Raw genomic sequence first — 72089 nt, 5'->3', positions numbered from 1 at the left:
AGGAGGTTTAACAGGACTAATAATAGATGAACATCAACTGTCTGACAGACTCTTATTAATGATATTAAATGAGATTGATGGCTCATGTCTCACCCCTCTGAGTGAAGTGATTGTGTCTTTGCTGAATCTCCTCATAAACGGTCTCGGACATCGTCCTGTGTCTCCTCTTAGAGAGAGCTGTGAGTGTAGACAGACAAACCTGCATCAGTTCACAACACATGACTGATCACACACTGAATAAGACACAATATGACAGTCTCTGGATCTCTCCTACCTCTCCTCATCACTCTGTTCTGCTGAATCAGTATAAGCAGTGGCACTAAGAGCAGTAAGAGCACAACTCCCAGAACAATCACAAGCACCGGGAGAGACTCTGGTGGAGGAGTTTGTGGAGGAGAGACTGATGTTGAGCGCACTGAAGGAGAAACTGGAGGAGAAGCTGATGATGTTGTGGCAGGAGTAGTAGTGGACACTGAAACATCTGATAAATCTGTCCAAACAAACACAAACACATTAACAATCATGCAAATGCCTGATTAAACACACAACTATTATAATCAATAATATTATCAAGATATTTTGCTGTGACCTTCACAGTCGAGTCTAACAAGTTTCTTGCGGGAGCAGTCAGTGTGGTTATTCAGGGAGAGAGGACAGTCCCACAGGTGAATCTCATTCCCTCTGCACTCGACTTTGTTCATCCACACAACACCTTCACCAACACCAAAGACTGAATTCCCATCAGCCCTCACTGCTGCTCCACAACCCAGCTGCCTGCAGACCACCTGAGCATCGCTGATGTCCCACTGATCATCACAGACTGAGCCCCACACAGCGTTATGATACACCTCCAGCCTCCCAGAGCACCGGCCGTCCCCTCCACTCAGTCTGAGAGGAACATGATCTAAAACACACACACATCAACCAGAACAGACAAGCTTCACCACAACATTTACAACAAAACACACACTGAACCAAGATGGCTTTAAATGTTTGAGTAGACTTCTTGTTCTCGTTTTAAATTACATATTTCAATAATATATTTGCAGAATAAGGCTTGAGTTATATATATGTTAAACTTTCACCAGCATATATATATATATATATATATATGCTGGTGAAAGTTTATAGTTAAAAACTTACCTGAACACTGTTTCTGGTGAGGAGATGGTGAGATTGAACATGTCAGAAGACTCCGAGGAGACTCCTGATTCTCCTCCTCTGTGATCAAAATATGAAGTGAACTGAACATTAGGATACAGGGGACATCTTTCATTGAAACATGTCAGTGTGAAAACATCATTTAAGCCTAACAAATAATTTTATGCTCTTTCCATCAGCTAAGTTTAGCTTTTCTTAAACATTAGTTTACTAACAACATATAAACATTTTGTTTAAAGCTGCAGTTGGTAACTTTTGTAAAAATGTATTTTTTACATATTTGTAAAACCTCTCATTATCTCCTGACAGTAGAATGTGAGACAGATAATCTGTGAAAAAATCAAGCTCCTCTGGCTCCTCCCAGTGGTCCTATTGCCATTTGCAGAAATACACCGCTCCCGGTAAGAAAACAACCAATCAGAGCTGCGGTCCGTAACTTTTTTTTGTGCTCAAAGTATACAAAATGTACATAATAAGCGAGTACACCCTGAATCCATTTTCCAAACCGTGTTTTTAGCCTGTCCTGAATCACTAGGGTGCACCTATAATAAGTGTTTATATTCAGACTATTTTAGATTGCTTCAGGGGTATCGCAACGGAGTAACCCAGTACCTTTGTGATTCTTCATAGACATAAACAGAGAGAAGTAGTTCCGGCTACAATGTCCTTCCGCAACACGCAAGCAGTTCTGTTTATTAACCGCTAGAGCGTCAAAAGTTACCGACTGCAGTTTTAAAGAAACATGACTTTTGAGAACATTTTACATCATTTAAATATAATCTCACTTGAGCAGGTGATTTTGGCCACTTCATTATCACAGTCATTCTTTCCCCAGGGTGAAGATGGACACTGCCATAAAGTGGAGTCATGTCGTCGACATTTAAAATAATCAAGCCAGTTATTAATCTTCAGTCCCTCTGAATTACTGGGTTCACTGCCAGATCTTCCACAGTTCAGCTCTTGACAGATCAGACTCGCTGTGTCTCTGTCCATCTGGTTGTAACATAAATTTCCCCAGGATCCATTGTAGAAAACCTCCACATTCCCTTCACAGCCCTCAGTTAACCTGATCTCCTTAAACTCTAAATGGAAAGGAATGTGAATTAAAACAACTGGAATTCAGGTATTGCTTAATTTAAAATATTCCCAAAATAACTTAATTATTAATTCACGGCTGATTCATGCTGCCAGCACTGCCAGCGTCTAAATTATTATGGTAGCCTAATACTAAGTTACTGACATAATATGCATTTGCAACATGCATAAGCTTTTTTTGCGGAAAAAAACAAAACAAAACATTTTCTCTAGTGTACTGTTTACCTGAGCACACGACTCCTACATCCTCCTTGTGTTGACAGTCATGTTTTCCCCAGCCTGAAGAAGAGCAGCTCCACAGGGACGTCTCATTCCCCTCACACTCCACCTCATCCAGCCATATGTGTCCAGAACCAGGACCAAACCAGGCTGGTACCTGCTGGTTACTGAGGGCCACTCCACACTGCAACTGTCTGCACACCACATGAGCATCCTTAATATCCCAGGAGTCATCACACACTGTCCCCCATGAGCCGCTGTGAAAAACCTCCAGCCTCCCTGCACAGTCTCCCCCAGAACCCACCAGCCTGATGGACCCCCGACCTGTTATTCAGAGAAAGAAAAACATTATTGAAACATTATTGATCATGAACAACTGAATAATCTTCATCAGATGTTGTTCTTCTCACCAAAGCAGGTGATTGACAGCTGTTGTGTGGAGCTGCAGTTGAGAGTTTGTGGAGAGCTGCAGTTCCCCAGATGAGCTTCACTCCCAGAGCACTGGAAGCCCGTCACACACTCATGACTGTGTTCAGGACTGGATGAAGAGGAGCTGTAGAAGTTCAGCACAGAGCCACAGCCCAGCTGTCTGCAGACCACAGAGGATTCAGAGAGACTCCAGGAGTCCAGCAGAACTCTCCTCCAGACCTGATGGAAGAAAACTTCCACCTCCCCCTCACACTGTCTCTCTCCAGACAAACGCACCAGACCGTCATGAAGAGCCAGAGAGGAATCTGGAGGGAAGATTTAATATTGAACAAAGTATTGTAGATACAGGTTACATAAATGGTACTGCTATTTTTTTTCCTTTCAGAATTAGCATTCATGACTCTCTTGATTAAACAAGTTTACTAGAGCAGATGACTCCAACATCTCGTCTGTGAGAACATTCAACTCGACTCCATGAAGAGATGGAACATTCTGAGAGTTTTGTTTCAGTCCCGTCACAATCAAACACATCAGCCCAGATTTCTCCACTTCCCTCTCCAAACCAGTCTGATCCCACAACAGACACAGCAATCCCACAATTCAACTGTCTACAGAGGACACTGGCAGCTCTCATATCCCAGAATGCATCACACACTGTGCCCCATTTCTTGCTATATAGAAGCTCCACTGTTCCAGAACATGAATCTGAACTGTTTACCAGCCTGAGATCAGTGTAACCTGGACAAAACATGAGAATTATTTTAAACAGTGTAAAACAAGAGACAATTGAATATATCAGTAAAACTCTGCTTGCATTACAGAAATAGTGTGGTTACTTTTAAAATGTTATACTATTCAATATAGTATTAAATCCCCAAAATTGTAATTAATCATAATACATAGTTCCATTTGTCAAAAAGTAGGTTACTCTTTTTTGCAATATAGCCTTGCTAAAATCATGCTGTGTTTGTCTCAAATTGGACTCAAATCAGTTTCTCCATGGTATTTTTTGAAGCTCTTGTATATTTAGTTCAAATTAATGCTTAATCCAGTCCGGTTATATGTTTGACAAAACATAAAAGTGACACATTTAATAACCAGAGGTGTAAAGTACTGGAGTAAATGTAATTAGTTACTGTACTTAAGTATAATTTTATCTACTTTGTAGTTTTACTGAGTATCAAAGATATTAGCAACTTTTACTCTCTACTTGACTACATTTTTTAATAGGTATCTGTACTCTTTACTCACCTACATTTGTGATGACTAATGCAATTACTAATTAAATTTTACAAAGCACTTAAAGCCAAATAGGCTGTCTATGTTTTCTAAACACTTTAAATGAACTGTAATTGTTTCCATATTTAAAAGTATTATATTCAGCTTCTACATTTTGCTCCTCTTATCCTTTCTTTATTTCACAGATTAAACTTCATGCATTGCCTTCCTTCCTATTGTCTCTCTCTCTGTTTTTTCTTCCATTTCTGATTTGAATTTCTTGACTGCACACTCATTTCAGAAAATAAACAATGATTGCTGTCCTCACAAATCACTGTAGGTGTTGAGTATCATTGCATGTTTTACCCTGTATTCAGAAGGAGTAAAATAATCAAGTACTGTTAAAGTCAGATACTCTAAGATTTTTACTTACGTTGTTTTGGAATTGGTGACTTGTAACTTGTAGTGCAGTAATTTTTACAGTAAGGTATCTGTACTTTTACTCTAGTATGGTTTTTAGATATTCTTTACACCTCTGTTAATAACTAAAACACAATACAAAATAAACCATGCACGTTCTGTCTAGTGTGCTTTTTCACATTTTAGTGTATTCCTGTCTGCATAACAACATGTAGAAGAGAGAGAATATACTTATATGTTCACACATAAACAAATATATGGAAGATATTCATACTCAACCAGAACATATAACTCCAACATTATTGTCATGGGAACAGTTGTTTTTGCTTGAAGATGTATGTGGACAAAAATATATATGTGATTCGTTTCCTCTGCAATGAATCTCTTGTGTCCACATCTGAGCGTCTCCTTTGCCAAAAGCAGCTGCTCCCAGCACCTGTACAGGAGCCCCACAGTCCAGCTCTCTACACACAACCTCTGCATCCTGCTGGTCAAAGGTAGCATCACACACTGTGTGCCATGTGTTCCCATGAACCACCTCTATTCTTCCAGAGCAAAGGTGAGATCCGTTAATAAGTCGGGAATGTTTATGATCTGTTCATATTAAATAAAAATACACAAAATTGATTTATGGAGAGTGGCATGTTTAATAGTATATTTAATGGACACAAAATTTAAATAAAAATATTTTTTGTTTTATAAAATTGTGCCAATCTGTAAAAATGATCAAATCAACATCTCATCAGGTTAGATTTTTGCCAAAATCATAACATGAAATTAAATTACCAAAATAAAAAGATCAAAATTAACTAATCGATTGCATCCTCCCAAAGCACCATTTACTTGCATGCACAAACATGCACACAAAATCTTGCTGAACACAATTTGTGCAGCACAGTTGGGCCAGTTCTGAGTGCTGTATTGTGGAGGATGCAGTGGACCATCACTGGAACCTGACAGACTCTTCTGGTACTGCACAGCATTGGCCAATCACAGAGATCACAAAAAAATACCCTTTTAAATAAATGTTCATTTACCTACTTAATTTACACAATAAGCCCTATTTAGATTGAAAGTAGTTGTGTTTGCAATTCAGTTTGGTCATTGTCGTTCTTTTCCATACAAAGTGCTATTTCGGTGCAAAATTTCTCAGTACAAATTAGTTTGTGCATGGTAAGTGAATAATATGCAGTTTTATTACACTGATAGCATGCACAGGAGTGCCGTGACTGTTTAGTGAACTTGCTCCAAAATGTTTTGAAAATTAATCTTATTCACCTGAACAAATGACTCCAACATCTGAAGTTTGATAACATCTGCTTTTACCCCATTCTAATGATCCACATTTCTTCAGTGTGGACTCTGATCCAGTACATAAGGCCATACTCATCCAGATCGGTCCTGATCCTGATCCAAAATGATCAGCACCCATAGCATCTACAGGTTCTCCACAGTCCAGCTCTCTACACACCACTGCAGCATCAGGCAAATCCCAGCCAAGGTCACACACTGTTCCCCACTGACCTCTGTGAAGAACCTCCACTCTACCAGCACAGCGACTGTTACCACCAACCAACCTCACATTTACAGGGTCTGTATATTGAAGAAAGAAAATGAAACAAAGAAATATTGAAGGACAGAAAGAAAGAAAAGTTGAAAAAGTAAAAAAAAAAAAGCAAAAATTATTTTACTCAATTAAAAGAAATTAAATCCAACCTGAACACACCAGGCCAACATCATTGTAATGAGAACAATTGTTTTCATGTGATGAAGATGTTGGACAGAGGTGAATCTGAGACTCATTTCCTCTGCACTGAATCTCTTGTGTCCACATCTGAGCGTCTCCTTTGTCAAAAGCAGCTGCTCCCAGCACCTGTACAGGAGCCCCACAGTCCAGCTCTCTACACACAACCTCTGCATCCTGCTGGTCAAAGACAGCGCCACACACTGACATCCACGTCTGATCATGAAGTATCTCTAACCTCCCAGAGCAGCGAGAACCTCCAACCAGCCGGACTTCTGAACAATGAAAGAAAAATAAACATTGGTAACACTTTATAGTAAGGTTAGATTTGTTAACATCAGGTAATGGATTAGGTATCACAACTTAAAAATGAACAATAATATTAAGTTATAAAGTGCATGTTAATGAATATACTATTGCTTATTTTAGCTCAGGCTTGTTCAATATAATACATAAATGTCAATTTATACAAACTGCTGTGTTAAAATTGTATATGTAGAAAACAATGACTGAGATTTATAAAAGTTTGAGTTTTTTTTTAGTTGATGAAACCTAATTCTAACAAATCTAATTTCATTGTAATGTGTTATCAAATATTAAATATATGTATGCAGGATGCTTATATTGGACCTGGACATTGTTTTTTTGTCATTAAAAATTACTAGTACATTTTTAACAACATAACTCTTGTAATTGTTGGTCAACCAATAAGCATTTTATATTGTACATTTTGGAAATAACGAGTTAAAATAACTCCATATGTAATGAGAGGTTGATTTAAGGCAGGTGTTTTATCACTGAGGACATGTTTGAAGTAGTTTACCTGAACAGATGACTCCAGCATATTCATAAGGACCACAGCCTGGTCCACCTTGTCCTAATGACCCACAGTTCTTCAGTTTAGATTCTGATCCATTACACATGACAGTACCCATCCAAACTGGTCCTGATCCTGATCCAAAATAATCATCACCCAGAGCATCTACAGGTTCTCCACAGTCCAGCTCTCTACACACCACTGCAGCATCAGCCATATCCCAGCCATCACCACACACTGTTCCCCACTGACCTCTATGAAGAACCTCCACTCGACCAGCACAGCGACTGTGACCACCAACTAACCTCACATTCACACTGTCTAAATATTGAACAGATAGAATGACAGATGAAGAGATAGTAGAGGACAGAGACAAATAAATATTGAAATTGTGAAGAAACAGATATATATAAAAAAATATGAATTAACGCATAAATGAATTTACACAAAGAAAAAATAATCCCAACCTGCACACATTAGTCCAACATCATTGTCATGAGAACAGTTGTTTTCATGTGATGGTGATGTTGGACAGAGGTGAATCTGAGACTCATTTCCTCTGCACTGAATCTCTTGTGTCCACATCTGAGCGTCTCCTTTGTCAAAAGCAGCTGCTCCCAGCACCTGTACAGGAGCCCCACAGTCCAGCTCTCTACACACAACCTCTGCATCCTGCTGGTCAAAGACAGCGTCACACACTGACATCCACGTCTGATTATGAAGGATCTCAACTCTTCCAGAGCAGCGAGAACCTCCAACCAGCCGGACTCCTGAGCAAAGAAATAAAAATAAACATTAACACATAAGTTTTATTTCATAAGTTAATGCATTCGGTATAATGAAGTACAATACTGTATTGTACAGTACACCATTATTTTGAATCATTCATTGATCAAGATTAATGTTAAATGTAGTACGGATAATTTTTAAACTCAGACTTGTTCATCATGATCTTTTCATCTTAATTTATACAAACTGATATGTTTTAAATGGATATGTAAAAGTACTTCTATGTGTGTGTGTGTGTGTAGACACACACACACACACACACACATAGAAGTACTTTTATAAGAAAATGCTATTTCAGTTTTTCAACTTCAAAATTTCATGTTTAATTCAAGGCCTATTTAGATTGAAAGTAGTTGTGTTTGTAATTCATTTTGGTCATTGTCGTTCTTTTCCATACAAAGTGCTATTTCGGTGCAAAATGTCTCAGTTAAAATTAGTTTGTGGATGGTATGTACATAATATGCAGCTTTATTACACTGATAGCATGCACAAGAGTGACGTTACTGTTTAGTGAACTTGCTCCAAAATGTTTCTAAAATGAATCTTATTCACCTGAGCAGATGACTCCAGCATATCCTGTAGGACCACAGCCCGGTCTACCTTGTCCTAATGACCCACAGTTCTTCAGTGTAGATTCTGATCCAGTACACATGACATCACTCCTCCAGAATGGTCCTGATTCTGGTCCAAAATGAGCAGCACCCACAGCATCTACAGGTTCTCCACAGTCCAGCTCTCTACACACCACTGCAGCATCAGCCAAATCCCAGCCAAGGTCACACACTGTTCCCCACTGACCTCTGTGAAGAATCTCCACTCTACCAGCACAGCGACTGCTACCATTCACCAGTCTCACATTCACAATGTCTAAATATTGTACAAAGAGCATGAGAGATGAAAAGACATTAAAAAGAAGAAACATTAAGATAACAGAATCACACACAATGAGAAAAAAAAACCCTTCCAGGACAGAACCTTCACACTAATATTAGCATCCTTGGCCATGTAAAAAAAGTCTTAGTCTGTAATTCAAAATACTAGCAAATCTAAACTTCATTCAAAGTAAAATTATTGGTAACTAAAATATTTAGTTAATCGATTAGTGTTAAAAATGCACAGAAATGTGTGGCCACAGTTATTAGCTGTGCCAGAAATTAATGTAAACAGACAATCTACCTTAATTCAATACCAATTTATATTATACATTATTACAGCAAGTTTACCTGAGTGATTAAGAAACCTTCCCTGTTTCACTGGCCAAAATCATATAGTCAAACATCACTACAAAGTAATTAATCTTGACAAAGGTTGAGTCGCACAGATCAAGAAGTGGCTATATCAGAAAACAGATTATTAATTAAGAATGCCCATCATGGCAATAATTGATCAGCTGGAGATGTTAATAATTGCCCTAGAAAAGGATGTGTATATGTATCACACATACAGAAAGATGGATGGCTTGTGATCAAAAAATTTATAGCGGAAATGCTGCCTCTACTGTACAGTTTGTCAGATGTTTCTGGATCTTTCATAGCCTTAGCTACCGGTCCCATGGCCCAAACCCCACATATAAAACCTGCGGAATGAGCTAAAGGAGAGATTCCACATGCATGGAGATCTGAGTCTTAAGAGATTCTGTATAAATGAATAGTTTCAGACTCTTTGCAATGTGTTCTCCCAACCTTATTATAAGAGAATTATCTTAGCAAATAAATTTTACCTTAGCATAGAGAGTTTGTGCATGGTATTGAATAAAACTGAGGAATATACATATACATACACACACACACACACACATACAGTATTGTTCAAAATAATAGCAGTACAATGTGACTAACCAGAATAATCAAGGTTTTTCGTATATTTTTTTATTGCTACGTGGCAAACAAGTTACCAGTAGGTTCAGTAGATTGTCAGAAAACAAATGAGACCCAGCATTCATGATATGCACGCTCTTGAGGCTGTGCAATTGGGCAATTAGTTGAATTAGTTGAAAGGGGTGTGTTCAAAAAAATAGCAGTGTGGCATTCAATCACTGAGGTCATCAATTTTGTGAAGAAACAGGTGTGAATCAGGTGGCCCCTATTTAAGGATGAAGCCAACACTTGTTGAACATGCATTTGAAAGCTGAGGAAAATGGGTCGTTCAAGACATTGTTCAGAAGAACAGCGTACTTTGATTAAAAAGTTGATTAGAGAGGGGAAAACCTATAAAGAGGTTCAAAAAATGATAGGCTGTTCAGCTAAAATGATCTCCAATGCCTTAAAATGGAGAGCAAAACCAGAGAGACGTGGAAGAAAACGGAAGACAACCATCAAAATGGATAGAAGAATAACCAGAATGGCAAAGGCTCATCCAATGATCACCTCCAGGATGATCAAAGACAGTCTGGAGTTACCTGTAAGTACTGTGACAGTTAGAAGACGTCTGTGTGAAGCTAATCTATTTTCAAGAATCCCCCGCAAAGTCCCTCTGTTAAAAAAAGGCATGTGCAGAAGAGGTTACAATTTGCCAAAGAACACATCAACTGGCCTAAAGAGAAATGGAGGAACATTTTGTGGACTGATGAGAGTAAAATTGTTCTTTTTGGGTCCAAGGGCCACAGGCAGTTTGTGAGACGACCCCCAAACTCTGAATTCAAGCCACAGTACACAGTGAAGACAGTGAAGCATGGAGGTGCAAGCATCATGATATGGGCATGTTTCTCCTACTATGGTGTTGGGCCTATTTATCGCATACCAGGGATCATGGATCAGTTTGCATATGTTAAAATACTTGAAGAGGTCATGTTGCCCTATGCTGAAGAGGACATGCCCTTGAAATGGTTGTTTCAACAAGGCAATGACCCAAAACACACTAGTAAACGGGCAAATTCTTGGTTCCAAACCAACAAAATTAATGTTATGGAGTGGCCAGTCCAATCTCCAGACCTTAATCCAATTGAGAACTTGTGGGGTGATATCAAAAATGCTGTTTCTGAAGCAAAACCAAGAAATGTGAATGAATTGTGGAATGTTGTTAAAGAATCATGGAGTGGAATAACAGCTGAGAGGTGCCACAAGTTGGTTGACTCCATGCCACACAGATGTCAAGCAGTTTTAAAAAACTGTGGTCATACAACTAAATATTAGTTTAGTGATTCACAGAATTGCTAAATCCCAGAAAAAAAAAATGTTTGTACAAAATAGTTTTGAGTTTGTACAGTCAAAGGTAGACACTGCTATTTTTTTGAACACACCCCTTTCAACTAATTCAACTAATTGCCCAATTGCACAGCCTTAAGAGCGTGCATATCATGAATGCTGGGTCTTGTTTGTTTTCTGACAATCTACTGAACCTACTGGTAACTTGTTTGCCACGTAGCAATAAAAAATATACTAAAAACCTTGATTATTCTGGTTAGTCACATTGTACTGCTATTATTTTGAACAAGACTGTATATATATATATATATATATATATATATATATATATATTTTTCTTCAGGAAATCAATTTCTGTCTTTTAATTATTGTAATTAAAGTTTACTTTTATGTAAATATTTTGACTGAAAGACAGGAACAGACTGTTAACAGACTGTTTGGCCCATATTGACCAAAGATACCAAAATTAGTGGAGAACACTGTAGATCTTATATTCAGATTATATTATATTAGATTAGATTTAGGGATTTTAATCTAAAGTGGAACCTGCACACACTAGTCCAACGATGTATTCGTGAGAACAGTTGTTTTCATGTGATGTTGGACAGAGGTGAATCTGAGACTCATTTCCTCTGCACTGAATCTCTTGTGTCCACATCTGAGCGTCTCCTTTGTCAAAAGCAGCTGCTCCCAGCACCTGTACAGGAGCCCCACAGTCCAGCTCTCTACACACAACCTCTGCATCCTGCTGGTCAAAGACAGCGTCACACACTGACATCCACATCTGATTATGAAGGATCTCTAACCTCCCAGAGCAGCGAGATCCTCCAACCAGCCGGACTTCTGAAACAACACAGATAATTTAAATAGTTGTTAACAACAGCAGCAATAATACCAGTACATTTACAGAAATTCAGATTACTCAGAGAGAGATTTTTTAAATCTCTGAAACAACTGTTTAGCAAATATTTACAGTAATTTCTGATCATTTCATAACATGTAAAGAAAAATGCTCATCACACATACACGAGTGGAATTCTTTTCACTCAGACTAAAAAAAAAAAAAACATTTAGGGACAAAAACATTACAAAAAAAAAGCACTTGCAGATGCTTTTTAACTGAGACAGAAAAAACGTTGAGGAGAACTTTTTGTAGAGTTGATTAACAATTTTGAGTACACAAAGAAGAGATGTACAGATGTTACAGCTGATAAAGATTTTTAATTTTTGTTTTGGAGGGTTGTATTCATGTAAATGTACAACCTAAGAAATATTAGTGTTTATTACACTCTAATATCAGAGAAAAATATTAGAGTGATGTAGTAATTTGAAACAGCTCACCTGAGCAGATGACTTCAGCATATCCTGTAGGACCACAGCCCGGTCCACCTTGTCCTAATGACCCACAGTTCTTCAGTTTAGATTCTGATCCAGTACACATGACAGCACTCATCCAGACTTGTCCTAATTCTGGTCCAAAATGAGCATCACCCAGAGCATCTACAGGTTCTCCACAGTCCAGCTCTCTACACACCACTGCAGCATCAGTCATATCCCAGCCATCACCACACACTGTTCCCCACTGACCTTTATGAAGAACCTCCACTCGACCAGCACAGGGACTGCTACCATTCATCAGTCTCACATTCACACTGTCTTTTAAGGCAATAGATGAATAACAGATGAATTGAAAGAGGAAATGAACAAGATTAGGGGGAAAAGAATGGAAAGACAGAGGGAGAAAAACATAAAAAAATACAGCTCTAATAAATATATTAATAAATTATTGAAATGTACTCTATATAATATTTGAGTCACCAGCAGCATTATATAATTGCTTTATGTTTCAGTTGAGATTATTTCACTCCTTGATTCAAAGTATAAACCTACCAGAGGTGATTAGCTTTATCAGAAACATCAGCATCAGACAGATCTTCATCTTCTCCTTCTGCTCAACAAACTATTTTCATCAGCTCAAAACGCAGCACAAGTTTCTCCTCTGCTCCCTCAAACACACTGAAGAAATTGACGTCTGTCAGCCCCCTAAAGAAAAAGTATGTGCCAAAAGTTTCCAATCAAGTTCATCATTACCTTATTAGACACAACAGAGGAAATCATCAAACAACTTAAGTGACAAATCACAGGAGGCATTTCTGATTTTTACCATATATATCAAAAGAACGTCAGCGCTGAACAGGACTCCTCCTCCTCCATACAGAGACTCTTCAGTGAGGATCTGCACACACACCTGCCAGAGGCAAAAATAGACACACATCATACAGGAGACATTAAAGATTTCAGAGAGAGGAAGCACACCGGGATATTTACAGCATCAACACCTGCTGAGATACAGAGACTGATAACTGATCACTTTAAACTTCATATCAGCATATTTTCCTCTTACAGATAAATTCAGTAAAATTCTTTAAATTGTGAAACCCAGCAAAAAAATTTTTTTAATAAATTTTCTTCTTCTTCTTCTTCTTCTTCTGCAAAAAAAAAAAAAAAAAAAAAAAAAAAAAAAAATATATATATATATATATATATATATATATATATATATAAATTGTAATCGCAATTAATCGCATCAAAAAAAAAATTACTGCATGTGTTTACATAGTACTGTATATCAATTTTATATATAAACACACACATGCATATAAATATATATAAATACATAATATAAATTAAATGAATATAAAAGTATACATGGAAAGACATGGAAATATTTTCAAAATATTTACTGTATGTGTGTGTTTTTATATTTACATAATATATATATATATATATATATATATATATATATATATATATATATATATATATATATATATATATATATATATATATATATATATATACACAGTACACACACATATATTATGTAAACTTTCAATTTTAACACAATTTATAAAAAAATCTAAAAGTAAACACTACATTATACCCTACACATATCACACAGCAATGTGTTCAGAAAGTATATAAGAAAATAATAATACAAAAAAAAATGACAAATATTAAATATAGCTGCAAGCAGCAATTAAGGGGTCCAAGCACATTAACGCCTTTAAGGTGGTATGTTTTTGGGGTCTAGGCCAACCTTGATGAACGGCTGACAGACTGGCAGAACCATACAGGCAGAACCATACAGGCAGAACCAAACACACATATACAGACATACATGCACACACATTTTGTTGCAGATATAGATATTTGAAGTAAATGATAGGTGACAATACTTATTGCAAGTCTTCTCTTTTTAGGAATTTATATGTAATTTTCAGGTTTCACTGTAATAATAATCTGGCATAATGGTAAAAAACTAATACGTATGTCTGTATGTTCTCATTTTATAGGCTTTTTGGGTATATTTGGATCTAGTGTTTGTGTGAATATATGAACAATTTCTACAATATCAGGTCATTTTCTATAGATATCTTATGTTTTTGAGGCCTTTTTAATGGTTATAGTGGCACCTATAGTCCGATCTCCATGAATCTTTGCATGCTTGTTAAGAGTCATCTGTCAAATGTTTGCACCAAGTTTCATAAAGTTTTGAGTTTTTGTTGAGATTTACAGGCTTTTGGGTATTTTGGCCATGCCCCTTTTATAAATGAACCTGTTACAGTTTACCTTTGCATGCTTGTTAAGAGTAATTTGACATCTTTTCACCTAGTTCCATTAAGTTTACTTATTTTAATTTTTTTTTAGGTTTTATAGGCTGTTGAGTTTATTTGCCCATGCCCCTTTGCGAAATGACCTAGTTAAATTTAACTGTGGGACAAAATTATTATTATTATTATAGATCTAGAGAGTCCAGAGTATTACTGCAGTGGTTTGGTTCCGATCGGGTGAAAATCCTAGGACTAGTTTGCAAAAGTATGTTTTTAACATATTTGTGAATTATTGTGGAATGATTTGATTGACATCAATAGTTATTGAGGCAAAGTTGTGCATTATGAGGAGATCTATCAAATTGTATGCATACTGTGTGTGGATATGTGAAACAACACATGATTACAGATCCAAAAAACATGTTAGTGCCAACTAGTGGCCAATTTCTTTCACAATTCTTACAAACCTTTAGGGCCATGAGTCAAACACGCACACCAAGTGTCGTTCCGATTGACCTCCGTCAACCTTGTTTAATAGGTGGTTAAAATTGTTTGGCCAATGGTGTCAAGAATTTTTATATATGCAAAAATCCTCATAGACACTTATGCCACGTTAGGCCAAGACGGTGCATACCAATTTTCAAGCCGACCGGACAAATGGTTGCCTAGTTATAGCTTCTTTTTTTTTTTTTTTTTGTCTTAGCACTTTTTTTATTTGACCAAAGATTGAGCTCATTCATATATGTGCCAAGTTTGGTGAAGATCTTTTGTGAAGATGAACTAATACATGAGTTGGAATCATCATTGAGAAGACATAAACCTGGATTAGATGTGTAATCAATTTGTAGTAAAAAGGATAAAACAGAATTCACATGTGTCCATAGGTTGACAACAATTGTTTATTCACAAAACATATGGAGAAAAGATGATACAGTGTTACATATATGGCAGTTATAGGTCGATTGCAGTTTCATTTGATACCTCTTGTAAGAAGTTGTGTATGCTCTATGGATGACTTTGAAATGGATAATACAATCAGCCAAGTTTCTAGAAGTTAAAATTAGATTACACCACACCCTCTCCCAGTCGATCAATAAATCAATATCTGTTCATTCACGGTTCCATTTAGATTTAATAGAAAGATGCTTTGCAGTGTGATTATTGAGTTTACTATACATTAAAGAAACAGATGGCTGACAAGAGGATGGTATGACCCAATCCCACATAGGATGAGAGGAAATGGGGGATGCCCAATGAACTCCATGGGCCTTGAGAGCAGATCATAACTGAAAAAGAAAAAATATTATGATGCTGGTAAACAAAACTTAGTTCTTAGTTGTTAGTTCTTGAAGCGAGCAGAGGCCTTGGTTGTCATACAAGTCATCGCCAGCGTTTATGCCCAATGTAAACCAAGTGGGCTGGACAAATGGCCGATTTCCACATAAATCATTAAAGTTGTGACATAAGAGTGTGGTTTTAGAAAATTTGAAAGGTCATCCCATCAGGTGTTCCATCTTTTTCCAGATCCCAATAGAATTGGCCACAACCTGGCCAAACTTTTATTCATAATTTTTATTTCCTGTGCCAGCAAATAAAATATCTTGGAGCCTATGTGGTTTAACCTTACCAGTTTGATTACTCTTCATGAAACTTTAGATTGAGGATAAACCCAAGTAAGAAGAGCCTTAAAGTGGAATGACCAATAATATAATTCAAAATTTGGTACAGCCAATCCTCCTGAATGTATAGGATGCTGCAATGTGACCAGTTTTATTCTGGGTTGTTTACCATTTCAGATAAACTGGGAAAGTATAGAATTGATAAAGGAGTATAGAATACTCCTTGAAGTAACCTGGAGGAGGGGAAAGCGGCAAAATAGAAAAAAAAAAATTAAGTCGAGGTAACAAATTCATTTTGATGGTGGAGATTTTGCCTTGAAGAGAGACTTTAAGATTATTCCATCTTTGAGTATCACTCTTGATCTTGACTAACATATTGTTAAAATTGTTTCTGGCAATTTTATTTATGTCTTTATATATGGTAATACCCAAATAAATGAAATCATATTTAATAGGAATGAATGAGGGGATATGAGAGTTAACTTTAACATTGTTAATTGGCATTAAAGCAGATTTGGTCCTGTTTATCTTGTCCTAGCATAAACTTTTAGATTGCATGAGATGAGTGATACTGGTCTGTAGTTACAGCAATATAATTGCTCTTTACCCTTTTTAAGAAGCAGTGATATCAAAGAAGACTGTAAAATGTACCATGCTCAATTGCAAAATTAAATGAGTCAAGCATGAGATTCCCTACCACATCCTATATTTCTAAATATAATTTAGAAAGCCTGGTGTCTTGCCCTTCTGAAGGCTTTTTAGTGCTTCATGAATCTCTTACTCATCAAAATCGGTTTCGGTTTTATAAAGATTTGTGTAAAAACATTTAAATATGTTGTTAATTATCATAGGATTTGTGATTACTTGATCATCCGAAGATTTTATTGCGCTGGTGTATGCTTTAGATTCACATTCCCTGCCTAAGTGGCTAGGCAGTGCAGGATTTAAGACAGCAAGAGAAAGATAAGCAATGCCATACAGCCAGTGATATGTAAATGTTAGTATGTATCCTAGATACCAATCCACTTCAATTAATGTTCCTTTTAAAAGAAAAGCATAATAAAAAAAAAAGTACTGATGTCTGTTGAAGGGCATAGAAAAAAAAAAAACAAGAAAAAGGAACGACAAACAATTACAAAAGCCAAAGCAGACTGCACATTACTGAGATTGTAGGTCTGCATAAACAAAAGAAACATATGTTACATATGACGCCCGCGGCGACAATCGTCGTGTCAGGACCACTGCCCACGTATCGACGAGGACACGAAAGGTTCAGTAGACTTTTTGCTTTAAATGAATGGTTGTTGTCATGGTGTAAAGAACAGAAACTGCTGTTTGTTAATAACTGGAATCTTTTCTGGGAGCGTCCTAGGCTGTTTCGCGCTGATGGATTACACCCCAGTCGAGTCGGAGCGGAGCTTCTCTCTGACAACATCTCCAGGACACTTCGCTCCATGTGACTAGTAAGACAATTCTCAAATAACCATTATGATGAGTTTTGTTCCACCCGCTTAAATGATAAAAGTACTTGTGCTGTAAAACCTATTAAGACTGTGTCTGTTCCCCGAATAGTGAGGTCTAAATATAAATATAAATATAATGTAGGATCTAGAAAAAATCTTATCGTAATTAAACCAGAAAAATGTAAAGTAAATGAACAAAAACAATTTTTAAAGTTTGGGCTCATAAATATTAGATCACTCACACCAAAAGCAGTTATTATAAATGAAATGATCACAGATAATAGTTTTGATTTACTCTGCTTGACTGAAACCTGGCTAAAACCAAATGATTATTTTGGTCTAAATGAGTCTACTCCACCAAACTACTGTTATAAACATGAGCCCCGTCAGACTGGTCGTGCTGGTGTTGCAACAATATATAGTGACATTCTCAATGTTACCCAGAAAACAGGATACAGGTTTAACTCTTTTGAAATACTAATGCTAAATGTTACTCTGTCAGACATGCAAAAGAAATCTAATGTATCTCTTGCTCTGGCTACTGTGTATAGACCACCAGGGCCGTATACAGAATTCCTAAAAGAATTTGCAGATTTCCTCTCAGACCTTCTAGTTACAGTTGATAAGGCGCTAATCATGGGAGATTTTAATATTCACGTTGATAATACAAATGATACATTAGGACTTGCGTTTACTGACCTAATAAACTCCTTTGGAGTCAAGCAAAATGTCACCGGGCCCACTCATCGTTTTAATCATACACTAGATTTAATTATATCGCATGGCATCGATCTTACTGCTATAGATATTGTACCTCAAAGTGATGATATTACAGACCATTTCCTCGTATCGTGCATGCTGCGTATAACTGATATTAACTATATGTCGCAGCGATACCGTCTGGGCAGAACTATTGTTCCAGCCACCAAAGACAGATTCGCAAATAACCTGCCTGATCTATCTCAACTGCTATTTGTACCCAAAAATACACATGAATTAGACAAAATTACTGACAACATGGGCACTATTTTCTCTAATACATTAGAAGCTGTTGCCCCAATCAAATTGAAAAAAGTTAGAGAAAAACGTACTGTACCATGGTATAACAGTAATACTCACTCTCTCAAGAAAGTAACTCGTAGTCTTGAACGCAAATGGAGAAAAACTAACTTAGAAGTTTTTAGAATTGCATGGAAAAACAGTATGTCCAGCTATAGACAGGCTCTAAAAACTGCTAGGGCAGAGCATATACACAAACTCATTGAAAATAACCAAAACAATCCAAGGTTTTTATTTAGCACAGTGGCTAAGTTAACAAATTACCAGACGCCACCTGATTCAAATATTCCACCAACGTTAAATAGTAATGACTTTATGAATTTCTTCACTGATAAAATAGATAACATTAGAAATACAATAGCGAATGTAGATTCTACAGCATCTAACACTTCAGTTTCATCCATCGCACCCAAACATAAACTGCAGTGCTTTACAACCATAGGACAGGAGGAGCTAAATAAACTTATCACTGTATCTAAACCAGCAACATGTTTATTAGATCCTGTACCCACTAAATTACTGAAAGAGCTGTTACCTGTAGCCGAAGAACCGCTTCTCAATATCATTAACTCGTCGTTATCTTTAGGACACGTCCCAAAACCATTAAAGCTGGCGGTTATCAAGCCTCTTATTAAGAAACCAAAACTAGATCCTAGTGTACTGGCAAATTATAGGCCTATTTCAAATCTTCCATTTATGTCTAAAATTTTAGAAAAAGTTGTGTCTGCTCAATTGAGCACCTTCCTGCATAAAAATGATCTGTATGAAGAATTTTCTCTAATACATTAGAAGCTGTTGCCCCAATCAAATTGAAAAAAGTTAGAGAAAAACGTACTGTACCATGGTATAACAGTAATACTCACTCTCTCAAGAAAGTAACTCGTAGTCTTGAACGCAAATGGAGAAAAACTAACTTAGAAGTTTTTAGAATTGCATGGAAAAACAGTATGTCCAGCTATAGACAGGCTCTAAAAACTGCTAGGGCAGAGCATATACACAAACTCATTGAAAATAACCAAAACAATCCAAGGTTTTTATTTAGCACAGTGGCTAAGTTAACAAATTACCAGACGCCACCTGATTCAAATATTCCACCAACGTTAAATAGTAATGACTTTATGAATTTCTTCACTGATAAAATAGATAACATTAGAAATACAATAGCGAATGTAGATTCTACAGCATCTAACACTTCAGTTTCATCCATCGCACCCAAACATAAACTGCAGTGCTTTACAACCATAGGACAAGAGGAGCTAAATAAACTTATCACTGTATCTAAACCAACAACATGTTTATTAGATCCTGTACCCACTAAATTACTGAAAGAGCTGTTACCTGTAGCCGAAGAACCGCTTCTCAATATCATTAACTCGTCGTTATCTTTAGGACACGTCCCAAAACCATTCAAGCTGGCGGTTATCAAGCCTCTTATTAAGAAACCAAAACTAGATCCTAGTGTACTGGCAAATTATAGGCCTATTTCAAATCTTCCATTTATGTCTAAAATTTTAGAAAAAGTTGTGTCTGCTCAATTGAGCACCTTCCTGCATAAAAATGATCTGTATGAAGAATTTCAGTCAGGTTTTAGGCCCCACCATAGCACAGAAACTGCACTTGTTAAAATTACAAATGACCTGCTCCTTGCGTCAGACCAAGGCTGCATCTCATTTCTAGTCTTACTTGATCTTAGTGCTGCGTTCGACACCATAGATCATGACATACTCATAGATCGATTACAAAACTATACAGGTATTCAAGGGCAGGCTCTAAGATGGTTTAGATCCTACCTGTCCGATCGCTACCATTTTGTTTACTTAAATGGGGAGTCATCTCATTTATCATCAGTAAAATATGGAGTGCCACAAGGATCCGTCCTAGGTCCCCTTCTATTTTCAATATACATGTTGCCCCTTGGTAATATTATTAGAAAATATGGAATTAGCTTCCACTGTTATGCTGATGATACTCAGCTATATATATCAACGAGACCAGATGAAACTTCCCAATTATCTAAGCTAACAGAGTGTGTTAAAAATGTAAAAGATTGGATGACAAAGAATTTTCTCCAATTAAATTCGGATAAGACGGAGATATTAATTATTGGACCAAAAAACACTACACAGAATCTTGTAGATTACAATCTGCAACTAGACGGATATACTGTTACTTCCTCTACAGTCAGAAATCTGGGTGTTATATTAGACAGCAATTTGTCTTTTGAAAATCATATTTCCAATGTTACAAAAATTGCATTCTTCCATCTTAGAAACATTGCCAAGCTACGAAACATGTTATCTGTTTCTGATGCAGAAAAGCTAGTTCATGCATTCATGACCTCTAGACTGGACTATTGTAATGCACTTCTAGGTGGTTGTCCTGCTTCTTCAATAAACAAGCTACAGGTCGTCCAAAATGCAGCAGCTAGAGTCCTTACGAGGTCAAGAAAATATGATCATATTACCCCAATTTTACAGTCTCTGCACTGGCTACCTATTAAGTTCCGCATCAGTTACAAATTATCATTACTTACCTATAAGGCCCTAAATGGTTTAGCTCCAGCGTACCTAACTAGCCTTCTACCACGTTACAACCCATCACGCACCCTAAGGTCACAAAACGCTGGACTTTTGGTAGTTCCTAGGATAGCAAAGTCCACTAAAGGAGGTAGAGCCTTCTCACATTTGGCTCCCAAACTCTGGAATAGCCTTCCTGATAATGTTCGGGGTTCAGACACACTCTCTTTGTTTAAATCTAGATTAAAAACACATCTCTTTCGCCAAGCATTCGAATAATGTATCTTTTTAATTGTGAGTGTAGTTGCATCTGATCAAAGGTGCATTTTTATTCATTAGCTTGGGTTAAATAAATTTTACTTTGTTGGATCAGCAGCTATGCTAATGATGTCTTTTTTTTTTTTTTTTTTTTTCTATGTTTTGCCACGGGATTCACATCCCGTGGTAACTAGGATTTACACAAGCTCCAGTCTGGATCCAGAACACCTGAGAAGAGATGATGCTGACCCTCAGAGGACCCCAGATGATGCTAACCCTGAATGAACAAACAGAACTAACAATTATTCCTAAATGTGTGACTTAATCATATAATAACTTAATTAATAATATTGATAGTTCATCGTCTAGCTGACTACGTCTTGTATTATTATTATTTTTTAGTTTTTCTAAAATCCTGTCAAATGTGCACAAACTACTAGCTACTACTAAATATTGTAGAAACATACTTTTCTGTAAAGTTGCTTTGTAACGATTTGTTTTGTAAAAAGCGCTATACAAATAAACTTGAATTGAAACTTGAATATGTTGATACGTGACCAGTCAACTTCAAAACAAGACATGCCTCCAAAAGGGCCACTGAGCCAAAAGCTTAGAGATCGAACCTGCTCTCCATTAGCCCCAAAATTAGTAATAGTAAATAAAAATTGTCATGACCTGTCATGTCATCTGCTTGGAAAGAATAACTCTAGGAACCCAGATGCATCAGAGTTCTCTGCCCCTTCTGACAACAGTTGTACCTTGCTCCTATCTTCAATGTCCTTCATTTTTTAGGGGAGTTGTTTCTAGCTGATTTCTTAAGTTTATGATTGTCCTACTATCCTCACGTGCAACTGCTTGAATGGAATCGACCCGGTCCTGTGACTACTTTTAGCTCTTTTACAAAATTGTTGGTCATTTGTATATCCAAATGTAGATCGCAGAGTGCTGGAGTCAGGACAGAGTCTATTGCTTCTCTTACAGTCAAAGCCTCAATTGAAACGATAGCACTTTGTTGCTCTTTGAGCGCTAGCTTGATACCTTTAGTTTTGTGTAGGGAAATTATAATCAGGTCAATGAATACAAGTAGTTTCTATCTTCATTCTCTACTTCAAGAATATTATATTACATGAATTACAGGAATATGTTGTCCAGTGATGATATCATCATTGTTATCTGGAGTGCCCTCTTTCACCATCTGAGTAGCAAAGAGAATATTCTCAATTATGTCTGTGTAGTCTTACACAGTCCATCTTCACTGAGCCCAAAATGAAGGAAACTGCCCCAGACTTGATCAATGTGATACATATTTCACTTTATCCAGCAAATTACAGTTTGAGCTGATTCAGTTCCAGATCTGCCAGTTGCCTGGCTGCAATATAAGGCAATGATTTTTCTGACGTTTACACACAAAATCTCACAAAATTTATTTGAAGTGACGTGACAAAGCCATGTATTGTGACCCATACTTGGAATTCATGCTCTGCATTTAACCCATCCAAGGTGTATACACACACCAGTGAACACACACATAGAACAGTGGGCAGCCATTTATGCTGCAGCGCCAGGGTTTCAAGAGTTTAATGATCTTCAAGACAGTTTTTGTGATAACTAAGTGAATATTTAATTACTATGCTAGACATTACATCAAAAGTGGAAAAGTACAAAACATACATTTACACAAAAACTGACCACCAGGTACAAACTTGAACATAGAGGACAGTGGGATATTAAAGACAGCAAAGTGTTCATCTACACACCAGTCAGGTTAAGTGAGAGGCAGACTTACAGTATTTAAAATGGCACACACTGTACATGAATGTTTTTGTCTAAACTTTTTTTGCATAAGCACTTTCATCAGACAAAGAACAGGTATGTTGTTAAACAGTAGATCAATCCTTTGAGCACACCTCTATCCTTGATTTCATTTCTTTTTTTTTTAACACAGTGCTACCCTAACTATACGCTGCTCCAAAAATAAATCTGATGAAAATATCTCAGTAGGACCAGATGTGTACACAATCAAATTAATCTTCATATGTTGCTTTTACAGCCGTCCCACATTCCAGCTCTCTACACACCACTGCAGCATCAGTCATATCCCAGGAATAATGACACACTGTTCCCCACTGACCTCTGTGGTTAACCTCTACTCGACCAGCACAGCGATTATTGCCATTCACAAACCTCACATTCACACTGTCTGTCAGTTCAGGAGAGACCACAAATATGATTAATGATTAATTAAAATTCAGAATAAAGAACACAGATTTCGTATCTCATCCTCCTTTTCTTTTTCTCTTCTTTTTTAGATATATTTTAATTCTGAGTGTATAGTTACCGGCTGTAATGAATGATTATAAAAATGATATGCCAGATAGCTATACATTTCACTATACTCTCAGGCAGTTCAAGAACGCATGACAAGTTTCTCCTCTGCTCCCTCAAACACACTGAAGAAACTGGCTCCTGTCAGCCCCCTAAAGAGAGAGAGAGAGACTCACAGCTGCCAATGACACTCACCGTTACCTTATTAGACACAACAGAGGAAATCATCAAACACAATCAGTGACAAATCAGAAAGCAGCATTTTTATTTTCTCCATATGTATCAATAAAGTGTGAGCGCTGATGAGTGGGACTCCTCCAGGACAGACTCGTGTCAGTCAGAAGTCAGTGTGGAGATAAAGTCACACTAAACTTAAAGCAGATTGATACAGAAACACTGCAGCTAACATACAGCATCAAAACCTGAACCTGAACACAGCAGATACAACCACTGATGACTGACTGCTCACTTACTGAAACTTTATTTTAAAATAGTTGACTTTTGCTATAAGTTAGAATAAACTGAACTGTTTAAAGTTATTTTATTTTATTTTTTAAACAAATGTGCATATCGTTAGGTGGATTTACTCATTATGATGTTCTAATCAACAGCACATTAAACAGTATGTTAATACATTATCAAATGATCTGGATTGATTCTGTACAACAGCAGAACGGTATTCAGAAAAGATCTGTAAATAAAAATAGTTTTCTGTTCTAAAGTTATTAATTTGCCACCATATCAGAGAACATTTGTGTGTTTAACACTGTAGTGTGTAATTCATCCAGCAGATGGAAGCAAAACACTTCTTATTATAAAGAGCAGCAGACAAGTCTTGTCTTTGTGTCACCACATGAGGGAGCTTCTCACTTTTTTTCCAGGCAGAAAGTGTTCACTTATTTATTCACAGCTATATTATATATACAAATTAAATTTATTTCATGTACAGCTCATTTCAGAGCACATTTATTTTACTTTTTATCTGCTGCTACAACATATTCTAAAAAAAAATGCACCAACAGTGAGAGTGATATTTCTCATATTTTCATTCTTTTTTTTTTTTTATAATCATCTTAAAAGTACGACCCTGGGGTGGGTTTACCGTTTCGGGGACCCTAAGCAAGATCAAGACCCTAGGCTCCCTCTGCAGAAATTGCATTTCATGGAAGTGTGTGTCCCACAGGGGGCCCCACACACTTGCATAGTTTGCATTTTGTTACTATTGTTGGTCTTCAGAGCAGTCATGTAGTAATTATTTCGACCAACAGAGAGAGATGCGAGCACCCCTAAATGTGTCAAAGCTCTGTCCCCTTAAAGGGATAGTTCTGTCATCATTTACACTAGGGTGACCATATGAGCCATTTTCCCAGGACGCGTCCTTGCCAGGATTCTAAAACATCCAAAGTAGTTTGACCAATAACATGCAGGTATGTTACATAATCAACCAATCATATCGTGTGAGAAGGTCAGATCTACAGAGAACGATCAAAGCAATGCAAATACACGTACATGTTAGGTGTTTGTTCGTTCATTTAACTTGAAGTGTCGCTGCGCACAGATCATCGTATGACACCAAAATACCAAGAGATTGATTTGAATGCATAAGGAGCCGTCTTCTCTGCTCTCTATAGCTCTTATGGATGTCATACAATGATCGATCTCCACAGCACAAACAGCCAAAATCTGGATATTTTAGGCAATATAAAAATCCTGGCAAGGACGCGTCCTGGGAAAATGGCTTATATGGTCACCCTCATGTCGTTCCAAACCTGTATGAGTTGAACATATGTATGTTGAACATAAAGAAGATATTTTGAAGATTGCTGGTAATCAAACAGTTAGTGTTTCCTAGTATTTCTTTTCCCACTGTGGAAGTCAATGGGAACCACCAACTGTTTAATTACCAGCAATCTTCGAAATATCTTCTTTTATGTTCAATATAAGAAAGAATCTCATACAGGTTTGGAACGAAATGAGGGTGCATAAATGATGACAGAATTTTATTTTTTGGGTGAACTCTCCCTTAAACGCACACTAAACCTAACGATTATGCTCCCCAAAGTATTCAAGGCTTAGCGTATCCCATCATGCATCATGTTCAGGAACTTGTGCTCTGAAACTGTGAAATGGAGGAAAGCATTTGACTGTAAGTTAATATAATTAGCTATTACATATAATTTGGTAGTAAAACATGTTTTACATTTTATTGGAACAAAGATGAGTATGTGTATTACGTACATCATTTGCAATTGTTTTTGTCTATTTGCACCATTATCTGTAAACCTTATAGATGGTTGTGTGTAATAATCCAAGTAGATCAGCAGTTTCTGAAATACTCAGACCATCCCATCGACCACCAACAACTATTCCACATTCAAAGTCACTTATGTCACTTTTCTTCCCCATTCTGCTCGGTTCGAGCTTCAGCAGATTGCCTTTATCATGTCTACAGGTCTAAATGCATTAAGGCATGATTGGCTGATTAGATGTTTGCACTAACAGTTGAAGTGGCCAGTGAGTGTATTAGAGATAACAAAATGGGAACTCAAACAATCAACAATCTAAATCAACCAAAATAAAACCTGCAACTACATACTACTGCTTGTCAGCACTGAAGAAGCTCTGATTAAGTTGTACACAGCATTGAACAAGTCAGTACTGAAGGTAAAGACAATTTCCAACAAAAGGATTTTAAAAGTACCAAAAAAATTGCAGGACATGGTTTCATTTATGACTGCAACACATGTACATAGAGGACTTCACAACAGGCAGCTCTGCACTTATTTTATATAGTTTATATTTTAATAATTTTCTGTTGTTCTGCATTTTCAATGTGTAACAGGTTGTTGAACTACACTTGTACTGCAACATTTCTAAAGCCTGATAAATTCTAAGTATTTATCTATTGGTTAAAAACACAGCTGATCACATCAGATAATATTTGATACAGACTTTTTGTGTATATGTGTAATGTAGAAGTTCTATTTTTTTTCTTCCCCATTTATCAACTCACAAAAGTCAAATATTAAATAATATTAAATAATATTAAATCGCTGATGGTCGTTTGGGTTTATATTTAGAATATCTTCGAATGTGTTGCTTGTGCTTTGTTGTGTAATGTCTTACTTAAATACACATAACAATTTGTCTGAAATGTTTTTTATTGATATTAAAAGGCCCAAAAAATTTCCACAAAAGACAAAATTTTAAAAGTTGATACAAAAATGGGGGAAAATATAAAAACTTGATTTAACATCAGTAACAATATCACTGAAACTTTGTTCAGATTTGTTGAACCGAGGCAGTTGATGATCACTGAGCCAAATGTCCTACTTCTTTGTTTGACTCCTCCTTCACATTATCATACTCTGTTATTAAATACAAAATATTAAACCATGTCAAATAATATAATTAGAAAAAGATTTTAAAAGTCTAAACAATTTAAAGCTATATAAAATATTAAAATATAAATAAAGACGTAAGAATAATGAGAACAAAAGGGTTATAATAACTTACCCAACAGGTTTTTCACATCTTCACTGACACATCACATCACATCACATCATCATACTCCTCCTGAACTCTCTCTGATCAAGAATGACATAAACATGCAATTTTAGTTTATAAAACATTTCATCTCATTTGAAGGATCCCTTTTCCCTTAAGTGAGTTGATGACAAAGAACAAATGTCTAATACTCATGTCAACATGGAATGGGTGATTTAAAAAAAAAAAGGAAAAAAAGAAAAATGTATAGCTCTGTGCATCTCACCTGTTCCCTCTTGAGAGCTCAGTCTATTAATGATGACATCATCATAATTCTCAGGTGTGTCCACTATACATAAAAATGAGTAAAAATTTTATGAGCCAAAAAAAAAAAAAACTTTAATTTACAATATTATATGTAACCATCTTTATTTTAGAGGAATGTAAAATATATATATAAAACACCTTTTTTGATATCAGTGCTGCGGCCGCTCGTCATGAAATCATCATAGCTCTCCGCTGTTTCCTCTACAAATTCACACATTCATCACAGACACACATTAATTATATTCAGAACAATTTTGAAATATCTATCTTAAATATACTGTAATATTTTGATTTAAAAGTATATTATATGCTGCTGTAGATTAAGAGAGTGACACCTGTCTCACGATCTGGTTTCAGTCCATCAGTGATTACATCATCATAGTATCCCAGAGTGATTTCCTTCATCTCTTCTACATCAACAGACAATATGTTTGGATACAAAAGCCAAAAATTTCTCTTGTTGCAGATCTTGAGACTGAGACTCTATTAAACATTTGAATCATGTGATCAATTTAAAATGTCACTGACCATTTAGGCCACTGTTGCTGGTGATATCATCATAATATGCAGTCTTAAATTCTTTTGCTAAAAAAGGAGAGCAGACTGTTAATATACAAGTAAACATCAGTATCTGAATAGTACTGAGTCAATAATCAAATTTATAATGAAATTACTAATGACATTTATTTATGCATTTTGGTGAATTCATTTTTTTTAGTGTATTATGGAATGATTATGTGCTTCAGCTCTCTAACCTGAGAGAAACTCATCAGCATCTTCATACCCAGAATGCAGTTCTTCAGAGATGAGACTCCCTGTTAAAGAAGAGCAAAACACGTTCATCATTACAGACAGACTGAATCAGTTTCCTTTCGATTATAAAACACTGTTTTAGTGACAACACAGCATATTACTTTACTAATTACACAATTGCTTTATTATTTAAAGTATTCAAGAAATAAATCCCATGATGTTAGCCTATTAGCAAACACACATTAACCCATTCCTCGCTGCCTTCCAGAAATATACACAGGAAGAGACAAACACACACACCTGCATCTACTGTACATGTACAAACATATAAGTTCCTGATTATGACCCTCTAAAAATACACACAGGAAGAGACGCTGAGAGAAACTCTCTCTCTCTATCTCTCTCTCACATACACACACACACATACATAAACCTGTAGCTATGTGGTTTTCTGTCAGGAATTCTGTGGTTTGAAGCAGGAGGTTTAACAGGACTAATAATAGATGAACATCAACTGTCTGACAGACTCTTATTAATGATATTAAATGAGATTGATGGCTCATGTCTCACCCCTCTGAGTGAAGTGATTGTGTCTGTGCTGAATCTCCTCATAAACAGCCTCAGACATCGTCCTGTGTCTCCTCTTAGAGAGAGCTGTGAGTGTAGACAGACAAACCTGCTGTCAGTTCACAACACATGACTGATCACACACTGAATAAGACACAATATGACAGTCTCTGGATCTCTCCTACCTCTCCTCATCACTCTGTTCTGCTGAATCAGTATAAGCAGTGGCACTAAGAGCAGTAAGAGCACAACTCCCAGAACAATCACAAGCACTGGGAGAGACTCTGGTGGAGGAGTTTGTGAAGGAGCGACTGATGTTGAGTGCACTGAAGGAGAAACTGGAGGAGAAACTGATGATGTTGTGGCAGGAGAAGTGGACAGTGACATATCTGACAAATCTGTCAAAACACAATAAAAAAACATGCAAATGACTGATTAAACACAACTATTCTTAGCACTAAAAACATCAAACGATCTTGCTGTGACCTTCACAGTTGAGTCTAACAAGCTTCTTGCGGGAGCAGTCAGTGTGGTTATTCTGGGAGAGAGGACAGTCCCACAGGTGAATCTCATTCCCTCTGCACTCGACTTTGTTCATCAACACAACACCTTCACCAGCACCAAAGGTTGAATTCCCATCAGCCCTCAGTGCTGCTCCACAACCCAGCTGCCTGCAGACCACCTGAGCATCGCTGATGTCCCACTGATCATCACAGACTGAGCCCCACACAGCGTTATGATACACCTCCAGCCTCCCAGAGCACCGGCCGTCCCCTCCACTCAGTCTGAGAGGAACATGACCTAAAACACACACACATCAGCACTGACCAGCTTCAGCACAACATTAACAACTAAACACACTAAAACTAGAGCTATGGGCCTTTAATGCTGTGGTTAATTTTAAATTTTAAATAAAAAATAGTTTATTGTTGATGTGGACAGATGCTATTTAAGCAGATAAACTTTAGGATGAAAAAAAAAAAAAAAAAAAATAAATACAAGAACAATATATAATGAACTTACTTGAACATTGTCTCCAGTGTGGATATGAAGTAGAACACGTCAGATGACTCCGAGGAGACTCAGGAATTTCCTCCTCTGAGATGAAAACTTGTTAAAAATGTTTTACTTCTGAACAGAACATCATAAATCAATAAAATACATAAAATAGCCATATTTTAAACAAGCAGTATACCTTGTCAAATCTTAAATATCTTACTTGAGCAGGTGATTTTGGCCACTTCATTATCACAGTCATTCTTTCCCCAGGGTGAAGATGGACACTGCCATAAAGTGGAGTCATGTCGTCGACATTTAAGATTATCAAGCCAATTATAAGACTTCAGTCCCTCTGAATAACTGGGTACACTGCCAGATCTTCCACAGTTCAGCTCTTGACAGATCAGACTCGCTGTGTCTCTGTCCATCTGGTTCCAGCACACATTACCCCAGGATCCATTGTAGAAAACCTCCAGATTCCCTTCACAGCCCTCAGTTAACCTGATCTCTTTAAACTCTAGATGGAAAAGAATGATAAATCAACCTTAGATCTCATACAAAACTGATATTTTCAAACATTACATTACATAACGTTACATTTGAGTGGAACATCTGATTTATTTTATTTTACAACAGTAAATGGTTTACCTGAGCACACGACTCCTACATCCTCCTTGTGTTGACAGTCATGTTTTCCCCAGCCTGGAGAAGAGCAGCTCCACAGGGACGTCTCATTCCCCTCACACTCCACCTCATCCAGCCATATGTGTCCAGAACCAGGACCAAACCAGGCTGGTACCGGCTGGTTACTGAGGGCCACTCCACACTGCAGCTGTCTGCACACCACATGAGCATCTTTAATATCCCAGGAGTCATCACACACTGTCCCCCATGAGCCATTGTGAAAAACCTCCAGCCTCCCTGCACAGTCTCCCCCAGAACCCACCAGCCTGATGGACCCAAGACCTGATATTCAGAGACAGAAAAACACATTATTGATCACAAACAACTGAAGAATCTGCCCAGATGTTGTTCTTCTCACCGATGCAGGTGATTGACAGCTGTTCTGTGGAGCTGCAGTTGAGAGTTTGTGGAGAGCTGCAGTTCCCCAGATGAGCTTCACTCCCAGAGCACTGGAAGCCCGTCACACACTCATGACTGTGTTCAGGACTGGATGAAGAGGAGCCAGAGAAGTTCAGCACAGAGCCACAGCCCAGCTGTCTGCAGACCACAGAGGATTCAGAGAGACTCCAGGAGTCCAGCAGAACTCTCCTCCAGACCTGATGGATGAAAACTTCCACCTCCCCCTCACACTGTCTCTCTCCAGACAACCGCACCAGACCGTCATGAAGAGCCAGGGAGGAATCTAAGAAGAAGGTGTGGCAATTTATTAAGATGTTGCATGGTAATTTATGATATATCTTTCATTAAAATCCTCTCACCAGAGCAGATGACTCCAACATCTCGTCTGTGAGAACATTCAACTCGACTCCATGAAGAGATGGAACATTCTGAGAGTTTTGTTTCATTCCCGTCACAATCAAACACATCAGCCCAGATTTCACCACTTCCTTCTCCAAACCAGTCTGATCCCACAACAGACACAGCAATCCCACAATTCAGCTGTCTACAGAGGACACTGGCAGCTCTCATATCCCAGCATGCATCACACACTGTGCCCCATTTACTGAAGTACTGATGTTCAACTCGACCAGAACAAGATTCTGGACCGTTTACCAGTCTGAGATCAGTGTAACCTGGACATAGCGTGAGAGTTTATTTAAACAGAATAAAAACAATACTTGTGCAAGCTTATCTATGTTTCACTGTGTGCAAAACTATGAAGAAGAGAACTACAATTTCTGTGATCAAAATATATCATATTAAATATAAATATATAAACTATATTTCTATGTATTCTGAGTATATAGTTATATACTGTATATGCTTATACAAAAAAAAATATTTATACTCAACCAGAACACATCACTCCCACATAATTGTCATGTGAACAGGTGATTTCATGTAAAGTTGATGTTGGACAGAGGTGAATGTGTGATTCATTTCCTCTGCACTGAATCTCTTGTGTCCACATCTGAGCGTCTCCTTTGCCAAAAGCAGCTGCTCCCAGCACCTGTACAGGAGCCCCACAGTCCAGCTCTCTACACACAACCTCTGCATCCTGCTGGTCAAAGACAGTGTCACACACTGACATCCACGTCTGATCATGAAGTATCTCCAATCTCCCAGAGCAGAGGTGAGGTCCAATAGTAAGTCTGGAATGATTATAATCTTTTCATACAAAATAAAGCATACAAATCAGGTTTATTTAATACTTGAATTTACAGTATTCATTTAGGTAACAAGTCATGTTTAGCAAAAAAAAAAAAAAACAAAACAAAAAAAAAAATTAAGGAGGTGTGTATGCACAGGAAAGAACAAAAATTATCTATTTTAATGATTCAAAATTGTTATTTCAGCTCTGAATGCCTCTGTTTAAATTAGTTTATGGATGTTTAGTAAATAAGAAACAGCTTTTTGCGCTGATAGCATGCACAAGAGTGGCACAGCTGTTTAGTGAATTTGCTCCAAAATGTTTTGAAGATCAATCTCAGTCACCTGAACAATTGACTCCTGCATCTCTATTATGATTACAGTTATGTAAACCCCATCCAGCTGATCCACAATTCTTGAGTGTAGATTCTGATCCAGTACAAAAGACAATACCCATCCAGATCGGTCCCGATCCTGGTCCAAAATAAGCAGCTCCCAGAGCATCTAGAGGTTTTCCACAGTCCAGCTCTCTACACACCACTGCAGCATCAGGCAAATCCCAAAAATTATCACACACTGTTCCCCACTGACCTCTATGAAGAACCTCCACTCGACCAGCACAGCGATTGTGGCCACCAACCAACCTCACATTCACATGGTCTGTATATTAAACAGAGAGAAAGAGAATGAGAGATGAAGAGACAATAAACAAGAAAACATCATAATAATCTAAAAAAAAAAAAGAATTTTTTTTTTTCTTAAAATAAATTAGTTCGTACCAGCACACACCAGTACAGCATCATTGTCATCAGAACAGTTGTATTTGTGTGCCAGTGATGTAGAACAGAGGTGAATCTGAGACTCATTTCCTCTGCACTGAATCTCTTGTGTCCACATCTGAGCGTCTCCTTTGTCAAAAGCAGCTGCTCCCAGCACCTGTACAGGAGCCCCACAGTCCAGCTCTCTACACACAACCTCTGCATCCTGCTGGTCAAAGACAGCGTCACACACTGACATCCACGTCTGATTATGAAGGATCTCTAACCTCCCAGAGCATCGAGAACCTCCAACCAGCCGGACTTCTATAAAAAAAAAATAAAAAAAAAGATTTTAAACAGTTTTAATATAATATAGAGCATTTATTTACAACCAAGAACCAAGAGAAAACATTACCGTCTACAGCCGTCAGAGGGCGCTCTATATCTTCAATGTAGGCTACATTAGCACTGAGCAAGTCTATAATATATATATATATATATATATATATATATATATATATATATATATATACACATATATACATATATACATATATATGTATGTATGTATGTATATATACACACACACACACACACATATATATATATATATATATATATATATATATATATATCACTGATTTTTACAATCAAAATTGGATTGAGGCCTATGATGAATAGATGATTCTAGATGAGCATATGTTTGAGTGTGAGAGAGAAATAGAGACGAGATTGAAAGAGAAAGAAATAATTATAGAGAATTTTCCATCTGTGCATCCTGTTAGTCACCTTGAATCACTGATGAAAAGATAAATCGCTCCTCTCACACCTTGCAACAAGGCACTCAAGTTAAAAAAATACTTTATATGATACTTCAGAATTGTTGCACATTTTGGCAAATTTGTTGATAATTTATACGAATACCAAATCTATTTTGTGCATTTTCATACAATTCGCTTATGCCCAACTGACAGTTATGTGTATGGCTGTACTTTTATCCTGTTTTTGTGTACAGTTAGTTCAGGAATCATGTTACACTTGTTCTCATCCCTGCTTGTGCTTCTATATCCACTCAGGATATATTATTATAGATGAACCATCAGTTAAATCAAGTTCCCAGCATATCCATAAGTAAAAAGAGTATTGGACCTGATCAAAATAATCAACTTAACTGAGCACAGCTTGTTTCAATCCAAATTCAAATTACAGCGAGCTTTTCATAATCACTGACTTAAGATCATGTACTTGGCAAGCACACCCAGAGTACCTACTGTGTTATGAAATGGTTTATACATAATAAAACCCTCCATTTTTCAAAACGCTTATAAACCATACATATTTTTTATTTTTTTGAGAAAGTAAAAATGCACAAAGTTTCCTGTGAGGGTTAGGTTTAGGTGTAGGGTTGGTAAATGGTGATAGAATATACAGTTGGTACAGTATAAAAACCATTATGCCTATGGGATGAACCCACTTTTCACAAAAACAAACGTGTGTGTCTGTGTGTGTGTGTGGGTTAGGGGTTAGAAAAACGACGAGGCTTTGTAGTACAAGTTCCCAACACATTTCTCACTGCCAATAGAAAATTACATACCCTTCAGATTATTCAAAAATTATTTTTTTAAGAGAGATTTTTTTAATGTAGTTTAAAAACTAAATGTACAGGGAGTAAGTCACATGAAGAGGGTGAACTTTGCACTCCTTGTTGACTTGCACATTACTGTAACCTGATGGTTTGGCTTTGACTCACAGAAGCTTATTAAACCTGAAAACAGGGCTTCATGGTTTGAGTCACAAGTATCAGTCAGCACTGAATCAGATCTGCTCTCTACAGCCATGATCAAGTATCTCAATAAACATTCCTCATCCTCTGCAAAACAGAAGGAAGGGCCAGAGGGAATCTGGAGCCTCTTTATTCTCTCCTCTAGTTTACTAAAGCTCTCCAGGGACTAAAACAAAGACAGACGGTTGTTTTCTGTCTAATGAGCTGATGATGTGGTGAGAGATATCTGATCCTGGTCTTTTGGAGGAAAACGGTGTCAGTGTAGGAGCTCAATATTTGTCATCGTGCGTGTTTCTGACTGAGATTAACCTAACAAGAAAAGGAAAAAGACCAAATAAGGAAAAAACTAAAAAAACAGGAGAACGGCAGTCCATGATTGTTTCATGATTGATATATATGAGGCTATATTTTTCTTTAGGCCATGAAGATTTGCTGTGCCAACAATTACAAACCCGATTCCAAAAAAAGTTGGGACAGTGTACAAATTGTCAGTAAAAAAGGAATGGAATAATTTACAAATCTCATAATCTTCTATTTTATTCACAATAGAATATAGATAACATATCAAATGTTGAAAGTGAGACATTTTGAAATGTCATGCCAAATAGTGGCTCATTTTAGATTTCATGAGAGCTACACATTCCAAAAAAGTTGGGACAGGTAGCAAGAAGAGGCCGGAAAAGTTAAACGTACATATAAGGTACAGCTAGAGGACTAATCTGCAACTTATTAGGTCATTTGGAAACTGCATTGTTTGAAGTTATCATCATCTACAGTGCATAATATCATCAAGGGTCAAGGCCGGAAAACCATACTGGATGCCCGTGATCTTCGGGCCCTTAGACGGCACTGCATCACATACAGGAATGCTACTGTAATGGAAATCACAACATGGGCTCAGGAATACTTCCAGAAAACATTGTCGGTGAACACAATCCACTGTGCTAAAACTCTATGGGTCAAAAAAGAAGCCATATCTAAACATGATCCAGAAGCACAGGTATTTTCTCTGGGCCAAGGCTAATTTAAAATGGACTGTTGCAAAGTGGAAAACTGTTCTGTGATCAGACATATCAAAATTTGAAGTTCTTTTTGGAAAACTGGGATGCCATGTCATCCGGACTAAAGAGGACAAGGACAACCCAAGACGTCGTCTCTTTCAGGGAAGACCTTGCATTTTAACACAAGACAATGCCAGACCAAAAACTGCATCAATTACAACATGAGCAACTTGACTCCTCAGTTCCCAGATGTTTGCAGACTGTTATAAAAAGAAAAGGGGATGCCAAACAGTGATAAACATGGCCTTGTCCCAACTTTTTTGAGATGTGTTGTTTGCCATGAAATTTAAAATCAACTTATTTTTCCCTTAAACTATCATGGCTTGATAGGTGTTTTCAGTTAAATAGCTGTCAGGAGTCTAGTTTTATTCCTCTGCTTGTTTCTCTTCTCTCTCTGTCTTTCACATGTGCTCTCCTATAGCTGCAACTCATTCTCAATGAGCGTTCACTCTCCTGCTCTTCTCAAATCTGTTTCCCTCTTGACCTGATTTTCTGGTTATTTAGACCCCATGTTATTTTCCCCTCTTGTCGTTTTTTTTTTTTTTCATTGCTGCACATGAGTAGTATTGCTACTGATTCTTGTCCTGTATGTGCGTATGTCAGATGAGTTACTGCTCTGGCTTTCCTAAGTCAAGTCTTCTCTGTGCTGCACTTACTGCCTGATGGAGCCTGCACTTGTCTCTACCTGTGAGCACTACCTGGACGCCGTTCATCCAGCCTGATTTCAGTCTGGATTTCGTTTTTCTGTTCTATGTTCATGGAACAACATTCCAATCAACCAATCAGAATTGAGATAACTTTTCAGAAAATATCTGTTTTAGGCTTAAAATCAGGGTAAAAAAACAACAACAAAAAAAAACAATTAAATCTTCTATGCCCTTGTTAATCATTTCCTACTGATTTAAGGAATAAATTATGGGTATGGTTAGGTTTAGGGGTAGGGATTTGGTTAAGCTTATATTTTTGGACAATAATGTTGATCCAGGAACATGTCTTACTTGGCAAAACCACAGTGACCCTGTGTTCACCTAGACGACCTGTGATCAGCAGACAGCCTGTGTTGCATTTATTCTCTCTAATTTAAATAAATCATTAACTTTCACTTTTGGGTCTATTTCGAACTGTGAAAAAAATTATTATGTGCTCATCTTAAAAAAAATAAAATAAATAAAAGATGATATATTTAGAGTTCAAATTGATGCAAGATTCATCAGCTAATAAGCAAAGGATGTGGTTGAAGATGTGCAGGCAATGTAATGCTATTTGTGATGGGTGAACTCGAATTATGAAATTAGATGACATCCTGGCATTTCTACCACAGAAACACTCTTGAGCCTTCAGATACTGACTCACAGAGAAACCACACACACACACCATCAACACACCCTGAGCAACAGCTACAAAACAACACACAAAAACAGATGAAAGCAAACCGCTTTTAACAAAAATTGTTCACGCTTTTTTTTTAACCTTGATTATAATACAAAATGTTTCTAGAGCAGCAAATCAGCGTATTAGAATGATTTCTGAAGGATCATGTGAACCTGAAGACTAAAGCATTCAAAAAATAAAGTTTTGTATCAAAGGAGTAAATTATATATTAAATTATATAAAAATAGAAAACTTTTATTTTAAATTATTAAAATGTTTCATAATAATACTGTATTTACTTTATATTTTAACAAATAAAAGCAGCCTTTGTGAACATAAGAAACTTCGGTCAAAAAGATACATTTTAACAACCCCAACATTTTTATTGCATTTTAAAAGTGAAAGCTAAACATTATGTGGATGAAAACCTGTTGAACACATGCCACTCAAACAAGTCCCACGCTGTGGTTTGAGGACTATTGGTGACGAAGATAACCACTGTTTACTCCAGCTATCATGTTAATCTAAACCATGCCAAACTGAACAGGATCCTGAGTCCAGCACAGGCCTGAAAAATGAGTGAGATACAGAATGAGCAGTGCTTAAAAAATGCATGAGAGAGGGACAGTGTGCAAAACCATATCAGCAATTTGATTATGAAACATTTGACTGCGAGTGAACTTCAACACTGTCTTAAGGAGATCAGTTGCTGTGAGGTATTAAACTGAAGGATCTTCAGTTTGTGTATGATAATAAAACACTAAAAAGTAAAGTGAGTATTTCTTTTTCCATTTTATATATTTAATGCACTATAAGTGACTGCTTAACCAAATGATGCTTGTGGGTGGGACTTCCTGTTTTCTGTTGAAGTAGGAGACATTGCGTGGTCTGTTCTGAACTGAGTCAGCAAATGCAAGGCCTGGGAGGAGATATTATGTAAAAAGTATTACGCTGTCAAAATGAAAAGATCATAGCAGTCAATTCTGCTCAGGCAAGTAAAATTCTATGGAAAATTACTGCTAGTGACACAAAAATTACACACTTCACTTTTAAATGTAATCATGCTGTAATCTTACAGGGTTTTGAGACTAAAAGACACATTGTTCATTTCCACTGGAACTGCAGTAACTGCAGAACAGCAGTGCTTGTAAAGCGAGCCGCTCTGACATCATCAAACTGAAACACCACATGTTTTACTGCCTCTTCTTGAGTTAGTGATCAAACAGATAGTCTGGTGAAGGGGAGAGTGTTTGTGATGGCAGTCCAAATTCTGCAAACATGTCAGGTGTTTTAGTTCTTTCCCTGTAGCAATCGAGAGCCTGTGATGTGATCACCAGGCTTTAAATGACAATGAGATGTTATTGTAGCCCTGCTGTGCTTCATAGCACAGTAATTATGTGATCAAAATATCACATTTTGAAGGCACTCCAATCATTTCTGTGCTGTCTGCTTTATGAAAAAGTGTCTAAGAGAAATAGAGAGAGAGAGAGAGAGAGAGAGAGAGAGAGAGAAAGAGAGAGAGAGAAAGAGAGAGAGAGAGAGAGAGAGAGAGAGAGAGAGAGAGAGAGAGAGAGAGATTAGAAACCACATGCTCTCTTAGAACTAACACCAAGTCTTAAAGGAAAAGTCCACCTATAAATAAAAATCTGCCATCATTTACTTATAAGCTATATGACTTCATTTCTCTGCAGAAAACAAACAAAGATATTTTGAAAAACAAGAGTGCTTTTTGTCCACACAATGAAAGTCAGTGGAGACTAATGGAGTTGTTTTGGAGCCTGGTAAATTTTAAATAATAATAATAATAATTTTTACAATTACATTAAATTTACAATTATAATTCTAAACAAGTAAATGTTTTATAATAATACAAAATATTATTAACTAATGAATTAACTAATTATATTTAATAAACAATTTATTATTTATCATAAACTACTATATTATTCATTCTAAAATAATAATAATAATAATAATTCTTATTATTATTATTATATTTAATAAATTATTTTACATTTAGTCATTTAGCAGACACTTTTATCCAAAGCGACAGATAATGTAAATGAGGACAACAGAAGGAATCAAACTGACAAAAGAGCAACAATATGGCAAGTCTCGGTTAGTACACTTACCAGGGTATTTTATATATGTTTATATGTGTATATATGCACATGTTTTATTTAATTCATTATTGTATAAAAATTAATACCATAATTGTAAGAATGGTATATATTTGTAAATGTAGGACTAAAAAAAATGTAGCGCTCCAAACAGAAAAAAAAAAGTTCTTGTACTGCAGGTCCTTGTACTACAGGTGCATAGAGCCAATGGCATAGGAATAAACAAGAGGAGTGGCTCTCCGCACACTGATCCACCCAAGACTGGAGGTCCACAAAAATTATTTTATTTTTCAAATTGCATCGTGCAAAAAGGTGCAAAGTGCATGTGGGTTAAAAAGAGAATAGACACCAGCAAACGTTTCAGTGCATTGCTATCTTCAGTGCTCATTTAGAAAACAACATTCACCCTGTTTAAGCAAGTCAGCAATTAAGGGCAATCAGCTGAATGCAGTTATCTCAGAATCTCAGTTGTCTCGTAGAATTACAAACAAGTATATATATATATATATATATATATATATATATATATATATATATATATATATATATATATATATATATATATATATATACACACATTTCAAATGAACAACTTTCAATGATAATACAGCACTACAAACACACAAAAAGAAAGAAAGTTTTACAAAAAACAAGAAAATTCAAGTTCTTCATTCATACCCTCAGGAAATAAAGATTTAAGTTCAAAGATCCAAAAAGTCTCCCTTTGCAATAATTTTCTATCTCTATCTCCACCTCTCCTTTGAGGTAGAATCCTCTCGATGCCCATTTTTAAATGATAATCATTATAGATGTTAATTATTAGGACAGTGTAATAATTTTTAAAATGATAGTATGTTATTAGAATGTTACAATTATTGTATAATATTAATATTATTATATTATAATATTAATATTATAATATAATTTTTGATGATGATGATTGTGTGTGTGTGTGTGTGTGTGTGTGTGTGTGTGTGTGTGACAGGAAGTGTTCTTACCCTGTCTGTCCTGATCAAACTCTTCAGAGAGCAGGTGATAGCAGCAGCTCACACTGCAAACAGCACACAGCTCCTGTATGGCCCTGAATATCTGCAGAGTTCTAGGGGCCAAATCTCCACATGTATGCAGGTCAACCAGAACTACATCCTGGACACCACACAGAGAAAATAGAGAGGGATAAAAAAAAAAAAAAAAAAACACGGACAGATAGGAGCACAGGTAGCCTTTCCCTGAACCCACGATCTTTCATCTGAGATGAAGAAACCGATGATGAAAAAGATTAATTTCAGTTCGTTTTTAACTAAAGCACATTTGAAACATTTTACTTCTTTGACTGGAAAGCATTTGGTCAAACAATCCTAAACCCCAGACACTGCCTGCATAAATTCATCTGGTCAGAAGTTCTTCTGATGACACTCCTACAGACAGACAGTGCATGAAATATGACCTTCTGATAACCTTGAATGTGACATGCATTATAATCCCAATAAAGATTCAGTGGAATGTAAATATGTTTTTTCAGTGCTTCTGATCTGACTGCAGTTACCTTCTATAATGTCTCCAGTCATCAGTATCAGATTCTGCATCAGATCTTCCAGCTGCATACAGACCCCAGACCTCGTAAACAGTGGGCTTTCACTGCCCTCATCTGTCCACCAACTTCTTTGAGGCATTGCAGAAACCAAAGTTATTGTTTTCCTTCTTTAAAAGGAAATATATTTATATAAATAAATATTTATAAATGCGTATATATATATATATATATATATATATATATATATATATATATATATATATATATATATATATATATATATATAAGGATGCGCTATGAATCAGACTGAAGTTCTCTTACCTTCTATCGCCCTCATGCGGTCTTGTGAGGAACTGATAGCACACAACAGTTCCTCTGGACTCAAACACGCGAACGTGCTCCAAACATCACGCGTGTAAAAGTCCACAGTGTGCGCATTTTTACGATATGGAGAGAACGCGCTTAACCTCATTTATTGTTCACGGACACAGAACAGTGAGAATATTAAGCGTTAGCAGCAGCTGTCGACTCAGTATTTAAGACATAAGTAGTCAAATCAGGATCAGTGAGCGACCGAATGTTCGGCCATGTTGGGTGTACCAGTCTGCGTTTTGTTGAATTGGGGATTTGAATATGTTGCCCTTACAAAAATGCCGCTTTTTGATAAGTAATGACTTTCGACCTTTTCCACGTCATAATTGTGCGTCTTTACACGAGAAACATCGGTTTTGTCCACAATCCAGTGCGAGCAGATGCTAACATAAGAAATGGCACCATTAAAACAAAATGATAAAAGTAAAGGTCCAAACAGAGGAAAATGCTTTAATAACAAATTTGCACATGGCGGTTTATCATACAACTCCAAAAAGAAAAGAAAATGGGTTCCGGAGAACAAAGTTTTTGATGGTGGTTTAAAAGAGGGTGAGTAAATGTGTTTTCGATGTAGAAAATTCACATTGACTAAACTAATTTGACATAAGGGGCAAATAAAAGACGTCTGAAATGAGGGGACAAAATCTAGGGTAAAACGCATATGCCTAGTTCTTAGATATGCTTTATTTGTATTCATGTTGGTTACTTACATTTTTCAAACTGTTTATACCATGTACTGTATATATACTAAGATTTTTTTATTTTATTTACACTATGAACCATTAAATAGGTCATAGTGTGCATACAAACGACTAAACTTGAAATTCAGTTTGAATCTCATCTCCCTCATTCTTTCTCAGGTCAGGGGTTTGCTTTCAAAAGGAAGGAGAAAATAAAACATGAATATAACAAACTTCTTCGAAAAGAGAGGAAGAAAATGCAACCATCCAAAATCCAGTTAGAGGAGGAATATCCAGAGCATCTGAGACATCTATACCTGGCGGAACAAGAACGACTAGACGAAGAAGAACAAGAAAAAAAGAAGAAAAGATGTAAAGGGAGAGCAATAGATGAAGAGACAGAAGTAGACGATGAACTAAAATCAGTGCTGGATTCTCCTTTCACTGAGAAACACATCTCACACAACATGACTGACAAAACTACTGCCTCTGATTCAGCTAATGAACCAGCAGGGTCTGACAGGTACAGTAACAGTTTTATATATATATATATATATATATATATATATATATATATATATATATATATACACACACAAATATACAAAGCCACATTACTGATTTATGATTTGTGTCATCAGCTCCCACAAGACTCCCACAAGATTCATACAAGAAAAGCAGAAGCAGAAAATGTCATCGTATCAGAAGACAAAGCAAGAATATGAAAGGATAAAGGAGGAACGTGCACGGAAAAGAGAGGTGAGGAAATCAAACCTAGCAAATTTTCTATTCCCTAATGAATCTCATGTCATTAAGAACCCATTTTGTCATGTGAACATACAGTTTAATCATCCTGTACATTGTTTAGTAAATGATTAATGGATGTTTATTATGCGTGTCTGTGTAGGAATTCTTGAAAGACAAAGCTCAGCGAGAAGAGGCTCTGAAGAAATACAAGGAGAAGAAAACTGCAACATATCAGTTGTTGAAAAGAAAAACCAAAAAGGGTCAGCCCAACCTTAACCTGCATATGGAGCTGTTGCTGCAAAAGATTCAAGCTCAGCGCAAATAATTCATTATCATTCACAAAATTACACTGTAAAGTTAAAATGCACCATTACTCAATAAACTGTGCAGTTTGGGGGTGAGATTGTATTTTTTACCTCAAGGATGTGCATACATTTGCATATTATCTTTTTCTTTCCCAGTAATATTTCTTGTAAATAAATTATACTCTTTTTAAGTTAATTCAAGATTACAGTACAGGAGTAATACCAGGCCCAGGACAGTAAGCTTATAGAAAAACATGAAGCTTTATAATATCTATTATGTTGTAAATCTATTTTTATCATTATATTTAGGTTAATAATGCTGTCAGCAGCCTAAAAGTGGAATAGTACCTAAACATACTTTATTAAACATTTATAGCATTACTTTCTTCTTTTCTCTAACCACTCTTTAAAAAGTATTTTTGTGACATGAAGTTGGAATGATATATTTTGTTTATTAGGTGAAAAACATTGACATCAAAATAATAGACCAAATGCTAAAATACAAATATTTTTATGTGTTGATACTGAATTTTGCAAAGCATCTTATTTTTAATACAAAAATATTTAGAATAACATAAAAACATAAGGCACTGATGCATTAGTAGCAATATGAGAAGCTCCCAGCATTTCCAGTAACTGTAATGTGATTTCATGAACAGTGGCAGAGGGTGTGGACATTGAGTCATATGGCCCCTCCTTCTTTGTGTGACTTCTCCCCCACATCATCATAGTCTGTAAAAAAAAAAAAAAAAATTAACGTTCATTTTTACAATCATAATTTAGTTTAAATAGGGTTTCAATTAGCAAAATAATGATTGAAAGTAGATTATGTAAAAAGATGACAAACATCATCATTGCTGTTGCTGATCTTCACCATACTCCTCATGATCTCCCTCTGATACACATGTGAAAAAACCTTGTAACACAGCTTGTGTCATTCATCTCATGAGACTGAGACTATAAGATTTGACCTGATAAAGCCATGTTAGTTCACTAATTGTAGAAACACATTCTGTCCAATAATGATCTTGTGTGTCCAATAATGATCTTATGAAGATCTAAACAGAAATGTCACATCATCATATCAGCACTAAGAGAGAGAAAAAGATTTTATATCAGAAATTTCCTAACCTGTTTCTGAAGGGACACTGTCCTGCAGAGTTTAGCTCCAACCCTAATTAAACACAACTGTCCTGAACCAAAGTAATCAAGGTCTTCAGACTCACTAAGTGCTTCTCAAACGGGATACACACCCTAGTGAGGACACATTCTCCCTAGCCCAGTCCTTCTGAGGATTCAAGGCTAGAATTATATGGTGCACATGGCTACATCATAAATGTTTCTGTCACAGAGAAAAATACTACTAGAATTATAATTGGAATAATACTTTATACTGAACAATTTTTTTATTAACTTTCTTTTAATGCAGTACAGGTAATGAATGTCTGGGGTCTTTCACTGGTTTACATTGCACATATTTTAGCATTATGTGTTTCTTCTACAACTAAACAAATAAAAACAATACTTTCACCTAAAAAAAGTTGGGACACTGTACAAATTGTGGATAAAAACAGAATGCAATGATGTTGTTTCAAATTTCAATATTTTATTCAGAATACAAGATGATATCAAATGTTTAAACTGAGAAAATGCATAATTTAAAGGGAAAAATAAGTGGATTTTAAATTTCATGGCATCAACACATCTCAAGTCCATGTTTACCACTGTGTGGCATCCCCTCTTCTTTTTATAACAGTCTGCAAGCGTCTGGGGACTGAGGAGACAAGTTGCTCAAGTTTAGGAATAGGAATGTTGCTCAACTGTCTTAGGTCTTCTTTGTCGCATCTTCCTCTTTATGATGTGCCATGTTTTCTATGGGTGAAAGATCTGGACTGCAGGCTGGCCATTTCAGTACCTGGATCCTTCTTCTATGCAGCCATGATGTTGTAACTGATGCAGTTTGTGATCTGGCATTGTCATGTTGGAAAATGCAAGGTCTTCCTTGAAAGAGACGACGTCTGGATGGGAGCATGTTGTTCTAGAACTTGGATATACCTTTCAGCATTGATGGTGCCTTTTCAGATGTGTAAGCTGATGTGTTTACACACAGAGATTGTTCCAGATTCTCTGACTCTTAGGATGATATTATGCACTGTAGATGATGAACTTCAAACTCAATTGCAATGTTTCTCTGAGAAACTCCTTTCTGATATTGCTTCACTATTTTTCACTGCAGCATTGGGGGAATTAGTGATCCTCTGCCCATCTTGACTTCTTGAGAGACCCTGCCACACTGAGAGGCTCTGTTTTTTTTTTTTTACACCCAATCATGTTAACAATTGACCTGATAAGTTGCAAATTGGTCCTTTAGCTGTTCCTTATATGTACATTTAACTTTTCCGGCCTCTTCTTGCTACCTGTCCCAACTTTTTTGGAATGTGTAGCTCTCATGAAATCCAAAATGAGCCAATATTTGGCATGACATTTCAAAATTTCTCACTTTCATCATTTGATATGTTATCTATATTCTATTGTGAATAAAATATACGTTTATGAGATTTGAAAAAAATTATTCCATTCCTTTCTTACTCACAATTTATACAGTGTCCCAACTTTTTTTGGAATCGGGTTTGTATATAATACATATATATATATATATATATATATATATATATATATATATATATATATATATATATATATATATATATATATATATATATATATATATATTGCATAACATAAGAAAATGAACAAGCTCACTGTCGATTTACATTTTCAGATAATTCATTTTTTGTGAATTGGTATCTGTGCAAAGGATTGTAGGCAACTGAAGGACAAAAAGGACACACCTGAGAAGCACTTGCTAGAAACATCCAGACCAAGTGTGTTAGAGATGGATGAAGCTAAACTCTTGGACCTCCAGGAGCAGGACTGGACATGCCTGCTTTATGTATTTAAATATTTAATCTAATTACAGAATAACAAAGTGATACCTGTCTCACGATCTGGTTTCAGTCCTTCAGAGATGACATCATCATAGTATCCCGGTGTGATTTGCTTCATCTCTTCTGCATCAAAACGTGTGGTATATTTGGGCATATTGGAATATTGTTTTAGAAACAAAATGTAAAAAATTATTTTGCAGGTCTGCTATTTTTAATAGGATAAATGTTTTAGTATAATGAACAGCTGAGTCATTGGTGACATTTAATTTACTGGAATAATTCTGTTTGTGTGATTTTGAGTGTGAATTACATTTTATATACATTTCATTTAGTTTGAACGTCAAATGCTTTATTTTTAGGTAATAATTTCAACATATTTCAGCTCTCTAACCTGAGAGAAGCTCATCAGCATTTTCATACCCAGAATGCAGTTTTTCAGAGATGAGACTCCCTGTTAAAGGAGAGCACAACAGTCAGAAACATGTTCATCATTACAAACAGACTAAATCCTCATTTTCTCTACATCATAAAGCACTGTGTTAGTGAAAACATAGCAAAAATGTCAATTACATGCATTTTAAAAAAAAAAGTTTGAGACAGAATGTTTTTGTTGGGCCAATTAGCTAACACACACACAGACACACACACACAATGTATCCTCACATGAACCCATTTCTCACTGCCTTCCAGAAATACACTCAGGAAGAGACGCATGCCTGACACACAAACACATGAACATGCACCTGCAGCTCTGTGGCTTTCTGTCAGGAATTCTGTGGTTTGAAGCAGGAGGTTTAACAGGACTAATAATAGATGAACATCAACTGTCTGACAGACTCTTATTAATGGTATTAAATGAGATTGATGGCTCATGTCTCACCCCTCTGAGTGAAGTGATTGTGTTTGTGCTGAATCTCCTCATGAACAGCCTCAGACATCGTCTTGTGTCTCCTCTTAGAGAGAGCTGTGAGTGTAGACAGACAAACCTGCTGTCAGTTCACAACACATGACTGATCACACACTGAATAAGACACAATATGACAGTCTCTGGATCTCTCCTACCTCTCCTCATCACTCTGTTCTGCTGAATCAGTATAAGCAGTGGCACTAAGAGCAGTAAGAGCACAACACCCAGAACAATCACAAGCACTGGGAGAGACTCTGGTGGAGGAGTTTGTGGAGGAGAGACTGATGTGGAGCTCACTGAAGAAGAAACTGGAGGAGAAGCTGATGATGTTGTGGCAGGAGTAGTGGACACTGACACATCTGGCAAAACGGACACAAACACATTTAAAAAAATGATGAATGCATAAAAGGATCTAAAATTAAATGTTTTCCTCAGTGTGACCTGCACAAGTGAGTCCAGCGTGCTCTTTGTGGGAGCAGTCCGTGTGGTTATTCAGGGAGAGAGGACAGTCCCACAGGTGAATCTCATTCCCTCTGCACTCGACTTTGTTCATCCACACAACACCTTCACCAGCACCAAAGACTGAATTCCCATCAGCCCTCAGTGCTGCTCCACAACCCAGCTGCCTGCAGACCACCTGAGCATCGCTGATGTCCCAGTGATCATCACAGACTGAGCCCCACACAGCGTTATGATACACCTCCAGCCTCCCAGAGCACCGGACGTCCCCTCCACTCAGTCTGAGAGGAACATGATCTAAAACACATATCAGCACTAACTATCTTCAGCACAACATTTGCAACAAAACACAAACTAATATTAAAACTGTGATTATTTTCTGAGGTTAATAATTTATATTTTGAAAATGCATACATAAATAATTTAACAGTAATTTGCTAGGAAAATATAGGCTTACATTAACAAACATTCAACAGATTTGTTGTAAATAAACTTACTTGCACACTGTCTCTGGTAAGGAGATGGTGAGGTAAAACATGTCAGATGACTCTGAGGCGACTCACGAGTTTCCTCCTCTGAGATTATAACATGATAAAAAAAGAAAAGTGGACAGAATATTAGGATGAGACATCTGTCATCTCTCAGTGAGAGCCAATTGTCAGTGTGAAAACTGCTAAACACTTTAACCTTACAAATAATTTCACTCTTCCCATCAGCTCACTTTAGTTCTCAAAAACATAAAATTCAATCAGGACCACTTCCGTCAAGTATATTTATGACAATTATAATTGCACACAGTTAGTGTTGGCGGTATGGTTATGTTCTGGGCAACACTCCACATGCCTGTCCATGCAGCCATGCTTGGACAGAGCGGGGAGAGCAGCGAGACAAACACCCCTGGGGTACAGAACAGAACCATTATAAGCATATATAATTACAATTCACAATTACGTGAGTTGTAAACAAAATGCGAGACTGCTTCCAATGAAGAGACTGTAGGGAAAGAACAAGGTTAGATCAGATTACAGGTTCAGTTGGTGGAGTTGGAGTTAATTGCAAGCAGTGATGCGATGGAAGAGACACTGAAGAATGGGAATTTAAATAGACCGCAGTCCGCAGGTGATAGGTGTCAAGACTGGATTGGTACACGTCAGGAACTGCTGACTGTCAGCTGATGCAAGCGTGACTAACGTGGCCTGACTGAACTAACGTGATGCTCGATGTTGACCTATTAGACATAAAAATGTATATACTGAAGAATGATTCTAAAAATGCAGCTGATACAAAAAATAAAGACTATGGACACCAAATGGACCTACAATTATAGAATCACCCAGAAGGATTATTATTGAGATCATACTAAAAGATTTAAATATCATCCAACCTGAGCAGGTTAATTTTGCCACTTCATCTTCACCACAGTCATTCTGTCCCCACGGTGAAGATGGACACTGCCACAGATATGAATCATGTGGTCGACATGTAACTTTATCCAGCCAGTTAGGAGCTGATTCCACTCTTGCTGTAGAAGCAGAGAAAACAGCAGATCTTCCACAGTTCAGCTCTTGACAGATCAGACTCACTGTGTCTCTGTCCATCTGGTTCCAGCACACATTACCCCAGGATCCATTGTAGAAAACCTCCAGATTCCCTTCACAGCCCTCAGTTAGCCTGATCTCTTTAAACTCTGGAGAGAAAAGGATATGCATTTAAACAATTAAAATTCAGGTTGTGATTGACCAAAACAGTGATTTATTTAATATGAGGCTGATGCATGCTTCAAGCATTGATTGCTTCTAAAAACAGATAAGCAAAACTTATTAAAAATAGCTCCATGATGTGTTTTTAAAATACTGAAAAAAAAAATCTGTATTAATAATACAGTAATATCATTGCAACCATTTTATCCTTTTGTAGTCTGTAGTGAACTTTTTTTTCTTATGAAGACAGTATTTATTAAAAATAATAGTAATTTACTGTCAAATCAATATTTTGTGTTGAAGTATTTGGTAAGTAGTCATGAACTATAAAGTCAGACAGTCATTAACTCAAAACAAACCCCTTCAGACCCATTTTTGTCCCTGATCACCATGGATTTTGATGATAACATGGTATATTTTCTAAAAAACAACTATATCTTTGATAAAAATTTCCTATAGTGTCCTGTTTACCTGAGCACACGACTCCTACATCCTCCTTGTGTTGACAGTCATGTTTTCCCCAGCCTGGAGAAGAGCAGCTCCACAGGGACGTCTCATTCCCCTCACACTCCACCTCATCCAGCCATATGTGTCCAGAACCAGGACCAAACCAGGCTGGTACCTGCTGGTTACTGAGGGCCACTCCACACTGCAGCTGTCTGCACACCACATGAGCATCTTTAATATCCCAGGAGTCATCACACACTGTCCCCCATGAGCCGCTGTGAAAAACCTCCAGCCTCCCTGCACAGTCTCCCCCAGAACCCACCAGCCTGATGGACCCAAGACCTGATATTCAGAGACAGAAAAACACATTATTGATCACAAACAACTGAAGAATCTGTCCAGATGTTGTTCTTCTCACCGATGCAGGTGATTGACAGCTGTTGTGTGGAGCTGCAGTTGAGAGTTCGTGGAGATCTGCAGTTCCCCAGATGAGCTTCACTCCCAGAGCACTGGAAGCCCGTCACACACTCATGACTGTGTTCAGGACTGGATGAAGAGGAGCCAGAGAAGTTCAGCACAGAGCCACAGCCCAGCTGTCTGCAGACCACAGAGGATTCAGAGAGACTCCAGGAGTCCAGCAGAACTCTCCTCCAGACCTGATGGATGAAAACTTCCACCTCCCCCTCACACTGTCTCTCTCCAGACAACCGCACCAGACCGTCATGAAGAGCCAGGGAGGAATCTGAAGAGAGTATTTATTTATCAAATACTTAAAAAATAAGTTATTTTAGTCTGAAACCCATGACTTCATCATGGCATGAATGGACTCACTAGAGCAGATGACTCCAAAATCTCGACTATGAGAACATTCAGCTCGACTCCATGAAGAGATGGAACATTCTGAGAGTTTGGTTTCATTCCCGTCACAATCAAACACATCAGCCCAGATTTCACCACTTCCTTCTCCAAACCAGTCTGATCCCACAACAGACACAGCAATCCCACAATTCAGCTGTCTACAGAGGACACTGGCAGCTCTCATATCCCAGCATGCATCACACACTGTGCCCCATTTACTGAAGTACTGACGTTCAACTCGACCAGAACAAGAGTCTGAGCCATTTACCAGCCTGAGATCAGTATAACCTGGACAAAGAATAGAAAGTTTAGTTTAACAGATAAAAAGTTGTTTAATAAAAAAAAAACTAGTTTGTGATTCTCTCAATAAGTAACTATTGATCTATTACCAGAACATAACAGTCCAATGGCATTCTCATGGGTGCAATTTTGTTTGAGAGATAATGATGTCGGACACAATGATATATAGGATTCATCTCCACTACACTGAATCTCTTGTGTCCACATCTGAGCGTCTCCTTTACCAAAAGCAGCTGCTCCCAGCACCTGTACAGGAGCCCCACAGTCCAGCTCTCTACACACAACCTCTGCATCCTGCTGGTCAAAGACAGTGTCACACACTGACATCCACATCTGATTTTGAGGCACTTCTACTCTGCCAGAACAGTGAGATCCTCCAACCAGCCTGACTCCTTAAATAAAAAAAATTACACATTCAATGGTATTTGCTAATTTTTGTCCTAATATTACTTTATAAAGCTAAACCAGATGCCTTTCATCAATTATCAGCAGTTTTGTGTGTGTGTGTGTGTGTGTGTGTGTGTGTGTGTGTAAAATTCACCTAAAATTCTAAAAAAATTTTTTGCTCATGAGAGTGAGTATAATATGTTTTTCATTTAATGGATATCATAAAAAAAATTGATCAAACTGCACCCAGCATGTCATTAAAATGCTCAATCTTTGAATGAATGAGATACAATGTATATTTGATACACAAAATAAATCATCTGGAACAAAAATGCATGTTGTCCACAAAATGATTTTTGTGTGTTCCATATATTCATTCAGCATGTCACATAATATTTATATTACATAAAGCAATGAATGTGCAGTATCCTGGAATTCTGTGCGAGATAAGATTAGTAATTATGAAATAAGTCTAGATGATCTTACCAGAGCAGATGACTCCAGCATCTTCAGCATGATTAGCTTCTATTCCCCATCCATTGAATCTACAGTTTTTCAATGTAAACTCTGATCCAGTACACTGTAAATTAGAAATCCAGACTTTTCCTGATCCTTCACCAAAGTGAGCACCCTTTGGTGCAGTTAAAGCCTCTCCACAGCCAAGTTCTTTACACACCACTGCAGCATCAGGCAAATCCCAGCCAAGATCATGCACTGTTCCCCACTGACCATCATGAAGAACCTCCACTCGACCAGCACAGCGACTGTGACCACCTACTAATCTCACTGTTTCTGAAGGTAGAAGGAAACAAGAAAGATAAAGTAAATTGTTTTATTTATTATTTATTATTTTTTTCTCAGTAATTTTGTCAATATACTCATAGTTCATATTTTTGTCACCTACCAGCACATACAATGCTTAGATCGTTCTCATGGGAACAAAATTGTGAAGGTGAAGCTGGACAAAGAGCAAACTGAGACTCATTTCCTCTGCACTGAATCTCTTGTGTCCACATCTGAGCGTCTCCTTTGCCAAAAGCAGCTGCTCCCAGCACCTGTACAGGATCCCCACAGTCCAGCTCTCTACACACAACCTCTGCATCCTGCTGGTCAAAGACAGTGGCACACACTGTGTACCATGTGTTCCCATGAGGCACCTCTAACCTCCCAGAACAGCGAGAACCTCCAACAAGCCTGATGCCTGAAATGTTAGTTATATCAAACTGTTTAAAATCATAATATAACATTAAAAAATCCCCCCCAATAAAAAAGCTTATATACTGTACTAGGAGAGGAGTGTTGTGATGTTGTGCTTAAACAGCTTTTCGCCACAATTTTGCCACAAATTAAAGTTGTTTTGAAATCTGCAACTTATCTTAAAGAGTGGAAGAAAAAGGAAGGACCAAGTCCAAGCCTAATCAAGTTTATTACTGATGTAATACCAAATTTTCCATTTTATTGAAAAGTAACACTAATAGAACATCAGTTTGAATTTTGTACATTCATTTATTTAAAAGTTTAAGGTCTGTTCTTAACATGTGAAAGTGTAATATTTAGAGTAAATATTATATATGAAATTACAGAAGATCATTTCAGGTGGCATTAACCTGACCACAATTCAAATAATAAACCATCTTTATTTTTTCATGCACTGTAGATCCTTAATGTTTTCACACAGACACAACTTCTGCTTTCACCTCACATCATACAGTGGTTCTATATGATTGATGTAATATTCTGTGATTTCTGCCCTGTAGCTCAATTCTAAATGGTTAAACTCACCATGTATTACATCACTCATTTGACTCTCCTGGTGGTTTAAATTCTAATTAAATAATCTACTTAGTACATGCATGCTTTATAATGTATTTATTTTTTTAATGAAAGGTAGTGATAAAATCAGTCTACCTGAGCAGATAATGCCAACATCTTCACTATGTCCACAGTTATGGCCACCCATTTTTGTTTTTGAACAATCAAATATTGAAGACTCAGATCCACTACATATCACATCATCCATCCAGATTTTTCCTGATCCTGGTCCAAAGTGAACAGCACGCATTGTGTTTGAAGTGTCGTCACAGCCCAGCTCTCTACACACCACTGCAGTGTTTGTCAAAGCCCAGTAATCATCACACACGGTTCCCCATTCTCCATCATAATAAACCTCCACCCTACCAGCACAAGAATTATTACCATTCACCAGCCTCACATTTCCTGCAGACAAGATACAGAATGATGTATATAAAATATGATTGAGAGAAGACAAACAACAGAGAAAAGTCAGCTAAAGAGAGAGGAACAGAGAAAATGACCATGAGAGAGAGAGAAAAAAAAGAAACTCACCTTTATATTAATGCAAAGACTACACATACAGAAGAGGAACTATAAATTATATTATGACCAATTCATAACACAAACACAAACAGTCAATCACTATAACATTACTAACACATAACGATCCGGAGTGTACGTACCAGCTGTGGAGAGTTTGATCACAGAAGACAAAAAAATGAGAGTTAGACAGTTCTCCATCTTTACTGATCATACACTTTGTTTGATCAACTCTGAACTGAAAGGTTCAAGAGAGACAGAGACAGAAAGCTGCACAACCACCAAACAACAAGCCAATCACAACCACTTTTACCTTATTAAACAGAAGAGAGGAAATCATCAAAAAGCTTCACTGACTAATCAGAAGGCGTATTTATGATTTTCACCATATTTATTAAAAGTACGTCAGCATTGATGAACAGGACTCCTCCTCCATCTGACAGAGACACTTAACTGGGGAGAAACAAACAAGAAAAAGACGTGACAAAGTCAAACATACAGGAAACTGATTTCAGTGACAGGAAACATTCCAGTTTATTAACAGCATCAAAGCCCAGCATTTACCGATATAGAAATACTAACACTCATAACAAATAAGATCATAAAATATAAAATCAAATGTACTTTTTTAAGAATTGTTTTAGCTACTGTTATTTAGAAGTATATTTTAGCAATGCTTGTCAATTCACAGCATATATTAATACATATAGTATTTTAGTAGGGCATTTTGTTAAAATAAAATAAAATAAAATAAAATAAATCAAATCTATGGTCATGCACAGTTCATCATACAAGAGTATGATGACCAAGTTTGCAGCTGCACTTTTATATGTTTAATTCTGCAATACTGATCTATTCCTGTGAGTGGCAGTAAAAAAGAGATGACAAATTTAATGCCTACAGTAAAGGTGCTTCTCCACTTGAGCGACTGAGACATGAGCCACAGTGAAAATACTGTGTTGTGCCAGAACCATAGACAGTACAAGAAATGGACACAGCGACCCCATTGGATTCAACGGAGACAAATTATGTCAATTAGAAGCACGCACTTCCTGGGGGTCGAGCGTACTGCGCAGACTCAAACTGAGCTTGATGACGTAGATGTCACATGAGCAACCTGTCTGACAATTGTATGTCTTCTAATAGTTGTGGCAAGAGAAATCAGAATCACTCACCGAATCTTGCAGACGTTATTGAATAATTTTGTCCCGTTGCTTTTATGGACTCTCTATGGGCTTCTCCCTTTACTTCATGCCTCCACGTCCCCCCGATTGCCTCATAGACAGTAAAAGATTGCCTGCGAGCTTCTCCTCCTGTCCATACGGTGATTTCTCTACTGTGCGACAGATAGTCGCAGGATATGACTCAATCATTAACCTATCAGCATGTACGGTCAGGCCACACCCACTCCAGCACCATCACACTTAACACTGGCGTACAACTGGGCTGTGTGCTGAGCCCATTCCTTTACTCCCTTTACACCCACGACTGCAAGCCTGTGCATGGATGTCACTCCATAATTAAGTTTGCAGATGACACCACGGTGATTAGTCTCATCACAGACTGCCTACAGGGAAGAGGTACAGCATCTGGCCACATGGTGCGCTGACAATAACCTGCTCCTTAACACCAATAAGACTAAGGAGCTCATTGCGGACTTCAGGATGAAAAAAGGCCCCCATCCACATTAACGGGATGGTTGTTGAACGTGTCTCCAGCTTCAAGTTCCTGGGAACCACCATCTCGGAGGACCTGTCCTGGGCCAAAACACCTCCAGCCTGGTCAAGAAGGCTCACCAGCGCCTCTTCTTCCTCAGGACACTGAAGAAGAACCAGCTGTCTTCAGCCGTCCTGGTGAACTTTTACCGGTGTGCGATCGAGAGTATCCTGACCAGTTGCATCACAGTCTGGTATGGGAACTGCTCAATGGCTGACCGCAAAGCACTGAGGGTGTTGAAAACTGACCAACGCATCACAGGGATACCACTTCCTGCTCTTGAGGACATCCAAAGGAAACACTATCCACGACGAGCTCGCAGCATTCTCAAGGACTCCCCTGACCACGGACTGCTGAACCTCCTGTCCTCCGGGAGGTACTTCAGGAGCTTCCGGACAAGGACCAGCAGATTCAGGAACAGCTTTTTCCCTAAAGCTGTCTCCTGGCTGAACTCTGTCCTGTGACACCCCTCTACACCACAGACACAGACTCCTCCCCCTCTTCAACACTACATCTGACTGATTTATTTATTTACAACAAGCAAAAAAAACAAAACAGTAACTTGTTATTACTTGCACTACTGTCTGTTCATCCAGGAACACTGAATAATCCATTTGCACACTGAAATATGTTCTCAAACTTAGTTGGTTGGCAATGGGAAATTGTAGATCTAACTTAGTTAGCAACTATGGTTTTGGGAAATGCTCTCCTGAGCAACATTTATCCTGACCAATACTTTTTTTATTTTCTTATTTTCAGTCTGTTGTTTAGAATAAGAACTAGCAATTCCTGAAATAATCTTTTGAATACTGTTCTTTGTTATTAAGCCATAATAAACTTAAGTTATTTTAAATTGATTTGTATGGTTTATAGAGAAGAGATGTGACTTTTAAACGTGTTACAGTTTGTTGATTTACATATAACTCAACACTTCTACAGCTTGAGAAAAGATGCAAGTATTATTCTTATTTATCTATCGATTGAAAACACACCTGATCACATACAATTATGTCATACAAATTGTTTATTTTTTTCTGTTATGAAAGTTACTTTAATAATGCATTCAAAATAAATAAGCATTCTTCACTCACAAAACTGTGAGTGCTGTGGTGATGCTGAGGAATCACTGCTGGTCATTTAAGGTTTATATTTAGGATGTATTCAATTGTCACCACAGCAGTTGTGCATTAAAAGGTAAGGTCAGACTTTTGATGTCAGGGTTTGTGTAATGTCTTATTGAAATACAAACAAAAAAATGTGTCTGGAAAGTTTTTTTTATTGCTATTAGCTAGGCAAAAAAACAAAACAAAACAACAAAATCTCACAAAGGCATAGAAGCTTTAATACAAAAAGAAAAGAAAAAAACACTTGGTGAAACATAAAAACCCAAGGTTTGACATATCAATAAACAATATCATTCAAACTGTGTTCAAATTTGTTGAACTGAGGCAGTGGATGATAACTGGGCCAAATCTTCTTTGTTTGACTCCTCCTCCACATCATCATAATCTGTTATTTAAAATATATTAAAAAAATCCTGTCAAATGTTATAATTGGACAAAATTATATATATATAAAAAAAGTGAAACATATTACAATATAAATAATGATATTGAAATAATTACAAAAAAGGTTTACAATAACTTACCCAACAGGTTTTTCACATCTTCACTGAAACTCATCACATCATCTCTCTCTCTGATCAAGAATGACAGGAAAACATGTCATATCATTAAAGGAATCCCTTTTCCTTTTAGATATTTGAACAAATGTCTAATACTCATCTAAACATGCAAAGGGTGATAAAAATGTAGTTCTGTGCATCTCACCTGTTACCCCTTGAGAGCTCGGTCTTTTAATGATGACATCATCATAATCATCTCGTGTGTCCACTACAAATGAAAATATCAGTCAAAATGAAACATATTAAGAAAGTAATTTATAATATTATCTGAAATTATCTTGATTTCAGAGTGATATTATTTTAAAAAGTTGATAAAATCGTAAACACCTATTTTGATATCAGAGTCTATCATCATAGCTCTCAGGTGTGTCTTCTACAGATTCACACATTCATCACAGACAAAAAATCATTACATTCAAAACAAATTTGAAACATCTATCCTAAATATACTGTTATATTTTGATTTAAATATTATATCTCACGATCTGGTTTCGGTCCATTAGTGATGACATCATCATAGTATCCCAGAGTGATTTCCTTCACCATATCTTCTGCATCAACACACAATATATTTGGACACAAAAGTCAAAAAAAACATTCTTGTTGCAGATCATGGGACTGATAATTTATTAAACATTTTGGCAATGAGTCATGATCAATTAAAAAAGTCACTGACCTTTTAGGCCACTGCCACTGGTGACATCATCATAATATGCAGTATTGGACTCTTTTCCTAACAAAGTTAATATACAAGTAAACAGCCGTATCTGAATAGAAATGAGTCATTAATCAAATATATAATAGAATTACTAGTTACAATTATCTCTTTGTTTAGGTAAATTCATTATTAATTTTTTTTTTAGTGTGAAATGTGGAATGTATATTCACTTCATCTCTCAGACCTGAGAGAAACTCATCAGCATCTTCATACCCAGAATGCAGTTCTTCAGAGATAAAACTCCCTGTTAAATAAAAGCAGAACATTCAGAAACATTTTCATCATTAATAACAGACTGAATCCAAATTTTTACTGGAGCATAAAGAAGACAAGACATCCCAATAACGAAAAACTATTCACATTTAAAAAGTATTATAGATAGAAATTCCTTTTTATTGGGCCTATTAGCAAACACACATGTAATGTATCCTCACATGAACCTATTCCTCACTGCCTTCCAGAAATACACACACACACAAACACACACACACACACACACACACCCACACAAGTGCCTACACTTAAAATTATATGAACACCTGCTTGTGACCCTCTAAAAATATACACAGGAAGAGACAGTGACTAAAACACACACACACACACACACACACACACACACACACACACACGAAAATGCACCTGCAGGTCTGTGGTTTTCTGTCAGGAATTCTGTGGTTTGAAGCAGGAGGTTTAACAGGACTAATAATAGATGAACATCAACTGTCTTACAGACTCTTATTAATTACATTAAAGAGCTTGATGGCTCATGTCTCACCCCTCTGAGTGAAGTGATTGTGTCTGTGCTGAATCTCCTCATAAACGGTCTCAGACATCGTCCTGTGTCTCCTCTTAGAGAGAGCTGTGAGTGTAGACAGACAAACCTGCTGTCAGTTCACAACACATGACTGATCACACACTGAATAAGACACAATATGACAGTCTCTGGATCTCTCCTACCTCTCCTCATCACTCTGTTCTGCTGAATCAGTATAAGCAGTGGCACTAAGAGCAGTAAGAGCACAACTCCCAGAACAATCACTAGCACTGGGAGAGACTCTTGTGGAGGAGTTTGTGGAGGAGAGACTGATGTTGAGCGCACTGAAGGAGAAGCTGATGATGTTGTGGCAGGAGTAATGTACATTGACACATCTAGCAAATCTATGAAAACACATTTAAAATTATGATAGCCTTGAATACACAAATATTATTTTGCTCTAAAATGATCAAATTAATTTTAATCCTCAGTGTTTTGTCGTGACCTGCACAGGTGAGTCCAGCATGCTCTTTGTGGGAGCAGTCAGTGTGGTTATTCAGGGAGAGAGGACAGTCCCACAGGTGAATCTCATTCCCTCTGCATTTTACTATTTTTATCCACACAATACCTTTACCAGCACCAAATGTTGAATTCCCATCAGCCCTCAGTGCTGCTCCACAACCCAGCTGCCTGCAGACCACCTGAGCATCGCTGATGTCCCACTGATCATCACAGACTGAGCCCCACACAGCGTTATGATACACCTCCAGCCTCCCAGAGCACCGGCCGTCCCCTCCACTCAGTCTGAGAGGAATATGATCTAAAACACATCAACCACTGACCAGCTTCAGCACAACATTTGAAACAAACGTTTGCAAAGCATTTTATAACCATATTGTGACTAGTGGGGTGGGGCCGAGGGACATGGGAACGAGGAGTCCGTGAGGGGCTGATGCGCTGTTTTTTGTTTATTTTGTGATTATTAAAGTTTCATTTTGATTGTGCGCCGGTTTCCGCCTCCTTCTTCCCGTAGTAATGGAGATTTTATTATTACACATATGAAGTTGTAATAACCCGAGAATGTGAATTCAATATTCAGTTGCATTTGTTGATATTAATAATTCAGGAAACTGTGAATAAAAATTCTTTCTTTTAACCAACTTACTTGAACACCGTCTCTGGTATGGGGATGGTGAGGTGGAACATGTCAAATGACTCCGTGGAGACTCACGAGTCTGATCCTCTGAGATTAAAACATGATAAAGTTTCACCATTGAATAGAAAAGTTATAAAAAGGAATAAAAACTAATCATACTGAAACAAGCATGGCTACTTCAAATAATATTAATGAGTTATCTTAAGTTAAATATCATCTTACCAGAGCAGGTGATTTTGGCCACTTCATTATCACAGTCATTCTTTCCCCAGGGTGAAGATGGACACTGCCATAAAGTGGAGTCATGTCGTCTACATTTAAGATTATCAAGCCAATTATGAGGCTTCTGTCCCTCTGAATAACTGGGTTCACTGCCAGATCTTCCACAGTTCAGCTCTTGACAGATCAGACTCGCTGTATCTCTGTTCATCTGGTTCCAGCACACATTACCCCAGAATCCATTGTAGAAAACCTCTACATTCCCTTTACAGCCCTCAGTTAACCTGATCTCTTTAAACTCTAGATGGAAAAGGAAGAGTATCAACTCTCACATAACTCAAGTCTGTTAATTAGGGATGAGAATCATAATAAAGAATTGAACAATTCATATTCTAAAGAAATAAATTCTAAAGAAATAAATATTTGGAAAAAAGTAAAGAAAATAAATAGAGAGAAAAAAATAACATCTTATTGCCAAATTATGAGGTAATATAAATAACAATACATTTAAAAACCATTCTTGCAAAAGATGTATGCAAAGCTCTCGGTTACTAATGTAACCTTGGTTCTCTCCCGATGAGGGAACGAGTGTTGCATAAACTAGCTTACGCTATGAGAAAATCCCTTTTTCTCGAGTATACTGAAGACAAAAAATTATCCTTAATTTTGCATTAATTTAAAGCACATTCCTGCCCAAGCAGACCTAGGCGAGACAGGTCGTGCGCCTATTGGTCGCTCTGCAGCAACTGCTGTAGCTTATCAAAGGACTGCTCATGACGTAGGCACCAATGGGGCGCTGGCACCCCTGCTTGTCACGTCCCGCCAAAATGGGCATGGCTTATATCTATATAAGCTGGGTCCATATAGGTTACTCTTCAGTTTTTCATAGATAACGCGAAAAACGGAATGTAGCACAAGCACAGCAGGTTTACGCTACACTCGTATCTACACTACAACCTCATCTAGAGAGAACCAAGGTTACGTTAGTAACTGAGAGCATTCTCTTATGAGAGTCCTCTCGTGTTGCTTAAGCTAGCTTATGGTACGGGAACCGAATGTAATTTGCCATGCGTGCGTAGTAACATCCACACATATATTTCCCAGAGCATGAGCCAGAGGTATACAAGACAGTGGGTAAATCTAGACCAACAAAGTGGGTTCGAGAATATAATATTATCATCTAAGGTTTATCATAGTATGACAGTCAGATCTGTTAGGCTTAGCTCCGTGCTATAAGCACGCTCACAAAACACTGTTTGCACGACCCCGAGTCCGAGAAATCAGTGCCTATACATATAGACTGACAACAGCTTAGCCTGCAAGGCAGGGACTTACAGGTTATATAACCTATTATTATTAATTATGCATCTGGAAAGGCTCTGTTTTGACATGGCTAGCCCCTTACCACAACCACCAAAAGAAACAAAGAGCTGCTCTGACTGTCTGAAAACAGCAGACTGTCCGAAATATATCCTCAGCACCCTGACCGGGCAGAGGAGGTTCACATCGTCCTCGCTATCAGATCTCGGAAGAGCTGACAGTGAAATGACTCGTGCCCTGAACGGAGTGGAAGGCACTTTGGGGACATAACCGTGTCTCAGTTTGAGAATGACTTTAGAGTCATTAGGTCCAAACTCGATATACGCAGCACTCACAGAGAGCGCATACAGGTCGCCCACTCGCTTGACTGAGAGGAGAGCCACAAGGAAAGCGGTCTTAAATGAAAGATACCGCAGATCCATCTCCTAGCACCTCTCAGGAAACGAATTATGAGATCGTTCCTTCCTAGTGACTGGCCAAGCATAGGTTTGACAAATGCTGCTATGGCAGCCACGTATACTTCGAGTGTACACCACGTACACTTCTCCAACAGCTCCTGAAGGAAAGAGAGGATCTCCACAACACTACAGCATTGTGGGTTTATGTCTCGACCCGAGTATCAGCCAGCAAACACTGACCAATTTGAGGCATAAAGCCTTCTAGTAGAAGGTGCTTTCGCCTGCGTAGTAGTGTTTAACACTCCCTCTGGGAGGTCCTCAGGTACCCGTTGATGGCTCAGACGTGCAGAGCCCATAGGTTGGGACACGGGTGCCAAATCGCATCCCTGGCCTGAGAGAGGAGATCCCTCCTCACTAGAATCGGCCACGGGGTCGTGCTCACTACCATCAGCTCTGGGAACCAAACCTGGTTCTTCCAGAATGGCGCCAAAAGAAGAACAGGGCATTCGCTCTCCCTGATTCGCTTGATCACCTGTGGTAACAGTGTCACCGGGGGAAATGCATAAAGAGGGCGGCTGGGCCATACATGGGCCAGCGCGTCCCTCTCTTTGGTGAAAAATAGTGGGCAGTGCGCATTCTCTGGTGACGCAAAGAGATCGACTTCCGCTTTGCTACAGGTGTCCTATAGTTATTGGACTACCTGGGAGTGTAGGGACCAGCATGTCTGGGCCCACATTTTGACATCCCGGCACATGCGCTGCTCTCAGTGAGAGAAGGTTGCGCTGTGACCACACAAGGATGTAAGAATGTAAGAAACCACTGCCATGTTGTCCGTACGGACTAAGACATTGTGGCCCTTTAAGCAGGGGAGGAAATGTCTCAAAGCATTCTCGGCCGCTTTCATCTCCAGACAGCCCCTCCTGGGCCGCCCACAGGCCAAATACCGGCCTGCCTTCGTAGAGGGCATGCCAACCTGAGTAGAACATACCCAAATGCACGCCTGACTGATACCAATCTGCCACCTTCCAGGGCTCCAGTGCTGCCACACAGTTCTGAGTCACCCTGAGGCAAATAGCGGCAGATGTTTTCAGCCAGTGCTGCAGAGGGCGCATGTAAAGCAACCCTAGTTGGAGCATTGCCGAGGCCGAAGCCGTAAGGCCCAGCTTCCTCTGAAAATTCTTGAGAGGAAAAATGCTGCCGGCCCTAAAAACCGCTGCTGAGCATTGTATTCGCAGTGCACGCTCTGAAGTGAGACGTACTGTCATCGATACAGAGTCCAAATCTGTTCCCAGAGACTAGATTTTCTGACTGGGAGATAGAGAGCTCTTGGTCTAATTGATTTGGAGACCCAAATCCTTTAAATGGCTGAGTAATAAAGCCCTGTGCATCTGTCCTGCTTCTGACTGCGCTAGAATTAGCCAGTCATCCAGATAATTAAAAATTCGATAATTCATGCACTTTGTGAATGTACGAGGCGCCCAAGATAGATTAAATGACAGGACGATGTACTGATAGCTCTGGCCCTCGAAGACGAATCACAAGAAAGGCCTGTGATGGGTGTTATTTGAATCTGAAAATAGGTATCTTTTAGATCCACTGAGATAAAGCAGTCTCTTGGACGAATCTGCGTGAGAATCTGTCTGGTTGTGAGCATTATGAACGAGCTCTGAATGAGGGCTTTGTACAAACCTGCATCACTCTGAATCGGCAGAACGGTTTGTATAAAAAAAACATGCACCTTCTAGCTCATAGTCAGCTCCTCCTGGAGTTCCGGCAGGAATGGAGGGGCCTCGCGTCAGGTGTCAAGCGTTGCCTGCCCAGGAAACAGCCATCCAGCCTGCTGGGCGCGGGTTCCTCAGGCAGAGACCAATCGAGGCCGAGGTCTTCAACAACCTGGTTGAGAAGGCGGAGGAGCTCCACGTTGAAGCTTGACCACACACCACATTCTGGGTGGCGGTCTCCGTTGCTGAAACAACGCCTCAGCTCATTTCGCGACACTTCGCTGACTAGATGAAAAATCGAAGCATAACCTGTCTGAACCCAGCAAATATCGACATAAGCCTCGTCCATTTTGGCGGGATGTGACGTGCAGGGGTGCCCGTGCCCTCACTGTTGCCCACGTCACAAGCAGTCCTTTGATAGGTTACAGCAGTTCTTGCAGAGCGACCATTAGGCGCGCAAGCTGTCTCACCATGGGCAGCAATGCACTTAAAATTAATGCAAATATAAGGATAATTTTTTGGCTTCAGTATTCTCAAGAAAAAGGGATTTTCCAGTACCAGCTAGTTTACGCAACACGAGAGGACTCTCATAAGAGAGCTCTGTAATGACTCACAGTCAGAGGCAGCATACTGTTAATGCAATAACTGGTCTTAACTATATATATATAGTACAGACCAAAAGTTTGGACACACTTTCTCATTCAAAGAGTTTTCTTTATTTTCATGACTTGTAGAGTCACACTGAAGGCATCAAGGGCTATTTGACCAAGAAGGAGAGTTGAAATCTGAATATAGACAGACTCTCAGTTCCGAAACCCTACTGCACCCTAACATGACTAAGAATGGATTTTATCAATCGCATACATAGGTTATTAAAATTTTCAAAATGTAATCAATTTATTTAAAAACAATTCCTTCTGTTTACCTGAGCACATGACTCCTACATCCTCCTTGTGCTGACAGTCATGTTCTCCCCAGCCTGGAGAAGAGCAGCTCCACAGGGACGTCTCATTCCCCTCACACTCCACCTCATCCAGCCATATGTGTCCAGAACCAGGACCAAACCAGGCTGGTACCTGCTGGTTACTGAGGGCCACTCCACACTGCAGCTCTCTGCACACCACTTGAGCATCTTTAATATCCCAGGAGTCATCACACACTGTCCCCCATGAGCCGCTGTGAAAAACCTCCAGCCTCCCTGCACAGTCTCCCCCAGAACCCACCAGCCTGATGGACCCCCGACCTGATATTCAGAGAAAAAAAAGAGTGATTGTACATGAACATTATTGATTACTAACAACTAAATAACCTGCCCAGAAGTAGATTTTCTTACCAAAGTTTGTGATTGACAGCTGTTGTGTGGAGCTGTAGTTTCCCAGATGAGTTTCATTGTCTGGAGAGAGTATTTATTTGTCATTCAGTGTTTATTTAAAATATATACACATAATATATACATTTGTTAAAATGTGCAGTTTTATTCTGAAACCCATGATATCATTGTGGTGTGAATTTGCTCACTAGAGCAGACGACTCCAACATCTCGTCTATGAGAACATTCAGCTCGACTCCATGAAGAGATGGAACATTCTGAGAGTTTTGTTTCATTCCCGTCACAATCAAACACATCAGCCCAGATTTCACCACTTCCCTCTCCAAACCAGTCTGATCCCACAACAGAAACAGCAATCCCACAATTCAGCTGTCTACATAGGACACTGGCAGCTCTCATATCCCAGCAAGCATCACAGACTGTGCCCCAATCATTGAGGAACTGAAGCTCCACTCTTCCAGAACAAGAGTTTGAACCATTTACCAGCTTGAGATCAGTGTAACCTGGACAAACAAGTGACATTTAAACAGTGTAAATCTATAGTCAAGATAACTGACGAATACAGCAACATTATATTATGTATGCTTGTATGTAATTTATCTAAAGATATGGCAAATGTTAATACTCAACCAGTACAGATAACTCCAACATCATTGTCATGGGAACAACTGTGCTTTTGTGAAGATGATCGTTGGCAGATGTCTATTTGTGATTCATTTCCTCTGCACTGAATCTCTTGTGTCGACATCTGAGTGTCTCCTTTGTCAAAAGCAGCTGCTCCCAGCACCTGTACAGGAGCCCCACAGTCCAGCTCTCTACACACAACCTCTGCATCTTTCTGGTCAAAGGCAGCAGCACACACTGAACCCCATCCTTCAGTACGGAGCATCTCCACTCTTCCAGAACACAGGTGAAACCCATCAACAAGTCGAAGTCTTTTCTCTGAGTCTTTGAGTTATAAATATAGATAATTAATTAAACATCTCTACTCAGCTGGAACACTAGAGAAAACACTAGACTGTTATTAAATTATTTCATTTATTCTACACTATTTTTTTCTGCAATTTTATCTTCCATACATAATTTTATAGTCTTTATTAAAGTACATATTAATCAGACGGTCTGAATAATATAAAAGACATTTAATGGTGTTTTGTCCATTATAGTTTGTTATAAAAAAAAGGGGGATGAGGATGAATATATTAAGAAAACAATTAAACAGATTGTTTGATTAATAAGATTGACATTGATGCAGTTTGGGAGAATTATGAAAGAGAGTGATGAAATAACAGTCTGAGGAGCAGCTTACCTAAACAGACGACACCAGCATCATGATCATGTTTACAGTACTGTACATACCGGCTGTCTGAACGGCAGTCTTTCAGTGCATTCTCTGATCCACTACAGTATACATTAGACATAGAAATTGATCCCGATCCTCGTCCAAAGTGAGCATTAAGTGTTGCTTTTACAGCCGTACCACAGTCCAGCTCTCTACAAACCACTGCAAGTAGTTATTATTCTATACCTTCTGTCATGATGATTTATGACTTTGACCTTTGACCTTTTGACAGGTTGAACTTCCGGTAACCTTATGATGGATGGGCGGAACTTTCCGACTTCAAGGGTTAACCTATGACCTTCCCCCGCATCGATCATGTGCTTTTGACAGAAAGTTTTACCCTATTGACCTAGTTAGTTCTAAATCATGGTTTTGACGGGTAGTTTAAACGTAAGATGAAAGACTCCCCACACATCGATCATGCGGTTTTGACAGAAAGTTTTACCCTATTGACCTGTTAGTTTTAAATTAAAACGTATATGAAAGACTCCCCAATCATCGATCATGTGCTTTTGACAGAAATTTTTACCCTATTGACCGTTAGTTTGTTTGAAGTGTGTGCCAGTTGTTTGAAGTTTGTGTCAGTTAGCTTGTTTGAAGTTTATCACAGTTATAAGGTTATGTGTGTGTGTGTGTGGTTATAAGGCTTCTCCCCCCTCCCATTACATTTATGAGCGGTGTATAAATGGGGTCGGTGTGTTCTACATTTTATATATATATATATATATATATATATATATATATATATATATATATACATTCTATATTTTATATAATTCTAAAAAATAATTAAAGGTTGAAAACACATTTTAATTATTTCACATTTATATATATATATAAAACATTATATATAAAACATTATATAGTTTATATAATATACATAATCTAAAACACATTTTAATTATTTCACATTCATATATAAAACATTATATAATTTATATAATCTAAAACACATTTTAATAATTTCACATTTATATATATAAAACATTATATAATTTATATAATCTAAAACACATTTTAATTATTTCACATTCATATATAAAACATTATATAATTTATATAATCTAAAACACATTTTAATTATTTCACATTTATATATAAAACATTATATAATTTATATAATCTAAAACACATTTTAATTATTTTACATTCATATATAAAACATTATATAATTTATATAATCTAAAACACATTTTAGTTATTTCACTTTCATATATAAAACATTATATAATCTAAAGCGATTTAACTAAGGTTGAAAAACATTCTGTTCTTTTGAAAAAAGGTTATAAATGAAACATGTATAAAAAAATATACTGAAACCGACTGTTTCAGATAAAACAAGATCCATTTTTCTTTTAGAGAGCAGAAATGAGGTATTTTCAGAGAGCTGAAGGTCCCTGTGCTTGCACGCCACAGTGCACACTCGTCCGAGTTTACTAACCAATCATAATATCTTCAAAGCCATTTTTTTAATTAAAACCAAACGTATCTCACGAAGGAGTACCATGTTTTTGACAGTTTTCTGACGGCTGCATCTATGAATTACGGTGGGCGAGCGGCTAGCATCTCTTTGTACCCCTCTCTCTCTCCCTCTCTCTCCCTCTAATGCCTGTGCACACACATTCGTCTTCAAGTCTTATTTTCTTCTTTTAATGAATATAAACACATTATACATTGACAAACAATATAAAACAAAACATTTACATTAGTTTTGTTCATCACTAAAAATATACATTTTACCAGGATCGGGGAAAAAATATATAATTGAACAGAATGAAGAATATGGTCTATTGAGGAACCCGGACGTGTCATTGACACAATTCAGTTAAATTCATTTCACATTATTTGTTGCGAGACATTTTCTATATTATATTTAAAACCTTTTATATCCATCTTTATATCATATCTTTTTCAAAAAGCCGTTTAATTATTTATTTTAACCGTACACCTACAGTACCACCATACAATAAAATGCTGCATGCACGTACATTTTTTATTAAATTTAGTTTTTAAGTGATCTTAATTATGACTAATCATCATAAACCACAAGTACCTTGTTATATCACTATAATATCCACGGCGCTATACAAATTTGTATTCTGATAAACCATATAAACAAGCGGACATACGCGTGGACATATCAAGTTAAAAAGAGACTTATCTCTATTTTAAAAAATATTAAATTATATATGACGGCGTGTTACTAAACCGGAACATACATTTTAAACGTGTTTATCAAACTTATAAAACACATCGCAGTAACAGACATGTTACTAAACCAAAGCAAATCATTTTATCATACATTTTTATTTAATCATGTATTCAGTCAATACTTATACAACATATACAAACACATTTTAAACATATTTTAAACAAAAACTAATCATAAACGCAGCCTTCTCAAAATTACAGACATGTACAATCATCACATATTATGGGATATTCAGACTTTAGCCACTAATACGTTTTAGGATAATGAAAAACACCAACGTCTGAGGGGTGTCAAAATATCTCCAGTCCCCAAAACCCACTCAGACTCCAGGGGTTAAAGAATATGAAAATAAATAATTATATAACGACATCAGGCTACTAAAGCAATTCATTAAACCAAAAAAGTATTCAACATTTAAGTTAATCAAACTTATAAAACACACCATACTCTTCTTTTTTAAAAAAAGATAACTTATTTAAATGTGATAGCAGAGTATATACAATAAACATTTCTGATGATACATATAAAAAAATATCCCTTACATTTTTAGACCGGTGAGAAATGTCCAAACATGAATGAAATATCCCCAAAATAAAATGTACGACTTAAAAAATTAAATAAAAATGATTAAATCATAAACAGAATCTCACAGGTCCTCGTAGTGAAATGTATGTGAGACCTGAGGGGCTGCTTCACACACACCCCGCGCAGGCGAGGGTGGAGTTCCAGACCGCATGATCTAAGCCAATGGTGTACATTATTTCAAAGCTAACATTAATGCAATGTTTTTTAATAATCAGTACCCCCAGTACATCTGATGTCCGTTGATTCTTAATTCAACAAAATGATGATATATATTACCTAAAATATTTTATATTTTTATATAATATTATATAATAAATAATTATTTATATCATATTATATCATATCTTATATATATATATATATATATGATTATATTATATTAAATGCGTCATGCATTAATCACTTTAGATTCTTTAAAGTTCTTATGTTTAGCACCATCTTCAAAGTTTTCATACCATCTCTCTCCTCAGTCCCTCACACCCACACACCCACACACACACACACACACACACACACACACCACACACACACACTCTCTCCCTCTCTCTTTCTCTCTCTCTCTCTCTCTCTCTCTCTCACACCACACACACACACACACACACACACACACACACTCTTTCTCTCTCCTTTCCCTCTCCCTCTCTCTCACCACACACACACACACACACACACACACACACACAATGAAACATGATGCCAAAGTCTTTCTGTATGTTTTAAAAATAAAAAAAATATTGATTTTGCTTTAAATCTATGCTGAGGAGCTCGTTTGTTTGTCACAGTATAGACTGTGAAGTTTAGATGAAGTTGTTTTATCTTTTAGAAGAAAGACCCTCGATCGTATTCAACCATTAAAGATGGTTCAGGGAAGACCCACGCATCCTAGAGATGTAATTTATGTGCGTTGCTACGGTCGTAAACCTTTCACATATCCACGGTACTTTCAGACACCGAGCAGGAAAGACATTTGCAGGCCCTCTGCTTAGCCGTCCCAAAATACTTCCATTTAAAAGCAAAAATATTAAAATGACCGCCTGTACATCTAACAGGCTGTAGTTCTATTTTATATATTTCGTATTAAAAGTACTATCCATATTATATTCCTTATTTAAAACAATATATTTTACCGACAGTATCCCCCCAACGTGTGTTTTCCATCAGTTGTTTGCCCTTCAGCCTTTTTACGTAGTGCTTTTCATTTAGCCTACTGTAAGATCCCTTTACAATAGTGTAATGAAAGTTAACTTTTCTTAAAGTTTATAGTTGTATTTTACTGTATCCCCATCCTTCTAATCCTCTAGATTTGTATGCCTACTGTAAAATAACAAATATATTAAAAAGTCAGCTTAAAGTCTGTCAAATAATTACACCTACAGTTTGAAACGTGTTTAAAACACATTGTGTGTCACTAAAGCAAGGCACACCGTCTATCGTCTTAATTTTTTTAATAACCCGATGACCGGCATCGTCTCTTCATATAATTTATGCACCCGAGTGCTTTTCTCTCCAGAGAGGAAAACCCTTTCTCTTTGGATGCGTTTGGCAGAAACATAATTTCTACATCAGAAAATTTTTTAAATGTATGCTGAACTTTTCTCATTCGACAGAAATACTATTTTCAAATGATTTACCCGGCCTATAACACTCGGTGTAAATGTTCTTACCTAGAACAGAAAACATACGCTTTGACTGTTTTGTAGATGCCAGCAGATCATGTCAAGGGTGTTTCACATCTAAGAATCCCAATGTTTTGTAAATGACATTTTTCTTACACCTCGAGATTTAGCCGTATCAAGATTTGGACGGCCTTTCGTGTATTCGAGCGACCCAAATCACTAAGAAAGAGAGTATAGCAAGAAAACTAACGTTTACAATGCATATAGAATTCAGAAATACAATTGTTAAAGTATTTTTTTTTGTTAAATGTTGATTTGTAAATGATATTTTTTTATTACTCCGTTAGATTTAGTCATCGTGTTCGGATAGCCGATGACGCAAATCACATTTTGTTTTAAGACTCGTGTAAGTACATGCTAACTCTCGCGTGGGAAAGAGAGCGGGGTGAGCGCATTCTATTCATTTAAGAAAAATTATTAAACATTTGACCTAACTTTTTTATTATTTTGACGAAACACAACACAACGACATTGAACAATGTTATCAGTTCCTACGGACATCTTCTTCGATTCAAATAAAGCAACATCTCTAGTGTACGTGTGTATGTGCTAACATCTTAGCTTCTCCACTTCTCCAGATTTGTTAGATGGGCTACCGTTGTAATACAAACACATTTGAGAACTACGACGTTCTCACTTTTGTAACGGTTAGAGAAAAATGCCGTACACACTTTTGCATTTCATAATTCAGTGATTTTAGCTGTAATGGTCACATAAGACAAAATTGTGATTGTGAAAAAATTGAGAATAGTCGACCGATCTGTTGACACGTTGTTTTGCAGTTTTCTCTGACTGCCCTGTTCATAGGACTTTTACAGCATAACAATATCGCCCCCTACATCTAGAGCTCTTGTTCATATAGCCGATGACCACATTCACATTGTTTCAGCATTTGCCGCTTGACATTAAAGAGTAGGCCTATGTGTACTCCCCTTCGGTCGTAAGCATTATCATCTACAGTGCGCTGAGATTTTTCTGCTTTGTCCACTTTTGACGGATTTGCTAGAGGGACTATGTCGCCTCGTTGTAACGTGATTACGTTTAAGATTGCACTACATTCAGCTGAAAAGGTTATAGATATAGTCTTTTATACAGGAAATGTGTATCAGAATAACAATTACCTAATAGTGAAATCCACTCTTCTACACTATTGTGAAAACTTTTAATGTTGATCCGGCCCTCCAGCCGTGTATCTTTTTCATTGTTTTTTAGATAAAGACTATTCTCAGAGTTTGGTCAAACAGACAAACGGTGAACAAAATAGAGTACAAGATGATTAAACGATTGTCAAGAGAGTGTTTAAACTGAGATTGGTGATGCACTTTAGAGCTTTTTCTGGTCTACCTGTGTCACAAAGACAAAGAATAGCCACTACCTCGACTTTTAAAATGAGCCTTACCATCTTCTGTTATGACTGTTACACTTATACAAACCCATCTACTACAACTAAAGTTAGACATTAAAAAGTCATGGATGTAATGGATGCGGTAATTTTCATCGGTATGCATCTCTAAACAGTATTCATAAATAAACCGCTGTTGATAAGTCGTTCATTTAAGTGAGAGGCGGATGATTTTGACGTTTTAGTCATTCGTCGTGCTTAAGGTCTGATCCGGGAAACCGTACTACGAACTGTAACTGCGCATTGTCACATCTAAATAACCCGCTCTCTTTAAGAAAACCGCGAGGCGAGCAGTTTCTGACATCTATTAATTCACTTCATTTTTTTTCACCACCACAAATATTTTGTTAGCATACGTATTAGTTTTAGTCAGTTACATAGGCGTCACGCATGAAGTTTATAGTTATTTTAAATAATTATGATAGGGTTACAGGTTTAAGGTTAGTGGGGTGCCTGTAAGCGGTGACAACTTCGAGCATCGAGACACGGT

General features: G+C 37.4%; 5 protein-coding genes and 2 long non-coding RNA genes across 7 annotated transcripts; 1 reads left to right on the top strand and 6 right to left on the bottom strand.

Annotated features, from left to right (window-relative positions):
• Positions 1 to 29488: 29488 nt before the first annotated feature.
• On the bottom strand, positions 29489 to 30970 carry LOC113048679 (scavenger receptor cysteine-rich type 1 protein M130-like; the record flags this gene model as incomplete). The annotated part of the gene is made up of 5 exons (XM_026210534.1): positions 29489 to 29560; positions 29774 to 29823; positions 30046 to 30120; positions 30242 to 30538; positions 30670 to 30970. Coding segments are annotated over 5 exons (795 nt in total), but the record flags the coding sequence as incomplete, so codon positions are not given.
• A 641-nt stretch (positions 30971 to 31611) lies between these two features.
• On the bottom strand, positions 31612 to 33270 carry LOC113048053 (scavenger receptor cysteine-rich type 1 protein M130-like; the record flags this gene model as incomplete). The annotated part of the gene is made up of 4 exons (XM_026209561.1): positions 33075 to 33270; positions 32641 to 32955; positions 31999 to 32313; positions 31612 to 31778 (listed from the first exon to the last, which is right to left on the bottom strand). Coding segments are annotated over exons 1-4 (915 nt in total), but the record flags the coding sequence as incomplete, so codon positions are not given.
• Positions 33271 to 40753: 7483 nt separating this feature from the next.
• On the bottom strand, positions 40754 to 41587 carry LOC113048060 (uncharacterized). Its single transcript, XR_003276391.1, has 3 exons — positions 41244 to 41587; positions 40935 to 41089; positions 40754 to 40806 (listed from the first exon to the last, which is right to left on the bottom strand). It is a non-coding gene; the product is annotated as an uncharacterized LOC113048060 (long non-coding RNA).
• A 25-nt stretch (positions 41588 to 41612) lies between these two features.
• On the top strand, positions 41613 to 43122 carry LOC113048055 (thyroid transcription factor 1-associated protein 26 homolog). Its single transcript, XM_026209563.1, has 4 exons — positions 41613 to 41843; positions 42155 to 42497; positions 42616 to 42733; positions 42882 to 43122. Exons 1-4 carry the CDS (start codon positions 41690 to 41692, stop codon positions 43044 to 43046), a joined length of 780 nt encoding a protein of 259 aa, XP_026065348.1. The 5' UTR covers positions 41613 to 41689; the 3' UTR covers positions 43047 to 43122.
• A 4494-nt stretch (positions 43123 to 47616) lies between these two features.
• Positions 47617 to 49812, bottom strand: LOC113048678 (scavenger receptor cysteine-rich type 1 protein M130-like; the record flags this gene model as incomplete). The annotated part of the gene is made up of 3 exons (XM_026210533.1): positions 47617 to 47621; positions 48725 to 49027; positions 49512 to 49812. Coding segments are annotated over 3 exons (609 nt in total), but the record flags the coding sequence as incomplete, so codon positions are not given.
• Positions 49813 to 56426: 6614 nt separating this feature from the next.
• On the bottom strand, positions 56427 to 56977 carry LOC113048063 (uncharacterized). Its single transcript, XR_003276394.1, has 3 exons — positions 56912 to 56977; positions 56731 to 56780; positions 56427 to 56591 (listed from the first exon to the last, which is right to left on the bottom strand). It is a non-coding gene; the product is annotated as an uncharacterized LOC113048063 (long non-coding RNA).
• Positions 56978 to 57662: 685 nt separating this feature from the next.
• Positions 57663 to 64260, bottom strand: LOC113048677 (scavenger receptor cysteine-rich type 1 protein M130-like; the record flags this gene model as incomplete). The annotated part of the gene is made up of 4 exons (XM_026210532.1): positions 57663 to 57728; positions 58524 to 58642; positions 59617 to 59913; positions 63978 to 64260. Coding segments are annotated over 4 exons (765 nt in total), but the record flags the coding sequence as incomplete, so codon positions are not given.
• Positions 64261 to 72089: the final 7829 nt, after the last annotated feature.

This window comes from Carassius auratus, chromosome 29 (assembly GCF_003368295.1).
Source record: "Carassius auratus strain Wakin chromosome 29, ASM336829v1, whole genome shotgun sequence".
Classification (NCBI taxonomy): domain Eukaryota; kingdom Metazoa; phylum Chordata; class Actinopteri; order Cypriniformes; family Cyprinidae; genus Carassius; species Carassius auratus.
The sequence above is the reverse complement of the archived record's forward strand: the minus strand, read 5'-3'. Positions and strand labels throughout refer to the sequence as shown.

Bases quoted from the DNA above. Each gene is read 5' to 3' on its own strand.
- LOC113048055 (XM_026209563.1), top strand. From the start codon at position 41,690: ATGGCACCATTAAAACAAAATGATAAAAGTAAAGGTCCAAACAGAGGA. The intron at 41,844-42,154 runs GTGAGTAAATGT...ATTCTTTCTCAG, and splicing joins TGATGGTGGTTTAAAAGAGG to GTCAGGGGTTTGCTTTCAAA. The intron at 42,734-42,881 runs GTGAGGAAATCA...GTGTCTGTGTAG, and splicing joins AACGTGCACGGAAAAGAGAG to GAATTCTTGAAAGACAAAGC.